The 72,089-nt window shown below is 41.0% G+C and overlaps 1 protein-coding gene across 1 annotated transcript; it reads left to right on the top strand.

Annotated features, from left to right (window-relative positions):
- The first annotated feature begins 32,850 nt into the window (after positions 1-32,850).
- LOC144931557 (heparan sulfate glucosamine 3-O-sulfotransferase 1-like) lies at positions 32,851-71,684 on the top strand. Its single transcript, XM_078855527.1, has 3 exons — positions 32,851-33,212; positions 60,840-61,479; positions 70,143-71,684. Exons 2-3 carry the CDS (start codon positions 60,943-60,945, stop codon positions 70,587-70,589), a joined length of 984 nt encoding a protein of 327 aa, XP_078711653.1. The 5' UTR covers positions 32,851-33,212; positions 60,840-60,942; the 3' UTR covers positions 70,590-71,684.
- The last annotated feature ends 405 nt before the right edge of the window (positions 71,685-72,089 follow it).

Below are 72,089 nucleotides of genomic sequence, written 5' to 3'. Positions count from 1 at the left end.
AAATGAGGGTACACCAATGGGTTCTCCCTTATCACCAGTGGTAGCGAATGTTTTCATGGAGACATTTGAAACAGATGCCATCCAGACATCCACCCTACGTCCTTCCTTGTGGAAGAGATACGTAGATGACACGTTCGTCATCTGGCCACATGGCCTGCCAGCACTGAACCAATTTCTCAACCACATCAATTCCGTACACCCGTCTATCAAATTCACCATGGAAGTAAAAAAGAATGGCAAGCTACCATTCCTGGATGCTTTGATCGAGAAGAGACCTGATGGCTCATTGGGACATTCGGTCTACAGGAAAGCCACTCACACGGATGCCTATCTAAAGCCTGACTCCCACCACCATCTATCCCAGAAGGATTCCCTCATCAAAACACTACACCATAGGGCCCGTTGCATCTCTGACCAGCACCACCTAGCTAGTGAGTTGGAGCATGTACACCAAGCCCTCAGGATGAACGGATACTCGGACCGTACAATTCGCAAAGCTGCCTCCCCAGCCATGGGGAGACAACCTTCTGAGGAGCCAACCAAAACCATCACTTTGCCATACTTAGCAGGCGTTACCAAAAATATTTCTAAAATCTTAAACAAACACAGGATCCAGGTTCGTTTCAACACAGTAGACAAAATCCGTGATTTAATCCCATCTGTAAGAGATGTGATTCCTGCCATGCAGTACCCTGGTGTCTACAAACTGAGTTGTGGTTGTGGAAGCAGTTACATTGGGGAAACGAAACGACATATCTCGGACCGCGTTCATGAACACATGATAAATATGAAATATGGTAGGACCAATACATCGGCCATTGCCGATCATTGTTTTAACGCTGTGGGCTCACACGGAATAGATTTTTCCAAGACAGAGGTACTCTGCAAACCTACCAGCTACCTTCAGAGATTTGTTCACGAAGCCATCCATATATATAAACACAGACACAACTTCAACCGAGATGATGGGTACAAACTGAGCAATCATTGAAAGGACGTTATTAACCAGGTAAAGTCTTAACTGACTGTTATGTTTCCATCCTACCTGCCTATGTCAGCTGATATTTCATGCTAATCTCTGACATTAACATAGCCACTTCCGTGCCAAGTTACATGCTAATTTCTCACTTTAACATCATGCTAATCTCTCACATTATCATAGCTACTTCCGTGCCCAGTTACATGCTAATTTCTCACTTTAACATCATGCTAATCTCTCACATTAACATAGCCACTTCCGTACCCAGTTACATGCTAAATTCTCACATTAACATCACTAGACCCAGCCACTTCTTTATGACCATTGGGCTACACACATTTTAAACCTTTTAAAACAGTCTGCATCAGCAGCAGACCATGCTTTCCCACCTGATGACGGACGCTTGTGTTGCTCCCGAAACGTCGTGATTCATTTTATTTCATTTTATACCTACGTGACTTTACCGAAAGAACCAAAGAGTATGAATAATAATGCGCTAATATACAGGGCATTTTGGTACAAAAATATCTGCAGTATCTGTACGATGAAGATCCACTGCAACGATTCATGCAGTCGTAGCTTCCATGCTGAAGTCATTGCAAATGTATATATCAAATCATGAATACCAAATTACAATCCTAAAAATAAGTTAGAACTTTATCTATTATTTTCAAAATTGTAATGGTTTGCTATGTTTCCGTAATGTACTTGGTCTTATGAAACAGTTATTGTTTGGGGTGCAATTACTGTATTTCAGTTGGAACTTGGAAGTATGTATAGGTTTGATAACAGAATGCTGCACCTCTGTGTATTAATTTCCCTAGAAGGAGAGCTGTGATGATGTACGGCATCTAAATATGTGCAATCCATTAAAGGGAATACAGTGTGAGCCATGTTCTACGAGCGGCTTACTGGAGTTTAAGATTCCCTTGACACACGTCAACAGAGTAAGCCAGTTTATTCCTCTGCACCAGAGTCGCAATGCCTGTCCATGTGTAATAAACCCAGTGAATTAAATTAATTTTACAGCCATTTGCCAATGCGCTGCTAGATGCAGGCCTTTCCATGTTGTTGTTGGTCAAGGAGGCAGTTTGACTCTTCAGCATGTTACCATGCGATCAAATTTCGTGTCCAACTAAGACCCGTGTCGAACAGACGCTAAACTGTGGTGCCCTGATAAAATTGGGAGTGTTAAGAAAGTTGACAAATGAATGGATTTGAATTGACATTTTCCTGTAAGCAGACACTTTGTATCTAATCAGCGTGTAACAATTCACCTCTCCTCCACACATGCGACATTTGATAAATTGTTGTTACGATGTACCCTTTATAAACTAGACCGTTGAGAGAATATAATATTGTGCTGGCATACAAGGAAACGGATGTAATTTTGCATATTGAGATCGATAAAATTTTAAATTCACACATTGTGTGCGACCGAACAGTTTGAATTGCGACGTCCATTTTCTTTTTGTTGCCTTCTCAATCGAAGGGTGGGGGGGGGAAGTATAGACCTTGAGTAACATAACTTTTGTCACTGAAGCACAACTCAAGGTCAGAGCCTCAAAGTGGCCTTTCCATGCCCAAGCCTGGGAGACAGTCACAACTTCCAGCCGCTGTTTGTTCAGGATTATACTGAGACACGAAAGGCTTGCTGCATACTTCTCGCTTGCACGGCGATGCCCATCAACTGTCGAATGTAAAGGTAACAAAAAAATGGTGAGTGAGCCATGACATAAAAATGGTGACCCTTCCCTACCAAAGGATACCACCGAGCAAATCGGCCACTCTGATAGAGACAGCTTGTGTTGTGCAATTATGTTGTACACAAAAAGTACAAACCGCTTGCAAGGCCATCATCGGAGGAAAGAGGAGGAAAATGTAGGCCAAAGCAATTTTCACTTTGAACAGTTGCAATGCTTTGCAAAAATGGCTCGTAGTCGATAATACAACTGTTTATTCATACTAACAGTTAACATAATGCACTGTTAAGAATATCACCTATATTTGCTATTATTTCAATTGGTGATGATATCCTGAAGGTATAGGTCTATGCATGTTTTATATCTGGAAAGGAAAGAAATATGTTTATATTACCGGACTTGAACGATCATTGTATTCCACGGCAATGTTTGTTTTTCTCAATTAAAGTGTACAACATGGCATGTAATGGATTTGCAATTTCGACAGTAAAAGTGTACAATGAAATAGTTCCAAAGGATTCCTGTAATTACTAAGAGCTATTTTACATAATTTAAAGAAAAAAAAGTTAATATAACAGCCATGCTGTACAGACGTTTAAAAAATATAATCTTTAAACAGCAATACGACATCCAGACATAATTATTGGATTAAGGGGGGTGGGGGGGGGAAGGATTGGACTAAAGCCTGCAACACATATCTTATTATGTGGCTGAGTAAACGTGATAAGTTTAGAAAATAAATTGAGCCAAAAATTACAGTTTCTATTACAAAAACCAGTCAATGCGAATGGGTCTATCTTTCTCGTGGGCAGTTTCATTTTTATTTCTACATAAATAGCACTATGTAACACGATTTTTGTTCCTGGGTAGTGTTATTTTCGAATTGCTTATGCCTCAAAAGTATAGAAAATGGCTATTATTCTCCACAAACTTTGCTTTTGTGACCAGGACTTTATGTGAAGGAATGACACAAATGCACACCACGTTTTCTCATTGAAAATAGGTAAATTTCTAAATATCACTGTCCTGGTCACAAAAGCAAAATTTGTGGGGTATAATAGCCATTTTCTGTACTTTTGAGGCATAATCAATTAGAAAATAACATCACCCAGGAACCAAAAAAAATATTTTTGTTACAGTGTAATTAAGCCATATATATGTTTTTCTCACAAACGCAACCATGTCGGCGCATGCTTCACACTGTGGGTATTTCATTGGGAGAGTTTTGGGTCTTACCTGCAACATGTGCCCCACAGACGAGCATGGTTCCCAGGCTCAGGGCCCGGGTAAGTTCACCACCCATTGCCCTCGTGGCCTTCTCCTCCTCGCCTCACCTCATCCACAGCCAATCGTGGCACCAACGCTGCCTTCGCCTGAGCGGTGTCTGTCCAAATCACTGCTTCCATTCGTCACGTCTGTCATGCGGTACTTTGCCAAAACCTTGGGTCGAGGCCCTCAAGGGGAGATTTAATAATTACTAACGGATTGTAAATAAAACATAGGTCTCTGAGCATGCACCCTAACACTTGGCTCCACTGTGACAGGCTTATTTTCTGCATAACTTAATCAAATCTGCTTTTACATTCTCCTCCTCTCATTGTGTTGATTCGTGTTATTGCAGGATATCATTTTTCAATTATAGTATGAAATAATATGTAGGTCATGGAAATTTCGATTTAAAGCTTTCGTGACTGCAGGGATCCATCTTCTTGGCTCTTTCGGTAAAGTCACGTAGAAGGGAAATAATAATATAATAAAAATACAACATAATAAAATACAATTCTCACGACGTTTCGGCCACAACACTCACGACGTTTCGGGCACAATGCAAGCAACCATCCTCAGATGAGTTGTGGCTGACACGTCGTGAGAATTGTATTTTATTATGGTCATGAAAATATTTGACCATACTTCAACCCTGCTGGTAAAACTGGTGTGTCTGCTTATTTTCTGTAGAGGAAGCTTTCAATATTATATTGAATAACCATCGCGTTTCATGCTATGTTACATTTTTCTTGAATGCCATATTAACATTACAAATGTATTCCTCATTTATTGTGAGCAACTTAAAACGTAATCAACTATTATAGAGATGTTAAATAATAACTGGCAGCCTTTATCCAGCAAGCAGGTATTTATAATCAGATTGACAAGGAGTTGTACATTATTATCATTATTTTAATTAAACAACACGTAAATATCACACATTTTGAATAGAAAAACAGGGTGTGTAAATTTGTTTTAATATGATAACCATTTTTTAAAATATATATACCTCTGAAAATGAATGCACAAAATGTTGCATGCAATAGATGATTATGATTCATAATTAGTTTATTTTGGGTTAGATTGTGTAAGTATGATGGAAATCTTATTGGTTTTTTCGGTAAAGTCACGTAGCAGGGAAGTAATAAAATAATACAAATAAAACATAACAAAATAATTCTCACGACGTTTCGGCCACAACGCAAGCAGCCATCTTCAGGTGGAGAACAGGTCTGTCGAGAAGGCTTGCGTTGTGGCCGAAACGTCGTGAGAATTATTTTGTTATGTTTTATTTTTATTATTTTATTACTTCCCTTCTACGTGACTTTACCGAAAGAACCAAGAAGATGAATCCCTGCAGTCACGAAAGCTTTAAATCTAAATATGATGGAAATGTTTACCTATAACCCTCCACTATCCAACCGAGCCAATCAAATCCCAGATGTCAAAATTGGGAAAACATGCCAATTGATTTGGTTTATCAGAAACATAGAAATGTTGAAAAGCAAGAGTTTTTTGGACAAAATTCTGCATGTAAGATGAATGTTTAATGTTTGAAACATATTTCACGAATACGTGCTTTTCTGTGAGGTGTACTGACGTTTTCTTGAAAAAAGTTTAGCTAAAACAGCCTCCTTGCTCAAACAAGCATTGGACAGTACACATATCAGCCGGGAAAACCCCACACTTTTATTGTATAGACCAGTAGTCTGCAGAGCACAAATCCTGAAGGCTTCCCAGAAAGTTGTGCATCTTATTATCTACCCTTGAGAAAAACAAGTTGCTAGAGGGGAATATTATTTAGGTTGTTAAAAGAAAACAAAATAATCGCTGTTAATACTGGACTTTGTTTATCCTGTTTGGCTGTCTCTTTATGGGTTGAACTGCGTTGTTGTTCAGCACAATGCCTGACATTCCACTTCACGTATTGGGAACTTCTTCAGGAACTGGAGCGAAACAAGGGACATTACGCCAAACAACACATGCAATTCACCCATATAACAAACATATCGGGGAGCTATACAAGACAACCCCTAAAACCTACACAGTAATATAACCCACCATATTGTGATATGCAGCTGAAAGTTTGCATTTACAATACCTCTCAGCCACGTAAAAAAAACGAGATATAATTAATACGTTTCCATTTTTGGTGGGTTCTTAAGAGTGTACCAATAAATGAGAAACTATTGAACAGAAAATTTAGATTTTTTTTATTAAAATCTATCAGGTAATACATTTTTTTTAATCTATAGGGCGCTGCAGTGGCGAGATGTTAACTACCTCGCCTGGTATACAGGAGATCGTGGTTTCAATCCTGACCTTGATGGCTGTATATTTGGAGTGTGCATGTTCTCCCCGTGGTTGAATGGATTTTTCTCTGGGTCCTCCGGTTTGTCCGTCCACATTTATAAAGATGTGTTTACAGTATTTGGCTGCCATACATTTCCACATAAGCCAGGTCGTTGAGCTATCATTTGTGGCGAGGTCACTTCTGAAAAAGAGCAATATAGCTCAGTGGACCTTACCTAGTAAAATGTAAAAAACTTGTTCATACATGTAGCTCTTGACTACGGCCAGCTTTAGAAAGTGCAGGAAATAGACATCTGGTAATGAATAAGATTATTATTTAAGTAACATCATGTTCCCAAACGGATATTCTCAAGAAGTCCAGATATGGGGGGCTCTAAAGACCCTCTCTAGAGAATATTGCTCTGCACTTCCACACTGTCCAGACATCTTACATAACAGTGACTTGTTTATTGAACTGCCATTTATTTATTTTTGCCTCATGGTCAACGGTGACTGTTGAGAACCTACAACTGAACACTTGAAAACAGGATTTAAAGCTGTGGTAGAGGCCTGGAATTTGAACACAAAATGTAAATTTTCCTGGCTCGGTGCTGTTATATAGGAATAGAATTAAGAAGCTAAGCTGTCGGGACACCGAGTTCATGGTCTGAACGCCCTGACCAAGGAGACAGGCTCCGTTATCTTATTTGTGCCTTAGCCTCAAGATCCACTTAATCAAAAGTTGTTGCCAGTTCACAGCTTATCCTTTTTTTATTCATTCCACCAAGTGCAACGTGGGAAGCAATGTCGTCGACAAAATTAACTTGCCATACAAAGCGCCTAGAATGCCAAGTGCAATCCACAGCCCATACAGAAAGAGGTAAATGATTTTTTCCACAGTTGAAGGGTATGAGGAATGCATTCTTTTTCAATATGGTCATTGCTGTTCAAGGCCAAGAGGTGACATTTTAGCAACTGCCTGGTTTGGAAACAAAATCAGTGCATCAAATAAGCATGTATGTACGTGCAACACTGACTTCAGGTTTTGGTATGCATGCTACGTTTGTACAACTTCCTACCATCACACAAGATCAGCTTTCAAACTCCTCTGAAAAAAAATTCACGCGGTATGTATATGATTAGAACTGCCATGTAATTACACCAAAAAGAAAAGAGCTGTGATGTTTGTTCAAGCATCATTACATTTCAGCCGTTATACTTCTTCAAGGACACCAACCTCTTCATTTTACATTTTAATAGTTATTTTACAAATGCAAGACGCATTACAATGTAGACTTATCAATTAATTTCAGAAAACGTGTATGTCATTTGGGTGAATTGAAAGGTGCAGTTTCACACGTTTGTGATCGTTACACTCATCATTGCTACTGGCAAAGTTTAAAACGTACTGCAGTCTTACTTGAAGTAAAACAATCAGAGCTTTTTGATAACTTAGTTGCTTAATTGTGGTACAATGAGTAACATGTGCACATTTAGAACGCTGTTAGGAAGAAAAAAAAGTTAATGAAAAGCCTGCCTACTTTATACAAACAGTAAAAAAATCAATGCAACCCACCAGGATTGCCTTTTCATTTACAAGCCTTCAGCATTTGGCAAACTGCATGTATATACATACATTTAAGAAGTAACGTGAGATTTATCACGTCTTATAACCTACCATTCATTAATTCCGTGCTGTGTACATTCGTGGATCTAGGATGTGTCTCTTCTAGATGAACTCTGTCTGAAATGCATTTATGTTCATCCCAACACGGTAAGGTGTGCGCCATGCTGGATTCAGTAAGTTTTGCTGGCTGGACGGATGGATGGACAGATGGTCACGTCCAAATGAGGCTACGAGTTATGTTGTAAAGAAAACAACTGTATTCAAATATATTTCACATTTTTGTATTTCGAATGGTGAAGAATTAGGCCAGAGTCAGTTCCAAATGCCACGCATTGAATGATTTCCATATGTAGATATGTTAATTATTTTCCTTGTACTGTTTTGTACCCTAAAGTATTTTATATTGTTGAAATAATGGTTCGCTAAACATAAGCTAAATAAAACTTAATAATTAACATGTTGTTCGTCTATGCAGTTTCTTTTAATTTTCTGTTATTAGTTTCGCCATAAGTCAGTTCTTTTAAATTGCCCGGTCGTCCATTTGAGCCCATCTGGCTACGGAAGGCTTAGCAGAGTGCCAACATCGTTCATGACCAATGTAATTAGAAAAGCACGTACACATAACTATTGATCGTTCAATTAAATATGATAGCCGCTCGCTGCACAATTAATGTCAGCAGAGTTCTAACCAATGTCAGCAGCACAAGGCACACCATTTTAAGTTATTGGTTCTTGGAAACAGATTTATGCCTATTAATGAAGAGATGCAGGACAGTGTATGTTGCACATGTAATAATTAATATCTAATGTGAATTGGAGTTGAGATTGGATTGCACTGAGGTCTAAACATGTTGAGGTATATATGATTAAATGGTTAAGTGGCAATGAATAAAAACAGGTATATGCACATCCATGTTATTAATTATACCATGCTGTTTTTTAAAACACATTTGCTGTATGATAACTACATACACTCATGTATTTTGTCTGTATGTATAATCACAACCCATAGTGACGACAGTGTTCGCATATTAATTAAAAATAAGTTTGCATTCGTAGATTAACTTGCAGGATTTCCATGCAGGTAAAAACCCCTCCTTTAACAATGGCAGTGTTGCACCACATGAGAATTGAACACTACCTCAGCAGGTTTGAAACTTAATTTCTCCGAAACCCACCATGGATTGCCTTTTTTAGGTTGGAGAGTGCATGCTATATATTTATGTAAAGTTCTGATTTCCCAAATCTAGTCATGGTCTCACGGAGTTTTTAATCTACACGCCTGAATGTACTTCAGAATTGCACACTACTCCCATGCACCGCGTGCATCTGTGGTATGCATCTGTCGGAAATATGCAGCTAATCATTGACATATATCCAAGCCAGCCATCTATTTCTCTCTCTCCAATGCACCGTGATTTTCAATGCACATATGCAAGAGTTCATATTGTCTCCCCATAGATGCAATAACATAGCAGTTGGTGGACACAGTTCAGGCTATTAAAATGTCAATTCCTGCGGCAGCTGGTCAAGTTTTGTTTCTAAATGCCGTTGCGACTAAATTCATTGAGCAGTTTGCACCTTACTCGGTCATTATAAAACACGCATTTTTTTTCTTGTTATTTTCATGATAAACCATCCTTACTGTTGTGTCTTAACCCTCCAGAGCAACCCCGGACTTACTCCTTAATCAGACCAGAGGCAGAGAAACTTCAACATGAATGAGTGCTTTACTGAACGACTCCCGGAAGTGGCCCCTGAACCCCAGGGACCGTGGTCCTTTATAGCTCCTAGCGAAGCTTGACATAATGTTCGGGACTGCAGACAATTACACTCAAATAACGAAACATAACATATCTTCCCCCTTAGATGGTAATGTCCACATTAACACAAACAATAACTTTCTCTAACTTGGAAGAGAAGGTAGACAGCCTCAACATTCCGCTAAACCCAAAGGGGATTATTCTGCCCCTAGCTTCCAGGGTCAGCACTAACGATACCATACTGGAAGTTTTCTTTCTCTGGGTGGATTGCGCCGTAACACCGGAACAGGCTCTGATGTAGATGTAGGCTCAGGCGTACTTGGAGGAGTGGTCTCCGTTGGCAGTGGTGTAGAAGAGGCTGGCATAGGTGCTGACATGTTCCAGTCGGGTGTCAGCTCACTTCTGAAGGTAAACGCTGGTGTATTATCTTCAGAGGTTGTAGCCACAGGTTCATGAGGAAGTAGCTGGTCGACATGTCTCCTCCAGGTCTGGTTGTCTTGGGTGCTGGCTCTGTATGAGACAGGTCCAGTCTTTTGAAGAACAGTTGCAGGAACCCACTTTTCCTTCGTGGTGTCGGTCCGTGCATAGACAGGATCTCCGACAGAGAACTGTCTGTACTTAGACTGCCTTGCTCGTACATTGACTTGATCTTGCTGCTTGTCTTGGACCAACATTTTGGTGGGTGTTGGTCTCAATAGATCAAGGCGAGTTCGGAGCTGTCTTTTGATGAGTAGGTAAGCCGGGTACATTCCAGTTATCGCATGCGGAGTGTTGCGATACTTGAGCAGGAAAGTGTCGAGTCGCTGCTTCAGTGGTGTATGATAAGGACTTGAGAGGATGTGTTTGATTCCATTGTTCTGAAGGAAATTCTGCATTTCTTTAGATGCAAAAGATGGCCCATTGTCCATGACTATCTGCTCAGGCAGTCCTAGACGTCCAAACATCTCCCTCAGAATCTCGATTGTCTTCTCCGATGTTATGGTGGACATGACTGAGATCTCTGGCCACGTTGAATTGGCGTCAACGGCAACCAGCAACATCCTTCTTTCCACTGGTCCTACGAAATATAGGTGAACACGCTACCATGGGCTCGCTGGCCAATCCCAAGGATGCAGCGGGGCCAAGCTTGGTGTGTTTCTGTTGATTTGACATGAAGTGCAAGATCTGACTGTGGCTTCAATATCCTGGTCTAGCCCCGGCCACTAGAAATAGCTACACTCTAATTATTTCATCTGGGCGATACCACAATGCCCAGAGTGCAGCTCAAACCTAGGACAGGTTTCCTCAGCCTTCGCGGTATGATGACACGCATACCCCACAGTAGGCATCCCGCAGTCACCGTCAATTCTTTCCCCCGAGAAAGGTAAGGTCGTAGATCAGGCGGCGTGTCAGAGACACATGGCAGGTCATTTCTCATCACTCGGTCGAACACTCTGGACAGTGTTGGATCTCCTTTTTGATTTGCTGAGCAGTCACAGGTGTGTTCTCTACCATATCGAAGTAGAAAACCTTCCGTTCACTACTTTTAGGGCAGTCAGGCAGAGGAAGTCGTGACAAGCCATCAGTATTGGTGTGTTCTTCAGACCTTCGAAACTTGATGTCATAGTTGTGAACACTCCTCCTGAGTGCCCAACGCTGAAGTCTGCTCGCTGCTAGAGTTGGTATTCCAGAGTACGGACCAAAGATGGAAGTCGGAGGATGATTGTCCATCAGCAAGGTGAATCTCCGAAGATAATTCCCAATGCTTCTTTTTCTATCTGCAGGTATTTCACCTCCGTTTTGCTCAGCGTCCTTGACGCGAACGCGATGGGCCTTTCTTTTCCAGCAGGTGTGATGTGCGACAAAACAGCCCCAACTCCATATGGAGAGGCATTGCACGCCAGTTGCATTGGCAAGGATGGGTCGAAGTGAGTTAACGTTTTCTCATCGATCAACGCTGCCTTTGCCTTCTTGAAAACAATATCACACTCCTTGGTTCATGACCATGGTTTGTCCTCTTTAAGTAGCCTATGCAAAGGCTTCAGCTGTGTCGCCAGCTGTGGAATACATTTGCCATAATAGTTCAGGAGACCCAGGAAAGACCGCAGCTGGCTGACATCCTGGGGAACAGGAGCCTCTGCAATGGCTGTCGCCTTCAATGGCGCTGTGTGGAGACCTTCCGCATCGATCACATGGCCTAAGCACTCCACAGCAGGCTTGAAAAAGTCACATTTTTCTTTGCGAATACGCAGACCGTACACTTCAAGTCTTTCTAGAGTATTTTGTAAGTTACGTAGATGTTCCTCATCATCTTTTCCTGTGACAAGGATGTCATCAAGGTAACACTGTACCCCAGGGAAACCACTCAAAGCCTGATCCATGGTCCTCTGGAACAGGGCGGGTGCCGAAGTAATACCAAAAGGCAAGCGGTGGTATCTGAAGAGTCCTCTGTGGGTAGTGATTGTGAGGTACTTCTGTGACTCCTCATCTACATTCATCTGCAGGTAGGCTTGGTTTAGGTCAATCTTGCTGAATTTCTTCCCACCAGCCAACCCAGCGAACAGTTCCTCGATGATGGGAAGTGGATATTGTTTTAACTTTAGTACCAGATTAACGGTTACCTTGAAATCTCCACACAGGCGAACGGAGCCATCACACTTTATCACTTGAACTATGGGTGTTGCCCACTCACTATGTGGAACCGGATCCAGGACTCCTATCTTGACCAGCCATTGTAAGTCGACATCCCATCTTCGTCGCCACTTTACTTGTTGTGTCTTGACTCTCTAGAGCAACCTCGGACTCACTCCTTAATCAGACCAATGCACACAGGTAGCCACGTAACATTTCTGAATTTCGCTATATTGAATATTGAATTTAGATTTAAAATTAATTTTAAAAAATGTATCGCTCTATTGCTCTGATATGTGTGTAATTGTGCTTATTTTTGCTATACCATGGTGCGAACCTGTATATTACTTATTTTCTGTAATTTACAATTGCTGTAATTTATTATGGTTATATATTCTTGGTTCTTTCGGTAAAGTCACGTAGAAGGGAAACATTTTCTTGCTGTGGTTTTCACACCTGATGATGATTGCTTGTGTTGCAGTCGAAACGTCGTTAGAATTTTATTGTTTCATACATTTTTTATTTTATTGTTTTCCTTCGACGTGACTTTACCAAAAGAACCAAGAATATGAATCCCTGCAGTCACGAAAGCTTTAAATCAAAATTTATTATGCTTATGTTTCTATTTTGTTGTTGTTCTCACCCCACACCTCGGATTGGCTACGTACAGTGCGAAAGACGTTCAACATACATACAATCACCATGCTGGTCAGTGCAGGTTGGTGAAAGAGGGGTGTCAAACTTGAAGTTGATATTAGCCATGGAGAAAAGTCAGACTCAGATAATTTGGTTCATAGTGCAGTGCTGTATCCACTGCACCACCACTCCACCCCCTTAAATGAACATATGCTAAGACTACATTTATAACACACTAATTATATATGGTACACATTTCTCATTGCTGCCCGAGACTTGGCAGTGGAGACCGAATAAATAATACTTCTGTTGAGATCTAACTGCAAGTAGGTTGCAAAACCAATGCAATCACTCCGTAAAACAGACAGATGGAGCACAGTGCATCAATAGCATAGTATTTCAGAAGCCATGTTATTAATATCTCCGTCTGTGTCACCATTAGTTTGAAACAGATTCCTTGCTCCAAAAGCCGAATATTCAAATTCCAGAATCACGTATAAATATGGTATGTCAAACATCTCAATCACCAGAGGTTATTCCATATGTTACATTAAATACAGCTCACATTGTGTATCAAATATCTAATGAAACCTAGCCTCGGGGAGTGGTATGTAGGTGCTCAACACTCACCTTGAGAAAATATCCGGGGGTGCCAATGTTTAGATGCCATTTAGTTGAGACGTAACATCATGCTATGTTGTTTTAAAGTATTAGCCATTGGCCTGTGATGTGGCACTAAAGATATAAGCCAGGCAGTGGTGGCTGTATGCACGTGGCCTGTAATCCAGGCTACGTGCATCGGCAGTTTCACAACATTTTGCTTCGTAACATTTGGTTGTGAAACTGCCTTCCAAATGTTCTGAAACTGCCTTCCCATGGGCGTTGAGGTGACATACTTTGGCTCGCCAGAAAGAAGGCAGTAAAACAAGTGGACTAATCACCATCTGTTTCCATCTGTATGGGGATTGGGTGTTGCCCTTTCACACGTGTGGTTTTTTTTCCAGGTGCTCCGGTTTTCTCCCACGTGTATAAAAACTAATTCATTAATTGTAAGATCTACCATTAAACCGCCAGACATCCTTCTGCTTTGCATTGCATATTTCTTCCGATATTAGGAAGCCACTGGAGCTATAAACTTTTAAATATAGATTGAAAACTAATTTCTTTAGAACTGTACTCTTTGGTTCTTTCGGTAAAGTCACGTAGGTATAAAATAAAATAAATCACGAGGTTTCGGGCGCAACACAAGCGTCCATCAGAAAAAGCCCCCACCTGATGATGGACGCTTGGGTTGCACCCGAAACGTCGTAATTCGTTTTATTTTATACCTACGTGACTTTACCGAAAGAACCAAAGAGTATGGATTCCTGCAGTCACGAAAACATAAAATCAAGATTATTTAGAACTGCTTTTTGTCTTTAGTTTGTTGTCCTTCCTCCGCACCATTGGCTATGTATGGTGCAAAAAAGGTTCAACACGTATATATGGACGTTATTTACTGCAATTTCTAGGGCAAAATGTTGTTAATTTGGAAAGGCAGCAATTTTTCGCGAATGTCCTGGGCAAGAGAAGCATTTTTGGTTTCCTCCGACGTAACGTTTCGAAAGCAAAGAGCGAGACGGACACTTGCGTATTAGATTTCACTATATATACACTATATATATCATACATTTCAGTTCATGGGTGAGTGAGATAGATTGTGGTAGCACGAGACAGAGGATGCCAGAGGTGTGACGTAGGTCTTTTCCTAGCAGTAGATAGATAATGGATAATGATGTGACTTGGGGATTCAAAAAAATATATTTTTCAGATATTGTACATTAATGATTAGAATCTTAAATGTAACCGTATTCAATGAAATAACAAACTATGCATGTGTTTTGATGGGATTGATGTGGGTTTAATAACGTGGCAGTCTGATTTAGATATATTGTGAATGAAAATGCACATGTTGCGTATATATGTAGGAAGGCAGGCTATTAAGAGGTATTATGTTCACTATTGAAGTGTTTTACAACTCAAAGCCACTATTGCACAAACATTTTGCATCGTTTTTCCAATTTTATCATCTCGGAACTTCATCAAACAAAACCTAAAATAAACTGGATTGAAACCAGCTAAAAAAAAAACACGAAACATTTTAACTACCAATTAAAACACATACTCAAATATAAGTCGAGTACAATTTTTTCCCCACACATTTGAAAGCACTTCTTTAAAATGTTTTCCATTCTAACACACACATATACAACAAAAACAAACCGGTAAGCTTATGTCTTCCTACAGACTGTGCAGGTGTAAGCTACGCTGATGGGCCGGTCAGTTTTGATATTCGAGGCTATATGCACGGTATGCCTATGACCAAATCACCCGGGATATGCTTGATTCTCATCAGATCTCTGAAGCTAAGCAGGAATTTAGCCCGGTGAGTTCTTGGATGGGTGACCACCATGCGCAACGGGAGTTTAGGCAAAACAGACTGCATGGCGTATAGGAAAGAAAAGATCAGCAAGCATCATTTGTTATACTATATGTCTATGCTCCCGCAGTGAAGTATACTGAAATAACCCCCGTGAGATGCACTGTGTGGAAAAGCCTCATCCAGCAGCAGATTGCTAAAGGGCTGTACAAGGAGATCTATATACTGTAAGTACATATATATCACTGTACATAAAAAATACCTTCAACCAATCTGGATTGACTATCGATTGATTTATTGCACCTGTACATTGGGCCACCTTGTCAACATACACATCGAGAACACGAGGAAAGCAATTAAAGTAATGAGTTATGGATTGAGTAACAGCAGGAGAGAAGCTAAGGAGTAGCGCATGAAAAAAAATCCGGATACAAGGGAGTTAGCCAAGCAAGAGGCTTAGCAGAAGCTTTCCTCATTTATTTACACTTGAATCTCAAAATGACAACAGTGAACACGAAACATCCACTGGCACGTTATTGTGAGAATAGCAGGCTCTTGAGGAAATGCAATTCTCACACAAACGCATCGATAATATTGTTTTCGGTTTAAATAGTTGTAATTTCTTCGGAGTTGTTTACCCATCCATGAGAAGTGTGCGAGCCACAACAGGGTTAATTATGTTTGGAGATGCGCATAGCAGTGCAATGTGTAAATATAATGATTAGCAATGACGGACAACTTGAGTTCGGGAGAACAGTTGGTAGCGGTGGGGTTAAAAGGCATGTTTTGATTATGGTGCTCAAGGAAATGAGAGCACTCATGGGTCATCTGTTAATAAAAATGAACCGGAATCCCAGCTGTGCTTGTCTGAAACTCTAGGACTTCAAAATTCCATTAACATCCTTCGAGTTTGCACAACGTAAAGTTAAACAACGCTGAATGAAATCAATTGCATCATAATCCTTAGCCAATTCACGGATTTTTAATTTGAAGTCGGGCCTTTTTTTCCTCTAATTGCCTTTCACTTTATTTTATTTTATTTAAAAGCATCATTCCTACACTTTGGACATTAGAAATACGTGGCTGTAACATTAATTGGTCACATACAAATATCCATAACCCAAGCGTCTGTTAAATACCGTGACTTAAAGGTACCAATAAATAAGCTCTTGATGTACACAGAGGTTGCAATGGCACTGGCACTCACTCTAAGCCATTAAGTGTAGGGTTACAGCAAGCGGGAATGGAACAACGTAATGGCTTCCTAAGTTTTGAATTGAAAGCAGATGGGGCAGCAGGGCATCAGCCAGGATGGACGCAGAATCTGCACATTTGCATGAAGACAAATGACAGGATCGAGACTTATTTTTACCCTTCATTAGGCACACTTTGTCCTAAAATGTCTTTGGGCCTGACTTCTTCAAAAGTCCCCGTTTAAACAGTTCAGTGCAGTTTTGTAGATGAGAACCTCATAAAACATTCTGCGTTATATGCAATAGGAGTTTGTAGTATTGCTTGCAGCAGAGAGGAATGTTCCTTGTTCTAAAAATGGGTCAGCAGTGGGCCATAGAAGCTTCGAAAATGATTGCCCGAATTTTCCTCTGTGGATAGGGTCAAGGGGCTTTCGGAGTTTATTGGGGACATTACTCAAGACATTTACTCTGCCTCGTAAAAAGAATGCTTAGTCAGAAATTAAATAAAAATGCTCAAATTGAATTTCATTGAATGTCTCTGGATAAAATATGGAGATATCGTCACCCAATAGTCTAGGGCAACTGATTCACCTTTACAATGTCTTCAACTTTATTCACATTTTCAAAGTTATAATTTTGGTAAATTGGAGCTGAATTGCCTTCATTATAAAACTAACAGTTTAAATAAAGTTATTGGTGTAGAATTACAGTTGATATAGACCTTCGTTTCTGGTTTCTTTACAATTTCTGAAAATGTTTTTTTGTAAAGATCCACACTGGCATTATTGATCAACATAGTGAACAACATTTAACGATATATATGCACACACACAATTTATCACCATTGAAAATATGTATTGATTCTGCATACAATTACATATACCTTTATATAACAAACATGAATTAGTTAAATCATGAACGTTCAAGGGCACAATTGACGTATAATTTGGTTTCAGGCTTTTGCGGAATTCTACTGATAAATAAAAATTCCACAAAAAGTAATTCCATTCAAATTAATGTGCAAATGAGAGGGTCGAGAGCTGCTCATACACAAAATTGCTCGATGCACAATTAAATAATGCAATGCGCATCATAACAGGAACACTAAATCTGACACCAATCCCCTGACTCCCTGTTCCCTGACGAACATTCTGCCACCAACAATCCGCAGAGACACGTAAACAGCAAAGGAATGCACAAGTGCTCTTGCAAACGACAACCACCTACCCATCAATCAGGACCTCGACAATGTACCCCAACTCAAGTCCCGATTCTGGGTTCGTGCTGTCACCATTCTAGAATCTCACCCAGACCTAGAAGAATGCCGGGGAAAGAGTGGAGCAATGCGGACGTCCAGATTAAACACCTCATTAATGACCCAAACAATGCACCTCCTGGCTTGGACATTCCTTGAAGACAATGGTGGAACCTTCAACAGGCCGATGTGTACATCTCATTCATGTACGGAAAATGCAAGATACAAGGCACAGTAGTGCGACTGTGGCCATGCAACCCAATCTGTAGAATAAATCACTGCAGTCTGCACTCCTTCAACGGATGAATGGCAAAACTACACGAGCTCTCTCCTGAAGCCCCCCATGTGGCTAGCACACCTCGATATTGGCATTTAGTTCCTGAACATGTTGCCATATGCAAGAATAAAATGTGCAAGTGTTTGGGCTTAATTTTGCTGGGTAGAGTGGGTGGCGCTCTGGATGAGTGCTAAGTGAAATGAGGGCTTTGTGTGCTGACAGCAGCACACTTACCCCGCAGGTGGACCACCCTGACCAATACGGCTAATTTAATCTCAGGCACACACACAAATATGTGCGTGTTGCTCCTTCCCATGCCAATGCATACAGTTGCATCTTTAAGTCATCTTTGGCTTTGGGCTAATTAAAAGCAATGACGATGGTAATGGTGATTTAGATGACGATGCTGATGATAGTAAGGATGATAATGAAAGCGTGGAAGTGATGACAGCGATGGTAAGGATAAATGGATGTAATTCCTGTAAAAAAAATAGTGGAAAAAGATGCAAATTCTGTATGGTATTTGAATTTTCCCCAATCTACAATATGGGAACCTCATTTGCCAGTAAAAATATGATAATTGGTTTTTTACCCTTCTATCTGGCAACAAAACTGACACCTTTTTACAAGGAGTCATGTTTGCATAGACCGCAATACCTGCAGTCATAATACAAACAAAAGACATAACTCTGATAATGTGCACTGTCCTTGAAGTTGATTGGTCCACACCCGAGACAGCTTTTCTTAGAGCCTAGTCTCACATGGGTTGGACCAGATGACGCCAAAAGGCGCACAACTCAAAGACAATACACCATCAGAGTATGAGAGCTCGGGGCAAGCATCTACAATATGGGAACCTCATTTGCCAGTAAAAATATGATAATTGGTTTTTTACCCTTCTATCTGGCAACAAAACTGACACCTTTTTACAAGGAGTCATGTTTGCATAGACCGCAATACCTGCAGTCATAATACAAACAAAAGACATAACTCTGATAATGTGCACTGTCCTTGAAGTTGATTGGTCCACACCCGAGACAGCTTTCCTTAGAGCCTAGTCTCACATGGGTTGGACCAGATGACGCCAAAAGGCACACAACTCAAAGACCATACACCATCAGAGTATGAGAGCTCGGGGCAAGCATCTACAATATGGGAACCTCATTTGCCAGTAAAAATATGATAATTGGTTTTTTACCCTTCTATCTGGCAACAAAACTGACACCTTTTTACAAGGAGTCATGTTTGCATAGACCGCAATACCTGCAGTCATAATACAAACAAAAGACATAACTCTGATAATGTGCACTGTCCTTGAAGTTGATTGGTCCACACCCGAGACAGCTTTCCTTAGAGCCTAGTCTCACATGGGTTGGACCAGATGACGCCAAAAGGCGCACAACTCAAAGACAATACACCATCAGAGTATGAGAGCTCGGGGCAAGCATCTACAATATGGGAACCTCATTTGCCAGTAAAAATATGATAATTGGTTTTTTACCCTTCTATCTGGCAACAAAACTGACACCTTTTTACAAGGAGTCATGTTTGCATAGACCGCAATACCTGCAGTCATAATACAAACAAAAAACATAACTCTGATAATGTGCACTGTCCTTGAAGTTGATTGGTCCACACCCGAGACAGCTTTCCTTAGAGCCTAGTCTCACATGGGTTGGACCAGATGACGCCAAAAGGCGCACAACTCAAAGACAATACACCATCAGAGTATGAGAGCTCGGGGCAAGCATCTACAATATGGGAACCTCATTTGCCAGTAAAAATATGATAATTGGTTTTTTACCCTTCTATCTGGCAACAAAACTGACACCTTTTTACAAGGAGTCATGTTTGCATAGACCGCAATACCTGCAGTCATAATACAAACAAAAGACATAACTCTGATAATGTGCACTGTCCTTGAAGTTGATTGGTCCACACCCGAGACAGCTTTCCTTAGAGCCTAGTCTCACATGGGTTGGACCAGATGACGCCAAAAGGCGCACAACTCAAAGACAATACACCATCAGAGTATGAGAGCTCGGGGCAAGCATCTACAATATGGGAACCTCATTTGCCAGTAAAAATATGATAATTGGTTTTTTACCCTTCTATCTGGCAACAAAACTGACACCTTTTTACAAGGAGTCATGTTTGCATAGACCGCAATACCTGCAGTCATAATACAAACAAAAGACATAACTCTGATAATGTGCACTGTCCTTGAAGTTGATTGGTCCACACCCGAGACAGCTTTCCTTAGAGCCTAGTCTCACATGGGTTGGACCAGATGACGCCAAAAGGCGCACAACTCAAAGACAATACACCATCAGAATATGAGAGCTCGGGGCAAGCATCTACAATATGGGAACCTCATTTGCCAGTAAAAATATGATAATTGGTTTTTTACCCTTCTATTTGGCAACAAAACTGACACCTTTTTACAAGGAGTCATGTTTGCATAGACCGCAATACCTGCAGTCATAATACAAACAAAAGACATAACTCTGATAATGTGCACTGTCCTTGAAGTTGATTGGTCCACACCCGAGTTGTGCGCCTTTTGGCGTCATCTGGTCCAACCCATGTGAGACTAGGCTCTAAGGAAAGCTGTCTCGGGTGTGGACCAATCAACTTCAAGGACAGTGCACATTATCAGAGTTATGTCTTTTGTTTGTATTATGACTGCAGGTATTGCGGTCTATGCAAACATGACTCCTTGTAAAAAGGTGTCAGTTTTGTTGCCAGATAGAAGGGTAAAAAACCAATTATCATATTTTTACTGGCAAATGAGGTTCCCATATTGTAGATGCTTGCCCCGAGCTCTCATACTCTGATGGTGTATTGTCTTTGAGTTGTGCGCCTTTTGGCGTCATCTGGTCCAACCCATGTGAGACTAGGCTCTAAGGAAAGCTGTCTCGGGTGTGGACCAATCAACTTCAAGGACAGTGCACATTATCAGAGTTATGTCTTTTGTTTGTATTATGACTGCAGGTATTGCGGTCTATGCAAACATGACTCCTTGTAAAAAGGTGTCAGTTTTGTTGCCAGATAGAAGGGTAAAAAACCAATTATCATATTTTTACTGGCAAATGAGGTTCCCATATTGTAGATGCTTGCCCCGAGCTCTCATACTCTGATGGTGTATTGTCTTTGAGTTGTGCGCCTTTTGGCGTCATCTGGTCCAACCCATGTGAGACTAGGCTCTAAGGAAAGCTGTCTCGGGTGTGGACCAATCAACTTCAAGGACAGTGCACATTATCAGAGTTATGTCTTTTGTTTGTATTATGACTGCAGGTATTGCGGTCTATGCAAACATGACTCCTTGTAAAAAGGTGTCAGTTTTGTTGCCAGATAGAAGGGTAAAAAACCAATTATCATATTTTTACTGGCAAATGAGGTTCCCATATTGTAGATGCTTGCCCCGAGCTCTCATACTCTGATGGTGTATTGTCTTTGAGTTGTGCGCCTTTTGGCGTCATCTGGTCCAACCCATGTGAGACTAGGCTCTAAGGAAAGCTGTCTCGGGTGTGGACCAATCAACTTCAAGGACAGTGCACATTATCAGAGTTATGTCTTTTGTTTGTATTATGACTGCAGGTATTGCGGTCTATGCAAACATGACTCCTTGTAAAAAGGTGTCAGTTTTGTTGCCAGATAGAAGGGTAAAAAACCAATTATCATATTTCCCCAATCTGTCTCAGTGCCTAAAAGAACATGGATTAGTGTTCATAGGGATTGGAAGTCCTGATCCAGTGGTGGAAATTCGACATTCCCATAACATAAATCAGTGTCTATAACAACGTTTAATGACTGCTCATGTTGCAACATTTTCAATGTGATTGTTTTTTTTTTCCATTGGGATTCTGTTCTTGGTTTAATAATGTTAGAAAAGGGAAACTACTATGATCACATTGGACATGGTTTTCTTAAAACAATACATTATATCCCCAAAATAGCATTTTGTCCATTATTAAACGTTAGCTCATAAGCTTAAGTGTACTAAGAAAAAATATTAATATACAACATATACATGTTTAACCAATGCAAGTCAACGCATATATAATTTAACACTCCATGTGGTGCAATCACTGCTTATCAATTATACTGAACATTCATAGTCATCCCTGTGAATTACAATGCTGGGGACAAGCTCATTGGTCATGATAATGGTGGCAAGATATTTTCAACTCTGTTTCAATTAGACAAATCTTAAAGGTCGCATGTCCACGGTGCAGCAGCTGCAGATTCTGGGATGAGATAGAAAGCATTGACGAGCAGTGGTGACATCAACAGCTTTGGCCATGATGATACCTTGATCTTGAATTGGACGCTTTCTGGTTCTTATGCGATGGAATATTCTTATCGATTTGGGAATGTCAGAATTATGCATTTGTAAACTGCAACAGGAAGCTACTGTGTTATTTGAAAATATATTTCTTACGTGTAATGCAATGTTATGTTGGAGTCAAAACGTTTAAAAATGCATGTTTATATATAATGCACATTACCTTACATTAATTTAACTTAAAATATTTATTTTGAAGGAAGAGGCCAATTTTATTTAGGCCTCGGCTGTTGATTGTTGTGGTCATGTATTAACTTATGAATGTTGTTCATGATGAATGTATATTGAATATTATGACGTGAAAGTGTTAAAAAACACAATGAGAACTTTCATATAACCTACAAAATATTGCACATTAGAACAATGAATGCACAGTACTACTCGTACTATACATACTACTGTAAACATAACATTTACGGAAAATAACTACACATTTATTTACCCTCTGTCCACAGTTATTGAGCGTCCTGTAACCTTGAACTTTGAACTCTTGTCCAGAAAACCAATTTCATGTCAGATATTGTGGTGTTGGGCCATCTCTTAAAATTTCATCAAAATTGGTCAAATCGTTCAAAAGATATTGAAAGAAGAAATGGAAATAGCAAATGGTGAACGTTATTCTCCACTGCTGGGTCGTAACTATTTGAAGACCTTTTACATTGATAATCGATGCCCAAGTTAGTCAATTTTAATTGATATATGGATCTCGCTATAAAATATGCATGCATAATTTATGTTTACAACGCAGAATTAAATTGTGTTCCACTCTTAATTTGCATTTTCACAAATGCATCCAAATCAATATATGCCAAATGTGTGTGTGTGTCCGCGTGTACACAAATAGTTCCAAGACTAACAAAAAAAAACTGCTGGTTTTACTAAAGTGTCAGTGGCACCATTTAATGGGTCATAAAACATTACAGCAGTGGTTAACTACGGGATCCTGGAATGAACAGAAAGAAAGGCACAGCAAAGAATCACTCGTGGCACAAAATAAAACAAAGCATCAAGAAGGCATCCCCCGCTTGTTTCATGTCCAGAGAGTTGGCTGGCATTTCAATTGCACGTTTGCCACGGCCGAGAATAAAAGGCAGGCAAACGGGCATGTGCGTATGCTGTGAGTTCACATGTTGGAGAATGCTAATGTGCATGAAAACCAAAACACTTCAAGTCCAGCAGAACTTGACATTACACATACGGTATGTAAATAGTTTAACACGTTGGCTTTCGCGACGAATATCATCCATAAAATTGGTTTTTGGGTTAGATCGCATAAATATAGAAATGTGTCGCGCAGAATCGCGGTCACCACATCTACGTCTCTATATAAGGAACGAAACAGTAAGACTTCTCCACAAATATGGCTGTCGCCTGATGAAGCTAGTTGTAATTACTGGCGAAACGTCGTACTCAGATTGTAAATGTTGTGGCTTGGCTCTCCAACACACCGGTGTGCTGTACTAGTGACGAATTGGCCTGTTCTGTTTAAGAGACAACCCTTACAAGTTGGCTGTCTCGGGTGGTGGCGTGTTTTAACGACACATTTATATATTTACGCGATCTAACCCAAAGACCTCTATTATGGGTATGTAGATCATTAATATTTTTTAATTTTTGTCAATTAATCTAGAAATGTTTCTATCACAGCCTTACTCACCATCGCTGCATTTGAGCAAAATGATCCAAGGGGAAATATCCCACGCTCGTGCAACCCACACCTGTCTGTGTTTACACGTGCCCAAAATATGTCTGGCAGCGTTTGGTCCCGAGAAGATAGAGGCCACATCTCTCTGGTCAATGATTAATTGATGCTCTGCAGATAAAGGGCCACTGGAGGCCAGAGGAATGTGGCTGTTGATGACACGAAAGGCAATGCTGTTACTCCTTCCTGTAAAATGGTCGCGTGAACAAGACTATTGTCAACAAGACTACTCTCAAAGATGTGGCTTCACCAGAGCATTTCAATTTGACTTGGGAAGGTTCACCGTGTGGCGATTATTGAGGTTAAATATGCTATTCAGATAAAACTAAACGTGCACCTATAGGATAGTGAACAGCTGCCCCCATGGAACACGTTTGGGACTAACAGTGTGTTTTTCAACGGGACAGTAATTCCTTAGTTTGATAAGTATCGAGTAATGACATTAGATAGGCATTTCCTGCAAGATGCGCTGCTCCTACTGCATGGATTCAAACCTTACTCTTGAGATTTAGGCTTGCCAGCTTAAACATTAACGACTTCTTGAACTTATCGAGAATCAAACGGGACAATGTATTCCAAATCTTATTTGTGCGCTAACCCCCCCCTCCCCCATTCGTAATTTGACAGGCTAATGGAATAAGAGACACTTTGGCAGAGGAAATGTTACTTTCGCCACGTCAAAGTGGGTCCTGGGCTATGCAGGTCACATATTAATAGATAATGAGAGAGATTGTGTTTTGATTGTTTGAATTTGGTGCGATGAGATGCGTCGTTTTGCTTTTTGGGCTAGGGATAACTTGAGGATTTCATGTAGTTCACACATATATTGTTATTTTCGTTAAAACATTTCTAAATAAAACTGATATCTTGAGCAATATGCTGTTACTTAATAATAATTATCAACAGTTCTTTACTTTGTCAGTTAATCTATTGTGCTGGAAGAAGGCATCCCCATACCTTGACAATCATCGGCATTTTCACCATACTTCACCGCACTTGATCAGTGCGGGTTGGTGAAGAGCGTGGACTCTAGGACCGGTACAAATACCACTCACCACTGGCGTTAGCCGTGGCCGGGAATTGAACGAAGGTTTCCAGGTTCATGACACAGTGTCCTAACCACTGCACCACCACTCCACAGCTATGCTCCTTAATATGTTGCCAAAATCACAATGAGGGATGGATTCATTTTGGATAATTTAGCATGCATATACATGTACTGCACTGTGATATTATTATTTTTGAAAGGTGTCCTTAATTTCGCAACATGTTTAATTCATGTCACCACATATGGTCTTAACAACCACATATATGAAGAACAAAATAGTGTGAATGGTTTTGCTATACAAGCCAATTACAGATGCTGCCCGGTATAGTGTTGATAATGAACAATGCACTGTATTAACCCAGTCGCATACCATTCCTTTAACAAGCGGGTACAGAAAAAAAGCAGGGAAGGACAGTTTAGCATCGTTTATAGCAGCGATAAAGTGGGTTCAACAATACAGCTAGGATATTTGTGAGGAAACACTAACACCGCTTTTATTTTAAGGAATAAAATAAACCCTGACAAATGATGACAAAGTATTAGTCCCGTATGTATCAAGGCAGTCAAAGGAGAAGCGAGCTTAATTGAAGTTATCCGATGCTTTTTAAATCCGTAAAATGTATTTGAGGTTTGTTTTATATCGATGACGCTGCAGTCGCGTAATGCTTAGCAGCACACTGGACTTGCAATCCTGAGGTTCTATCTCCAGGCACATTTTGTAAATCCCGTTGCATCCGTCAGCAGTGGCGCCAGCAAACACTTTCAGGGCTGCGCCTTTACCTTTGCACTAATACGTGTACACTGTGCAAGGCAGGTGCACGCTACATTATATCTGGTAAATATAACCAGACGATGAGTCTGAGAGCAGGAGTTCCCTCTATAATTACGCAGATGCTGAAAGGTTACGGTCTGCTTAGCACATAAGGGAAGAAGCGGTGAATCATGCCTGGGTGCTTTTCTACTCCAGTGCTCGGAAATCGAAAGCCAGGTGCTCATTTCAGGCCGATTTGTCCATAGGGATGTGATCATTGCTGTTCTTGGAATTCAACAGGAATTGTGTGAAAACTGGGACATGAATGAGGATAATTTAATTTCAAAGCACTTGTTTTAGTAGCGTCAGTACTCTATCATTTTTTTCTTCTAAATAATTAACACCAAGCCAATTATGTCTCTGGCTGAATAAGCTACATTGCAGAGCACCTGACACACCATTTGAAATTAATAAATTCGAATCCCCATCAGTGGTCGACTCAGCCAATCACCAACTGGCGTTGTTAAATAAAATACCACTCTGTGGGTATTCAACAAACTTTAAAATACGCTGCCAAGCTTAGCAGTGTTCATTAGGACGCTGTCTTTGTTCTTCACCTGAGGACGGCTGCTTGCATTGTGGCCGAAACGTCGTGAGAATTTTATGTTTTATTTTTATTATTTTATTATTTCCCTTCTACGTGACTTTACCGAAAGAACTAAGAATATGAATCCCTGCAGTCACGAAAGCTCTAAATCGAAATTTATTCAACAAACGTTGCCCTTTGATGAGACTGGTCCCAGCTATAGGGATATGGAACGTCCATCACTGGCTTAGGGCCGCCCAAATACACTTGCAATATTCACATCTTCATTTGACAGCAGGGCCATACTTTGAGTATGACTTAGGTTAACCATTAAAATTATGTCAGTAGCCTACGCGTTCTAAAAATAAACGAGCAATGTGCATAATGCAGTACTGAATTATACAAAACAAGCGAGAATGAACAGACAATAGTTGTGTTAGCATAAATAAAAAAAACTGCAGATAAAATATAATTGGTTCAATAACTCTGGAAAAAAGGGTCAACAAGGTAGAATTTATTGGAAGTCAGGGTGTATCTGAAACAGAAACGTCTCTAATTGTACAAAAGCCTATAATCACCCCTTCCATGTGAATGCTTTACAGCAACTTATAATGAGATACGAATTGATACATTTCAGGGCAAGGCACCACCCTTTGAATCCATCATCACTCTATCCACTTCTAACGGAAGTACCCCTGATATATAGGTAAGCTGTTAAAAGCAGGGGTGAAATAAAAACAGGTTATATAGCTGATTCAAAACACGCCGGCCTCGCAGCAACTCATATTGGCAGAACACAAAGTATATGCTACATTCTGTACGGGGTGGGCGATTTTACGAGCATGTACTTTTCCATCAGTGTATATAACAACAATGAAACCACACAGTAACATTGTCATTTTGAGTATTGGACACAGTTCGACTGAAGCAGTTATCAACATCCATTTCAACTTCACCCCAGACACTTACTCTGCAGATACAAGCTTAGATGAAGCATCTTCCATTTGGGATCTCACCTGCAATGAAAGTTCGAGGAAATGCAACCGTGCAGACTACACTGTCACAACGATGCTGTGAAGTGTGTAAATGGTCACGTGGCTTTGTGCGGATGATCCTCAGCGAGTGTGAAAAGGGAACACGGCTCGCCAAAGTTATCTTGCTGCCACAAAGACATGGTCGTGTTTCTTGGGTGTAGAAAAAAAATCAATTTTACCTTACAAGGCCACTTTCTGACATGCTTGTTGATTGATTTTGGATTTTCACAATTCCTTTCTGAACCCTATACTGTTTTGTATGGTGTAAATGACTTTAGTCTACAATAGTAAAAAAAACAAGTCGGTGCCCCCCCCCCCCCCGTCCTTAAAAAAAAACATTGGGCAGCGTACACTACAGAATCAGAAGATGTATTTATACTTGAGGAATCCGACGAGCTATGAAGCTCCTTTCACAGATGTCCAGTCGGGGGGCGGGTAAGAACCTTACCACAACAAGGAGTACAAAAACATGATAGTGCAAAGTACAAGAAAGGTAAACAAATCACCCAAATTTCGATTTAAAGCTTCCGTGACTGCAGGGATTCATATTATTGGTTCTTTCGGTAAAGTCACGTAGAAGGGAAATAACACAAGCAATCATCATCACCTGATGATCATCACCTGATGACGATTGCTTGTGTTGCAATCGAAACGTCGTGAGAATTGTATTGTTTTATTATTTTATTATTTCCCTTATACGTGACTTTAACCGAAAGAAGCAAGAATAAAAATCACCCAAACACAAACAAGCACAACTGAACCATCCCCATCCTACCAGACAAAGCCCACTGAGCTATTAACTTATTTTTCAAAAGCGACCTCCCCACAAATGAGAGTCTTACGGAGTCAGCGCTGCCACAGACCAAGCCCCTCACAATAGAATGATCACTCCACGACGACCTCCTCCACACAGTGGTGCCCATGCATTTCACTGACTTTGGAAGGTTTCTCTGTCGAGTCAGCCCCCCCACCTCCTCTCTCCGCCCCGAATGCAATTGAAACTCACAAACTTCCAACTAGCCTACAATAGCTCAGGGTTATCTGTAGCATTTGCATACATCAGCAGCAGCCACATGCAACGCACTGTTAGATAAAGCCCTGTCGATGATGGAATCGCTGCAGGACATATATGCAGCGTCTTACACATGTAATGCTTATTTTCCCCCCTGCATGTACCGAGGTTTTTTTTCCATCAGTCTACCCTCTCCCTTTTTTTTGAGAAAATAATTCCTGTGGCTGGTACTTCATCACCGGTGTTAATCATCAGCTGTCCTCCCTTCTTAATACATCTTGTGTCCGGACTCAAGCTATTTTCTTAACAGCGCCATGTTCTAGGTCTTACTTAATTTATTAATTGATGCATTTCCGCAATTACATTGGTTTTTAACATACGCAATGTATAGGTACGTGTTGCTGTGTATAACTGCGAAAGTATTGCATCGTTAGATTTCGCTCCCTGTGCCTTATGAGTGGGTTCTCATGCTTTAATGGCCATAGTTGAAGACATACAATGCAAGAGAATATAGCTTTACTCAATTAAAAGGTGACAATTTGCCAGATTTAAACATTTATGGCCAGCAGCGAAGCGTGACACTCCCAATGCATGAAGCTAAATGTGTCTGTCAGATCAATTCAACTAATTATCACTTTTTTCTGAATACAAGGAGTGATTATTAATGAACAAAATACACCTCTTCATTGTTTACTGCGACACACAATTACTGACATTCACATCCCGTCGGAGGTGCATCCCAGAGGGAGGGCGTCCGAGTGATTACTCAACCGGTTTACTTTTTAATTACTTAAAGATGTCGACAAAGAAAATCTCAACATTACAGAAAACACAGGCCACGCAATTACCTATAATTAATTACTCCAGAGTTCACAAAATATGCCCTGCATGTAAAATGCTGCACTCTATAACGTCAATGACAAATTATTAAAAAATATACCCCCCCCCCGACCAATAATGGTAAATAAGAGCAATTAATCCTCCTTAAGACCTGATTCTCCAGAAAGAGCTTGTTAAGGGATTCCCCAGGAGAACGGTAATTTCATTTGTTCAGTAAATTAGCCTCCTTTTATGGGATTGGTTGTTGGAAAGCTGAACATGTTTTGGGGGCGGAGTGATCGTGAATTGGTCAGTGGAGAGGGTGGTGGAGGCTGCGCGGATCACACGCGTGTCAGCGCAGTTGCATGGGGTAAAAGGTGTCGCAAAAAAAAACACACGTGAAAGAGGAGGCTGGGAAAAGCCAATAACAAAGATACCCCGTATAGCCTATTGCACAGGCGGTTGGGGCAAGTGCTGTTTGCGAGCACCTATAAAGACTGGCGCGTGCACACAAAGGAGTGGGTGGTCAGAACGACGCCCGGCCGCCTTTGTCTTCCGAGAGCTGATGTTTACACACCGCACAAAGTACTCGTTTAAGCTCGTTTGACCTAGGGAAAGTCCAAGACCAGTTCGGATATTCGCCTCCGATGTTGGACGTGAGCGAGAATTCAACTCGAGTCGCTGTGTTCGATAACGGAACGCATTCTTACCGCAGCACCATCGCTTCCCGCACAAATCTGGATGCCACCGCACATGCACTCGCATTGACATGCACTCGCATTCACATGCATTCACGCACGCATGCACACACACAGGAAGTGTTCAAGCTTAGCACGGGCTTAATTAGTGCCACACATAAGCATTAATTCTAACCCACAATCTTTCCAACTTTTTCTCCCTTTTTTCTACATATATAGCGTTTGTTCAAATGTGTACCATAATGATATAAGCCCTTGGAATCCATTAGTGTGTCATTGATTGGGTTCTTGCTGTACATTTTTTTGCCTTTCACATGAATTCTCCCCACGTACTTACAAGACACTTTAAGGATGTGCATTTGTAGACAAGATGTGGATTCCATTTGGACTATGAGGCTAATGTGACTTGCATGGCAAGCTTTGGGGTATGGATGAACATGCAATGTAAGAGGGCTGAATACATGTGACTGTATATACTGTACTGGATATCATCGTTTTTCTTTAGGGTGAGATTTTATTAGCGACCTAATAACTCAATACACTAAATATTTCAGAAAAATACAGTTTTTTTCAGCCAGAATTTATATTTTCTAATTCCAATCGCATATCGTATTTGGTTTGCCTGTTGAATTGTACGGCTATTCTGCATTCATTTTTTTCTTTCAATTTCATGACTGCAATCTTTTGACATGAAGGACGCATCTGCATTAGTTTAATGAACGTGTTGATTGGCTGGACGAGCTTTTGAACTTATCAGCAGCTCCTTTGATTGGATTTGAATAAGCCCTGCAATTGCATTGGCAGATTTGCACTGTGGTTGCAGCACTTTATCCGGCTCAACGCCTGTGGGTCTGCATTTCCCAGCACACGCTCGCCTCCAACTTAATAGGGAGGGAAAGCCTCCAGCGCAGACGTTTTGCATCCAGTTGTTTCCACGCGGTCAGATATGGAAATTGACCCTGTATATATGTGTAGTGACATAGAATGGTCACTACTGTGTCGGCCTGTACGAGGGCTGGGGGCCCCAAGGGGGTGCCTGGGGGGTCACGTGCTGGAGGGATCCGGACCTTCCCAGAGGTGGGGGAAGTGAGGCATGTCCTGGGAAGGGAGGCGTGGCCTGAAGAGAGCCAGCCACGCCGGGGCGGAGCCAGCCACGCCGAACCAGATATAAGCGTGGTGTGAACGCAGAGCGAGGCTGTTGTACTGTACTCCAAAGTGAAGACATCATCGGTCGTCAAGTCCCGAGTCGTCGTCCTGGGCCAGGCAGGCCGTTGCCTGCCTGGTCCAGTCTGTGTCGTGTTCCAGAGTGTTAGCGAGTTGAGGAAGGTGGTCACCACCTTATGTACCGTGTTATGTTACGTACCGTTTAATAAATAGTGTTGCCTCCAAGCCGTGTGTGTGTGCACCTAATTCGAACCTACTACATATGTAAGCGAACGATGAAGTGTGCCCGTCTTTATTCGATGGCGAGCCAAAAGCTGCTGGCGGGGTGTGACCGAATCTCGGTTTATGCTTCTTGACGAGATCACCAGGGTATCGTGGTTCATTTGTGGAAAGCACTTTCTTTTTACCCCAACTGGAAGTCATTATCACTCTTGCTGGTGGAAGGTCGCCACAGATTCATATTTTGGAAGTAGAAAAAACATAGTTACCTTCACAAGGATGTGCCTCTCACAGTCAATAAGAGGTAGGCAATGCGTCTTTCCGTTTTATATATGGAATGCTTTCTATTCTGCACACAGCGAGACATATGTTCATGCAAGAAATAAAACAAATCCACGATTCCCAATTCCAAGCAGAATATTCTATATTGACGACGACGTTAAACCAAATGTTCCAAAGTGGATACAATGTTTGGAAGCGGATTCAGTCTAACCTAATGCATTTACCATCTTGCGCTGGCAGTCAGTAAGGTAGTGGGAAAATAAAATTTGTAAAGTTAGAACAGTGGCGGATCCAATGGGAAGGCAGGGGGAAATTGGGGTGAAGCCCCCCCCCCCCCCACAGAGACAACTAAAATTGGTATTTTATTCATACTTACCAAGAAAAATACTGAGATCGCTTTTATTATTATTATTAATGTAAGGCCCGATTTAAAAAGTTGGAAATGTTGGGATGACTCACACCCCCTCCAAGAGTTTCTAGATCTGCCTCTGAGTTGGAAAGGTTGACGTGAGTCCATCTTTTATTAATGTATCCTCATCAAATATATCTATTGTGAAGCATATAGAGTATATTATTTAACTCACATACGTGCCAACAGTAGATAACCTATTGATAGACTGGGCCCTGCTACAAGAATGTTTAATTTCCACCAGGGACTCAGGCACACAATTAAGATTTGCACGGACCCACATTTCATCAGAGACGTTTCGACATACACTTACAAATCCCCACAGTATGCGTTTATATACACAATCACGTTTTGCGAAATAACCATTTAAATATCATTAACCGTATTGCATCAAAAGGGTGCACACAAACTGCAACATACATAATGATAATAACGGACATCAGCATATATACATCATCGTACAAAATGCAAAGCGGGGAATGTTACCCGATTGCAATAAATGTAGCATATCTCGCCAATGTCAAAAAAATAATGCGGGAGGGAGAAGGAAGCAAGACGAAGACAAATGGAAAGTGGTAGAGGGGCAGGGGGTGCAGGCGAGGCGGGCGTGCAGGCAGGAGGGGGAGTGCGGGCGTGCGGGTGGGCGGATGGGGTTGATGGCGAGTGAGCGAGGTGGTGGTGGTGGCGGCGGCGGTGGTGGTGGTAGGGGGTTGGGAGGCAAGAGCAGTCGACGGATGTGCTGATTGGTTTGTCGGCGTCCCATGAGTGCGGGCGTATAGGTCGACCGCTCCGCGCGTCTGCTCCCGTCTAAGGCTCGTGGCCGCGAGCGAGCGCAGCGCGCGGCTGCTGCTGCTGTTCTCAAATACTGCAGTGAGAAGAAGCGGCAAGCGGCAGCACCGCCACGCAGGGAGGAGGAGAGAGCGCTGCACTTGTTCACGACAGGCACCCACTTCTTACCTTGTGTCGACTGCGGTCGATCTGGTCTCCCTCTCTGCGTGAAGTGAGCGAGCGAGCCCCAGCGCAAGAGCGGGCGCATCTTTTTTTTGGGGGGGGGGTGCTGAATTATTCCGGTGTCGCAGCCCATATGGCTTGAAGGAGACTCTACAACAGCAGCACCTGGGTAAGTTTTCTCTCGTCTATATATTTAGCTAGCTGTGAGAATTGTTTTTTTTGTCGGTTTATGCATTTTGTTCTTGGGGTTGAAGCATTCCATGTAAGAGATATAAGAGTTGATGCAAACAGAAATATTTAAAAAATCTGCCTAATTGCAAACGATTGCTGCTGCATGAATAACTGCTGTAGATCAAGTTCAGCGGTAGTGTTTAAAAAAACTACTGAAAATGCGCGTTTTTGTTTCGTGTTTAATTCACCAAAAGAGGCGTCCTCTCTACAAGTGCAGTACTGCTAATGCCAGTTTTGCATGCGCTCATGCTGTACTCAATTACACGTTTCAGTTAATGGGAAAGGATGGTCTCGTTCAGCTGTCCTCAGAAGCAGCATAGTCGCGGTTGTGTGCGTAGTTAGGATACGTTTTAAAGTTGCTATTGAGTGGCATTAAGTATATTTTAGTGTTCTATTCATATTCATCAACGTTCTCATGTATTTATGAACAGTTGGTCAATTATGAATACCGCGCAATTCATAAAGTATTACACAACCTACTGAGATCGGTGTTATTATTTACAACACCCGAGATAAATTCACCTTGTAGTATTCACAATTTTCTAGTATCACTGATTTTTTTTACGTATGACTAAAGCCACAACAAATTTTTTTTTTTACTAATAAAGCTGACAGAATAGTTCGGGCTCATTGTCACATGTGTGCGGTAGAAGATTATACTCCTCGTTATCATCATTACCATCAAATGTTTTCCTATTCAGTTATTTTTGGTCGTTCCTTTACAGCTTTGTAACGGCTATATACCCATGGCCATCGTAACGAGCGTTTCGTGACTCTGCGATTTTACCATCGGCACCACATTCATTCTATAATGTACGATTTGACTTGCGGTGATGTCATAATCGCTATTCTGGGGATTAGACTTCCAGAGTTTCGGCTACACTTTCCGGTGAGTTTGTCAGTATGCATCCGCATTTAAATGGACAACAGCAGGCGCGCACAGCTTGCACTTTAAAGATTTCCACACACGTAAAATATAACGGCTGTCACTCTGTCATTACGTAAAAACAATTTTTACTCTGCAGCCCATACAGCATATTATTATTGATAAATGACCTGTCAGGAGCCACAGTGGGCTTCCACGGAGCTCCCGCCTGCTATCCTCGGAACATTCCAAAATTATTTTATATTTGCGCAGGCCCAGTGCTCTGCAATTTTACTCTCTGTCACAAGATTATTGTTTGGCATAAAACGCCTCGGAAATGTGTACAATTGCGCCGTGTCGCCTCCAGTGATACAGTGCAGGGACAGACGCTTCTCCTTGACGCACCGCCTATTCTATGAGCGTCGAGTTTTGTGGCGGTAAAGCTGCACGCGTGTTCCTGACTGCGAGAGACACTGGCAGCAGCATCGGCAGCATTTTTTTCTTTACGATTTTTTGACGGGAAAGAGACGAGGAGGCGTAAATAGCAGCACAAAGCCACGGCGCCTCTGCCTATAAACTATCTGTTGAATGCCCTGAGTTTGTTCCTCATTCTCTGCACACGCTTAAAACTTCCTGACAACCGTCAGGTTTGATTTAATCCACCAGACCTGCTGCCATCTATTTAATATTTTCTTAGGTATTTCGAAATGTGCCTGCGGATTCAAAAACAAAGTATTGTTGTCCAGCAACCTGGACTTATACGGGATCCCATAACACGAGTCAAACCACCAAGCATTATGTAATCTGGAGTCAGCAGGTGGTTGGGATGCTGGGAGGCAGCTGATGCTGGAAAGATAGTGATGAGAGTGATGATTTGTAACAGCTGGCACATGAAAGGTAAATTACTGTATATGTGGCAATATTACACATGGCATACTAGCAGGCTCAATGTAAGAGTGCATTTCTGTTTCCAACGAGCTACAGATGAGCTTCAGATTTGAAAATATCGCATGTTCTTTCGATTAGTTAAACTGCAAACATACAGACAGACTGAACTAAAAAGATTGGCTTTAAATTCTCTGATATCGGCCGGTGAAATTTTACAAGTTAATAATACACCGTGCCAGATGCCAACCCCATATGCATGCCAGATGCACTAATTGGTCTTACAAACACATTAGACCATAAGAACCCAACACGTAGCATGATTTACCAACATACCGCCAATTTATTGAATCACTCATACTATTACAACCTAATGCTGCAGCCCGTTTCCTTTGTGTTGCTTTGAAGAAGGCTGACTGGTCCCTATGTTTTTGCCAAAATGTCGCTTCCAATCTAACGAATGTGGTTTATCAATTGACATGTTTCTTTTGTGAGTCTTAACCCTATAAGGCCACGCTGGATTGTCTTGGACCCGTGGGAATCCCACAAACATCACTTGCCCAGTTCCGTTTAAGCATTGGGGATATGCTGTGTGTGCTCTTAGACAAAGCCAAACGACCCTGTTTATTTTCTCTTTCTGTTGCATAATGGACTGAACATGTGTTTATAACTTTGATACAAGCGTAGTGGCCTGAAAAGGAAGCTCAGAGTATCTATGACTTTAATCCAAAGTTGAACTCTAAAGGATATGCCCATTAAAGGATAACCGTTTTGAATATATTGTGCTGCAAAGCCCTCTATATTTTTTCCACACTTATTTGAAACCATAAAACACTTGCGGTACAATTACTTTAAAGTTATGTAGAGCATGCATATTCTCAGTGTGATGTATTTTACGAAAATGTTTTATGTAGATCATATGTTTTTTTTGTAACAAGACTCCATTCTTATCCAGTTTTTGTGTGTTTTAAATGAGTTGCACGTGCAGGCACACACATAGCACACACTTGTTTTAGAGATCGTTCGTGTAGCACCACCATTTTATCTTCTCAAACTCATAATCTTTCATTAGCCATGATCTATCCACTGCTAGATAAAGGCTAAACCAAACTGCAGCCATCACTCAAAGTATTGCAATGTAACAATCCACCTAACTGCTGCACACACGCCGATGTTATTGTTCCATCTCCATGGTAAATGTTCTTATGGGTGTGTTCCCTCCTTTGGCAGCTACTCCACGATTAGACTTGTCCACCGGCCATTATCCATTTTAAAGGTGGGTCCTGCCCAAGCCCACTGTTCATAATGTATTTTAACCTGTGTACGTACTTGAATCCATGTATGTACGTATGTTTGAACTTCTTTCGCACAGCACGTAGTCAACCATGCTAATCGGTTGGCACGGTTGGCTAGTATTCTCTCAAAGTAATACTAAGCCTGTGCCTCTCCATGCTTCTTTGTGCGAATTTAATTTTGTTTTCCATTTTCTTTGTTAAAATTCACGTTTCTAATCCATGGCAGCAAAAGATGGCGTACAATGGATACAACACGACCTTTTTCGGCACAAATGGCATGTTGCTTTTTAATTACCACGTTCAGCTTCCCAAAAAACACTCCCAACGTGCTCTCCTCTGCCTCTCTTTCATCACTTTCATCCTCCTCCGCCAGCAGATTTTCAATCGTTTAGAAAAACATGATTTTTTTCCTAATGTATCTTGAGTCAAGCTTTGCAGGCTTCCTGATCACGTTCTGAAGTGAAAAATGTAATACACTTTAAAATGTACGTCCTTAAATGGCCCTAATTAAAATACTTATAAACCTAATTTTAAGCCTGAGTACACATCTACATTATTTATATAATTTAAGTCGAAAATGTATTGTGCTAAAATAAGCGAGATCACAATGTTAAATTCCCATACATTAGTTCAAAGCACAACAAGTCTTATCAAATTAATTGGCCACTATTTACCATTGGGAATCTAGTGGGAATCATCTCCATTGGCACTCATCAGCGACGTGGTGAAAATTCACATTTCTACATCCGCATTCAGCCTTTTTATAGGATGACCTATTTTTTTCGCTTCCGACGAAGCAGTAACCATCCAGTAGAAATGTTTTTTTTACGCACCCCAGTAGGGTTTTATATGTTAAAATGCTGTCTGAAAAACGTTACGTAAGATCCCAACACAAGTAGACCTAAAACACCATATGGAAATCGACTTTAAAGGACTAAGATGCACCTTGTTGTTAATCACAGCTGTAATGAGAGAAAGGCGGTCCCAGTGATGCCGGTAATCCCAGCGGTGCGTAACCATTCTCTACCTCCTGCCTTCATATCTTGAATTATTACCACTGGTGGTCAGGGAACGGAACTTTGAAAGGGAGGCTCATCTTCAAAGTTGTCAAATTGGCCCTCTGCCTCTGACGAGCAAAGACGCTGCCTTATTTCACAAAGAGCGTGCTGCTGCATGTGTTGTGTCGTACCACAAGGTGCAGTTGTCACGCTGTGTGGCTGAGATCATTGTTTTGATCATGAGTGTGCGGTGGGGGAATCGCTAAACTATTCAACTGGAACTTGTAAACAAAAGACAGAACTTCATACAGCATTCACAGTGTACGTATGAATAATATAAATACATGGAAATGTACAGCCCTTTGTCAATCCACTGCTGAATGAAGGCTTCCTCAAACCCATTGTCAGTCATGGGAATTTTTTTGTTCCACCATACTTCACCGGGTTGGTCAGTGCGAGTTTGGAGAAGAGAGTGAGCAAGGGATACCCATGACCAGTTTAGATATCAGTCGCTGCTCGTTCCACTCACTTAATCCACTATATGTAATGACAGATTTTTTCAGTTGTGACACTAAGATAATGGTGATGATGGTAGCGGAGTGTTTATTTTCAGCCCAATCATGATTTTGGCTCATCAAACTATATTGAGGGCCGGGGATTGGTTCTGATACCAGCGATGGCCAGAACTGCGCCCCCTGCTGTGCCACAGCTCCCCCCCCACCCCCGCATCGTGCGCATCGTGCACATTTGTTTAGAATAATGACACAGTTTAACATGTAGGCTTTCGTGACCAATATTATTGACTGTGCCGGGTGGTGGCGGGTTTAACGACACATTTATATTTACGTGATCTAACCCAGAAACCTATATTATGGACAATACATTACTCAATTGGCTTAATAGTGTGTGTGTGTCGAAACTTTAAATGTGCATGAAGCAGTTCTCATATCCAAGTTTTGAGTCAGGAGTGGAATTTTCCCATTTCCGTTGATTTCTCACAAAGTTGTACTCATTCTTCTGACCAGAGGAGGAACACGGGCTGAGTTGACCCATGACTGAAATTAGAAGCATAACTTTCAGATAGTGATTGCAGATGTTCTTCCACTGTGCCACTCGGCATATAACGTAATTGTTACACATTCAAACATAGTTCGCAAGTTGTGTTAATTTGGCTACGTTGAAAGCAATGCAGCATATTTAAAACCAGCTGAAAGCCGAATAATAAATACACAAACCGCAAGTAAACAAAGCATTTGTAAACGCAGGAAGTGGTTGCTGGCATACTACTGCCTCCTCTTGCCTGCGTCACATTGACAAGAAATATTAATTGTACACTGTACAACAGATGGCCAACTGAAGTAATGTCTCCCACATTTCCAGGTTAGCCTGTTAAAATACGACTCCTAGCAAACTTTTTATTCAACTCGGTCCCATCATCTTTGATTACGATTTTTTTTTTTGCAACATTCCACATTTGTTGTACCAGTAATACTCATTCAATGGTGGCAATATGTTACCTGCCTTCTCTTTTTCTGAACATGGGCAATTCCCAAAGTGTTAAGATTACGATGTTTCCATTACAGCACATCGCTGCCCTCGTTCATATTTGACATCGTCATCATTTTTCTCTCTATCCACTGCTTGATGAAGCCCCCCCCCTCCCATTTCCATCCCTCATGGTCCTGTGAACTGATCTCATCGTCGCATCTCGGCAGCAGTTTTCTCCTCGGTTGTGTGTGTGTGTGTTCTTCTCCCTCTGGCTGCCATTGCATCACCAGTCTTGTCCATCAGCCATCATCCATTCCAGTGAAGTGTCATGTCCAAGGCCCCTTTTACTTTGCTTATTAGTCAATAGGTTAATGTCTCTGATTTGCATTTGCTCCATAATCCACGTGTTCCTCTTGTCCCTTGGGGTAATTCCATGTTTGTTAATGGTTGTGCGTTTACTTATCTGGGAAGCGCTAGTGTAGTGGTTAGCGCTAGACTGCCCTATAAACCCTGTGACCGAGTTCGATTTCTGCTCACGGCCAAGACCAGTGACGATTATCTGAACCGGTTCTTTCCCCCCCTTAGGTCGACTTGGCCTCAAATGAGTACCTGGTGCGGTGTGTAAACATTGCCACAAGGGAGACAAAGGCAGCTGGGCGTGGTGTTGTCCACTCACCCCCTCGTGTGCCCTGCTAGCCTTCATAGGTGCACGCTTAAGAGCATATGCTCTAACTGTCTGTTAAGGCTATAGGGGGAGATTTGTATCATTTTATGGTTGTGTGTGATTTTTGTCTGTCCTTACTATGAGTTAAATAACATTAATATCGCAAGGTTTCAACACTGAATGTGAACAAAAAGCATGTGGCGTGTTATATTCCTTAAAAAAATCATTATCTTACGGGAGAACCAATCATCGTCATCACTATTATCATCAATCATCATCAAACTGAAAGTGGTATAATTTCCTTCAAGCTTATCTGCTTAAAGCTATCTGTCAAGCTTATGGCTGGCTCTGGATAATTCCCCCCACGGCAGAAATTCTCTGGTTGCAGCTGATATAAGACTGTAATAACATTATATTAAAATGTGGAGTAGCTCACTCTTCTATTTCCTTACAGGAATGTACACATGCTCAGAGAGACCTAGAGATAATGGAAACAATCTCCCCATTTTAAACACCACTGGGTTATCAAGCACAGAACACTGCCACCATCTAATAAGGGCACTTAATCTTAAAAGTCTAACCCATGTGAAGTATCAGGAAACAAATATTCAGCATAATAGTTTAAAAGATGGAATTACCTTCTGACAGAAAATTAAACATTCCTGCGGAGGGAGCTGGTAGGAACGTTGGGTTGATTGGTCAATGGCCAGGGTCAACGGCGGCGTGGTGTATTCCGCAAATATGACCGACTGTGAGGGCGGGCACAGGCTGGCGTGAGTAGGTTAAACGTTGAGTTTTATAAGGGCACCACGGGGTGACCAGCCCCACCCCTCCCACGCCCCACCCTCCCTACCCAGCCCCTCCCCACCCAGCCCCTCCCTCCCCGCCCAGCCCCTCTCTGCACGACAGACACAATAATCCCCTGTGGGCTGGTGTAACCAGGAGGTTCCTACCAGTATTACATAGTGCTATATATGCGTCTCTCTGATACTGAATCTGTAATGTTCGTTATGGATTAAAATATTGCTTTCACTTGTGAAGGTTTCGAAAAATAGCATATTTATTTGGGTATTTATCGGTAAATGTATTCATTTCATTATTAAACTCCTCGATTCTCTGCGGACACGTTGGTTTACCAGGCAGGGCATTAGCATGACATGGGATTACCAGAATTAATACACCAGAATACCAAGAGTAACAGAATTTCAACACTATCATCCAGTTTCATATCATATACATGCTTTACAGTACGTTTGGCTGGCGAGCATGGAACAGGAGGCTAAACACCTTGTGGAGGGGCTCTCTGGATCTCCCTCCAGTGGAGGCCCATCCGCTTGCAGTGGTGTGAACAAGATATTACAATTTGAGAATAGGTTTTCCCCTTTTTTTTCTGGCAACAAATCAGGTGTTAAGATGTTAAAACATCAAACTGAAATCTTTTGCAAGGAATCATGTCTGTATTAACCACAATACTCGTGGTCAAAATGCAAACAAAAAAACATAATCTGTTAGTAAATGCGTTGTCTTTGTGCTGTACGCCTTTTGGCGTCCTCTGGTTTAACACTGTTTGAGACTAGGCTCGAAAGAAAGCTGTCTGATGTGGACCAATCCATTTCAAAGACAATGCATATACTATCAGAGTTTTTTTTGCATGTTCACCACAAGTATATGTGGTTAATGCAGACATGATTCCTTGCAAAAGGTTTCAGTTTGGTGTTTTAACATCTTAACACCTGCTTTGTTGCCAGAAAAAAAAGGGAAAAACCTATTCTCAAATTTTTATACTGGCAAAGGAGGTCCCATGAAGATGTTACAAGGCTGCACCTTTACCTTTCCAATACAATATCGTATATGGAACAGTGCAGTAATTATATGAAGAAAAAAAAAGAAATAATGCAATATTTATTGTAAAAATAAAACTGATCATTAAGGGCAGCTAGCACGATTTCATAAAGGTCAAGTAAAATAATTTTATATTAAATGTGAATGGGACAGACTGAAAACATTTGTGCTTCCCCCGCCATTAAACACTTTAATGCACATTTCACTTTATTTTGCTTTGGAAATGCTTCGTGTCATATATTTTTGCTCCCTTTGTGGTGAACATATAGCAACTACTTGACACACACACACTGCCTTTAGCTACTGCAGGTGAATGAATGAATCCACGGCTCTCGGATGGCTGCATTGCAAGGCACGCATCTCGCTCTGACAGTCATTGAGTCTTATTCAGTGGCTGACCCATAAGCAAGATCATTCATCAAGGTTGTCGCTTCCCGCGCACACAAAAACCGAATGCTTCCAATTTAATTCCCAACACCTGTGCTTGCACTCGAGGTTATAGTGAGGCCCACTGCAGGTGTAGGAGATTTAATATGGAGAATTCCATTAAGAGCGCAGAGTGGTGACAGGCTGGACGACGTCCCTTACCTCACTCTACCTCCCCCCCCAGGGTGTACCGCTGCGATCAATGCCTCACACCACTACAGGATTAAGTGTCTGTGGGCGGCCGGTGGCAAGCCGGACGTCTGTTGTGTTTCTGTGCCCGTAATTACAAATCGATGTGGGAAATGTTGTTTGCTGGCCATTTCGGAATGCTTCAGGGACCCGAATGTGCACTTTTATCAAGCCCTGTTGAGGTTTTGTGCCTTTTGAAGAGTTTTCTGGCTTAGGTGGGAAAGGCATTTTCATTGCCCGTAATGCCCCCCTGCATTTCACAGAATGATTTCCATCCTTCTATTTCCAGACGGAGATTGCGCGAAAAATTCTGCGATCGGTGCCTAGTGGCCTGCATTACTGTCTCAAAAGATGCACAACTATATTTGAAAACAATCAGACAATCTCACACCCTTGTACTTTTGCCAACTAGTGTTCCTAAACCGATCAGCTTTGTGGTCGTAAGTGACTATCAGTGCTACGTGATTTTATGAAATGTTTAAATATAACTCTTTGTCTAGACAAATGCTTTTGTGCTGTCATCAATGGGAACTACACAACTACACAACACAAAACATAATTACAGTAGTCATTGGAAGGTGCATTATGTTAAGTGCCTATAAAATAGGATAAGCACTCTTAACTTGTCTCCGTTTAACACACCAATTACTACAACAACACTTTGACCTTCTATTAAGCAGACATTTTTATAAATGCCTACTTATTGGCACTGATTTTAAGAAAACAACCATCCCTCTAAGTCGTGCAAACTTGCATTTTCAGATATATTAATGTTCAGCCATTAATACATGCGTTATATGAAAAGTTGAGTGAATTTGTATATCTTCTATATACAGGCATTGGGTGTTATTTCTATACAATTTGTTGCACTTCCAACATGGAGGGAGACCACAAGCTTCATTGTGACAAAAGGTTATGAAAAGTGTTAGGTGGTTCGATGGCCAGTGAGTAACGTCAGTGGGAATTATCTTGCGGGAGCAATTCCTCGATTTCAGTGTGGCATCATTATTGGACAAAGACCTCACCAAAGCCTGGCCACATTCGGTTAGACTGGATTAGATGTATTTAACAAAAATAAAGCACATTTTTAATAAATATAACACCCACACCTTATTGCCCACGGGTAAATAGAGATTTTGCCCAAAACATAGTTCATTTAATGTGTTTCTCTTCAGGGCAGCGTAATTAATGAATGTGAGTTTTTGTTATTTGTGCTTGTGAGCTGCTGCCAACGCAGTCGGACACTTTTTAATAATTTATTCCATTAAATCTCACTGAATCTCAAGACCTTTGTAGGAGGGGTCTTGCTTGAGGTGGATAACCCACCCATATCAAGCAGTGAACAACTCAAGTTTCACACGTGATCCCAAGCAGATACTTACTTTCTGTACTGCCATCTACAGACACCATGGTGGAGGTCTCGCAGATGGCGGTTCCATCATTGCGTGACTCGCAACCCCTGACCTCCACTCATTGGACGTGTACCATGCCAGGCCATTACATTACAAGGTTAAATAATATTATTGTCAACTGCCAGAGTTTGTATATGGCCTTGTGCATAAGAATTTTCTTTTGGACGCACTTTGCTTGATATGCACGATTAGTCTTTGTTTGTGAAGGGCGGGTGAAGCCAGACAAAGTGTGTGCTGTGTGTGCATGCCAATGACACATACCACGTTGGCGATTTGTACTTAAAAGTGATTTGAATAGCGCTCGTTCATGGGCCGCCGTGGTGTGTGTGTGTGCACCAGCATTAGCAGATGTGCACATCTTTGCCGTGTACAGAGGTCGTTGTATAAGACGGCTTACTCGCGTATGTTGGCAGGCCTGAGCCAGTTGGTGCAAAGTTCGCGTTCTTGAGGTGAGGATCGGTCTCTCTGCGGCACAACCAACTATCCGCTGACAACTATATGCGGGGTTGAGTACCACCTTCACCTTTCACTGCATACTATATACGTACGGCGATGATGACCGTTCATACAGCAATACCCCGATTTACGTCTTGTCCTTTTACGTCGTTTCGCAACTACGTCACCACTTTGTTATCAACACCGCGACCCGATTTGCATCGCCTCAACCCCACACTTACGTCGCTGGCAGCATCGAGGTCCGTCCTTTCTCGTTTTCCATCGCCTCTCAGCCTTCGCCTCCAGCTACCCTGTACACCAGCTACTTTGCTTGCGTATATATATATATTTACTGTATTATACCGTACAATATCTTATCTGTGTACAGTATTTTGGTGATTTTGAACAAAACATTTTCGATTTACGTCGTTTCAATATTTACATTCCCAACGTAAACCGGGCTATTGCGGTACACTGAACTGGTGCATCCGTCTAAATGTTTTAAGTATTACTTTGCTCATGCACAGGGAGCCATACAGGGCACTCCGGTGATGTAGTCCACTGGGTATGAAAATAGAATGGGCATATTGATGGTAAACTGCATTTATCCGCAATGATTTATCTACACAAATGCAACCCATGCATTATCCAACAATTGACCCATCTCCGGCGGTTAGGCCTGTGTTTGTGAGCGAATCGCATGTTGCAGATATGCCCATGGAAAATATAAATGGCATTAATACAGTCTATGTACATTGTACATTATTAAAATAATGAGTTGTGGTGAGGAGAAACCTTTTCTCATCGCCAGCTATATTTATGTCTGCTCGGTTCCTGTCATTAGGCAATTACACGTAAATTATACACTGTACTGCATTAGCATTTGGTAGCATCTAACTACACTTTGCTACGTCTGCAATGCCGAGCATATTGCATAACTTCTTTCATTTTAAAGTATCTGCGTGACATTAAACATTTAAAAGGCAACGTGACGCATCACCCCCGAATAGATATCGGTGTTATTATTGATTAAGTGTTCTTGAACCTTTGGGTAAAAACAAATATATACAGTAAAATATTGTTCAGTTACGGTATGTTCTGACACGCGACAAATTGCTCTAGTTTCCACACTTTGATGTAAAATAAAAATAAATTGAGACATACAAGAGAATAAAGTTGTCAACTGAAAGCAGGAGCTTGGATGTACATTCTGCATCACGATGCAAATGGCTAATCAGCTCGCTGATAAATTCTTTATAAATCTGTTTTAAGAAGTAGGCTTTCGCTGTATAAATCTGTCACGACATTTTTACTTTCAGTTTGGGTCTCAATATGTTGTTCAAGTGCGTATTAAAGGATAGGCAAGTGAGAGGCATTAATCCTTCCATCATATTTCATTGCAGACTGATATTGTTATACTTCATGTAATACATGAAGTTGTGATTGGATGTGCAACAGCCATGCTAAGTTAGGTTTCTGTGACACGAATAAATTATCAACCACATCAAGAATTCTCATTTTGGGGCACTCTTTCCTCCAGCTGACATTCAGCGGAGTGTAAAGGTGTACCATATTTAGATTTAAAGCTTTCGTGACTGCAGGGTTTCATCTTCTTGGTTCTTTCGGTAAAGTCACGTAGAATGGAAATAATAAAATAATAACAATAAAACATAATAAAATAATTCTCACGACGTTTCGGCCACAACGCGAGTCTGAAATTCAGAGTCTGAAATAGCAACAGAGTCTGAAACAACAGTCTGAAATTCAGACTGTCTGAAGACAGAGTCTGAAATTCAGACTCTCTCTTCTCGACAGACCTGTTCTCCACCTGAGGACGGCTGCTTGCGTTGTGGCCGTAACGTCGTGAGAATTATTTTATTGTTTTATTTTTATTATTTTATTATTTCCATTCAACGTGACTTTACCGAAAGAACCAAGAAGGTGTACCATATGATACGATGCATAATCGTTTGGATAAAACAGAAAAGAGTTCCTTGTAAGCCCGAGTGCTGAGATTATGAAATGCTCAGAAGTCTTCAGTAATGGAAGATAATACAGATTGTGATGTTTTGAAAAGGGAAAAAAATCACTTCAGGACTAATTATCACTGTCTATTACAAAAAATTCCTGACCAGGCTGAAAGTAAATATTATTAGAATTCCATTAGATGTGCCAGCTCATAAGCAATGCCACTGCAGGCTATTTATTCACCACACTAAATAGCTTATAGATGCTGTGGGTTGAATTGTATGTGAAGGGAATAATAAAAATGGGATTCATTATTTACAACTTTCAACTGCAGTATTTAATTAAAAAAAGATGCTGCTGAAATAAAAACTGCATTTTAGATATACGGTCAAGCATAGACAATGATCCCCTATATGAAAAGAGGCAATATAGTTTTTCTGGAATTGTTCATGGAAGTTAAATATTAAAGTTCATTTCCATACTCTGACATGCACGTCTCCATATGCAATGTGCAGAGGGAGCAATGTTGCATGTAATAAGGGTTAATAGCTGCTTGTTTGTGTGGGTGTACACTCATAGCCTTGTACCTCTGGGAGAATCTGGCACTTTAATTGAAGCCATTAATTCCACACACCAAACAAAAAATATACAGAAGCCAAGCTTCGTGACCTTAAGTGTATGTTCAATAGACGTAAGGGGGAAGCAAAGCAAATAGCGTTTAGTAATGTACTTACACTGTAGCACTCAATAAATGCTTATTGTGGTCACGTGATTCTTCATACCGGTGGGTAATGGCTGCTTAGCAGCTGAGCTTTATGTTACAGGCTGAAAATATAAACTGTTTCTCAAATGCAGTGATCCAGCCCAAGCCATGCAGATGTTTAACAAAAGAATGGCAACTCCTCGCTTTCACAGTCTCGAAAGGTTTATGTATCTGAATTTGATTGAAATTTCTGCGATGGGGTTTTTATATTTATATAAATGTGATCTGCAAAAACTACTTATTTTTCTGAATCGTCCTGCAACCACCCACAGTTTTAAACGTGTGTCATTTCAATGCTGGACACGTTTTGAGAATTTAAGAGAAACAAATCTTTACTGAATTGTGAACATTCTCGAACAACTTTAACAAAGCTCTTAAGTTGACTCTATTCTGTGTGAAGTGTCCTGTTATATACCATTTGCAATTACTCGATTTCAGCTTGCTGGTATGCAATACAAAATCCTTATCATAATGTTGTATATTTTCACTGAAGACCAACATGTCAAATCACAAATGTCACGTATACAAGTTATCCGTTCAATTTTTTTTATACAACCCAGTATTTATTTTATATTGAATGGACGGTACATACTTTGTATAATGCGTTAAGAGGGAAATCGCATTACATTAGGTGTGGCGAAAATTTTAAATCATGAATGTACTTTGCTTTTATTCATGAAAAGCCTACATGATGTAATATGTAGGTTTGCACCTTAGTGAAATGCGAAAAATAATAATGATAAAAAGTTACATACATTTGGAACCGATTTTCGCAATGTTCTTATCTGTGTAACTTTTCTTATCAATTTATTTTGGAGGCCATAACTAGTTTCCTGAATATGGTAATGCGATGCACACTGTGGTTTTAGCCTGTCACGTGTGTTTGATTATTTATTATTTTTAATGGAAACAACCATTTCCATGGACGTTAAATGCATACTTTGTGATTGCACATCAAACATAATAAACTCATGCCTACAGATTTACCTACACTCCATCATATCGCATTGTCGCATACTGTATTGATCGTGATATGCTGAAAGTGCCGTAAATTTTACCTAACAATTGACACAAAAACGTGTTGAGATCCCTTTAAAATTCAATGTTATTAAACTGTAGTGTATATTATGATGAGGATCCTTTCCCGTGTCTACTGACAATGAAACAAGTATAGTGCTGTATTAAAAACATGCTTAAAGTATACTTGAGATGCTCTGGTGTATGTCTAAAAGCCGCTATAATGTTTTGCTATTACAACCCAATCCACCTGTCCAATACACACATGCCATTATGTTGAATTCATACAATTGAGCCACCATGTGTTCGTGGAGGCAGCTTTCACTTTGAAATTGGTCCTTGCGGCATGCACCACGGATGCAAGTGGATTTAAATATCTGCTTCATAACCGCGCACGTATTGAGTGCTTCGAAGCAGAGAATGCTGCTGCTCTCAGACTAAGACGTCTCTATGGCAAATGATTATCATAACTTTTTAACAATGGTCTGTTTACAATGCTTAAAATGAGCTCCTCTTCAGGGTATCTATTTTTCAGCAACAATAAGACTGCAATGGCATTTTTTTTCCTCTTCCAAAGTAAATAATTAAATAGCCTAATACAAAATATTAATAAAAGCATGAAATTCGCAGGTGTTACTGGATGTATATTAGAATTATGTATTACACATGCTGTTTTTGGCTACTTGATGACTTGCTTTTCATTGCCAAAATATATCCTGCAGCAATTCTACATTCTGTTCTGTAATTGTTATTTAAGTTCGTAATGTATTACAGGTGGAGTTGCGGTTAGAGTACTCGACTTGCGGTCAGAATATTTGGAGTTCAAATCCAGTTTGATTGTTTTTTACTTATCCCATCATCTCTCCGGGTTGATAAAAATGAATACCACTTTGTGACAAGTCATTGGATGTTCTGCTGGATGAATGGACTCTGCCTTAGAAATGTTGAATTTGTCTCAGGTCCATCAATGGAGATAGGTCATCACCTTATGCTCGCTTAAACAGACTCGAGTTAAGTGAAATCCTATTTAGTTTTCACTGCCAGTTAAGTCATGAACATATTGGATACATTCAATACGTACTTTGTTGACATGTCCCACCACTAACCATCTATGTCATCTACAAATCAACAGGTACCTCCTATGTATATGTGGAACAATAAACTTGTGCTAAATAAGCAGTGGTTTCAGCCAACATTTTAACACTTCTTTAGCCAATAAAGGAGCAGTTTATCATCATAACCAATGTTTAAAGTCAATAAATGAACAATCGGATCAATTGAACTGCATGAACATTTTATTTGAAGTTGCCAATTTTAGTAAAAAAAAATAAGGTCATATTTCGACATGTTGAAGTTAAAGGTTGAGTCCAATAAAAACACCAATAAATATACTTTGAAACCACTCTTTAGCTTGACTCTTCAATGATACTGTTTTAGCAAAGAAGATTCAACTTACAAAGCTTACCCATAGTAATTCAATTTGACGCATTACCCTGACAACAGTTTTCCCCACCCCAAGCCAAGAGGTTCAGTAGAAAAATGGTAAGCCACTCGATCCATGAATTCCAAATAAAAACGTATCGACGTATGGGCGTCAATCACTTTCGTGGCACTGCTCAGTGGAGCAGTCCTATGAGTGTTACACAAAAAACCCCACAAGATCACCTATTCCGAGAGATGGAATTTTTTCATGGCCTCTCATTTCAGCCCTGACAATGTACTCTCTCCTAGAAGAAAGAAAGGATATTGACTCTAAAGCTATGCATCAACCAGCTCATCAGATACCCATCACGTTATAGTTACACTTACCCATCATGACCCATGTGTACATGTTGTGCACACATCCACCAGGACCGGCAATAAAAAAAAACTACATTTATTTAACAGATTAATAGTTTTATTGCCAAAATCATGCAACATTTTACTCAACCAATTGGTCTTTTTGGATCAACGTATCCGAGCAGCGGTAATTTAAACAAGGCATATCAGATTCTATCCGTCTTTTGGTAAAGCCACGTAGATAGGTTGAACCTATCTACGTGACTTTACCGAAAGACCCAAAGAATATGAATTCCTGCAGTCACGAAAGCTTGAACACGAAGGCATATATCACACTGCGGTTTCACTTTCACCGAGCAATGTGGCCTGCTTAAAACACATTCCTGTGGAGGGAGCTGGTAGGGACGTTGGGTTGCTCGGTCAATGGCCAGGGTCAACGGCGGCGTGGTGTATTCCGCAAATATGTCCGACTGTGAGGGCGGGCACAAGCCGGCGTGAGTAGGTTAAACGCTGAGTTTTATAAGGGAACCACGGGGTGACCAGCCCCTCCCCACCTAGCCCCTCCCCACCCTCCCCACCCAGCCCCTCTCCACCCTCCCCTCTCCACCCAGCCCCACACCTCCCATTTTTGGATGCACGACGGACGGACGGACACAATCATCTCCTGTGGGCTGGTGTAACCAGGAGGTTCCTACCAGCAGGATGTTCGTGTTGCACCCAATGTCCTGTGTGAGAGTGATAGATAGCCACTTACACTATAGGGCGACATATTGTTCTGGATTGAACATGACTCGATAGTTCTGATGATGATGATGATGATGAAACACACCTTCCCGGTTCATTCGTATTTATTATCCATATTCCACAGAGGCAATGACTTATTATTTTGAAACTTGGACCGGAAGCCTAGCTCAAATTGCCACTCTTGACCAGCTTCCCTTCAGACAGTCACGCACCTTATCCCCTGCCGATAGGCATTTCTCCTCCTTCCCAATTCTTGCTGCCATTTAACTGTTGTCCTGAAAATCTATGGCGGCTTAACCCTTTCCCGTTCCGATGACATGTGCGTACGTCAACGGAACGGAACTGGAAGAAAAAAATGAAATCACTTCATCGGTACCGAGGCTCCCACAAGGCTATTCTGGAGGGCTTGTGGCATAGTTTGGCGCGAGCTATCATAGTGCGGTCGTGTCGCTACAGTTCTATGCGGTGAATACAATGCGTTTTAAAAACAATGGCACTACGGCACTCTTTGAATAAAATTAACACTGAACCGCTTGCGCGTTCCGAGATTCAGCGGTGAACGGAACCCACCCTGAAACTTTCAGACGTCTCGGAACTGGAAAAGGTTAATAGTGTTTGAGAAAGCCAATGCGATGCCGACTACTGCTTCATCACAGAAGTGGCCAACCAGGCATAATTAAAGACCTTTGGACCTCTGTATTTAGTGCCAGTCAACTACCTCGGCCCTGACGGAGACTCATTTGAGTTTACCCATCGGACTGTTCCAGTCCGCTGGGCACTCGCCAATCACAGCACTATGCCAATCATCGTACATCCCTTTCGCACGAGCCAGGGTCCAGCATCCCATCAGATTGGACAAGATTGCCGCTTTAGCCGCTCTGTGAAATATGTGATAAAGTTTATGTTGCTCCCATGGCTCCCATGCTGTTCACGCGCATCGCACGGTCAAATAATTACATGGATTTTTCTGTCACTTGGTAACATTAAATCAAACCTGTCAGAATGTATCATTTCGCAAACTCATTTAATTGAGTATATTCCAGTGTTTACTCTTCAAAAGCAGAATGCTGTTTTTTTTAACACACGAAGCATGGGCTGTTATTCTAGAGGAATTACGTAATTTATACCATAAAAATATTATGAAAAAAATATGACCGTGTGCACATGATATGTGATTTCACGATGTTTTTTTTTTATTAAAATTGAAAAAAAAAGTTATCGGGAAAAATACTGTCCCCCAGCTGAACATACTAGCCATCAAGTAGAACATAATGTGCCGGTCAAGATAAAATATCAAACAATGAACCAAAGTGAAAGATGTTTAGACCGCACAGCATCGTGAGAAAAAAAAAACTCCACAATCCCTTCGGAGGCCAAAAATGGGCTTCAACACATGCACAGCAGCCTGATCGAGACACCACTCTTAAAGTATGGCCTTACAAAGGTCACACTATTACCCTTTGACACTTAAGACTGTGCATGGAACAAGCTCTACAAATATCAGGTGACACTCACTCCTCCTAACGCAAAGTGACAATCGGCCTTAACCATGCGGCGAAGAGTAGAAACTCTGCGCTGCCTGCAGACTTGCCGCTAGATAAGAGGACGGCTGGTGAGGGAGCCCACCTCAATATGCCAAGGGTGGCTCGCGGCAAGGTCACAGACAAGGCGTCTGCAGATCTATGTCTCGGTTGCCAGGGAAGGCTGACACCGCCCTGGGCTTAAACCTTGATGAGGTGTGAAGTGTAGTTTTATCCCAGATGAAAACGGAGTAAGGGGTTCAATGATCATCAGTGCCTGAAACGCACTAATCCATCTCTGCGAGGTCAATGCCATGAAGACTCAGACCTTTCGCATCAATACATCTAAAGGACACCTGCTGATGGGATAAAATCAAAGGTGGCCAGTTGTAAAGGAACAACACAACCTGATGCACAATCTCTCTTTTAGGTGCCACCCAGTCGCTGATTTATCGGCTTGGGCAGAGAAACAAAGTGCTTCGGCAGGACCGAGTTTCCGACCCGCATTTCCAGAGCATCGCCACATTTGCTGGAAGCAATGCGGCACAATGGACCAAATTAGTTTCTGGACAGATAATAAAACCTCTTCTTCCCAATGGGTATTGCATATGCTGTTTGAGAAGGTTCAGCTCAAGCGTGTTCAGTGATCCACCGAATCTGTTTCGTTTTTTTCCCCTCCACCTGCGATTAGCGCGGTTTGGCTACGTGCTGTGCGAAAGAAGTTCGGCACACGTGCATGCATCTGCGGATGACACCAAATGCTGTTGCAGAGCCTTGAGTGTAACAGTTCAGTGCTCCTGCACTGATGCTCCTGGTGTAAGCCCATTGGTAGCCGTTACATTTACCTTGCAGAGCTAGAACATGTGTTGACATGGTGTATCCACAATTACCAGTAATTTAAGAGTATTAACTGTGGACTCTCTTGGAGGTCTCTGCATACCCATGTGGGATTATATAAGCAGCATTGCATTTTGTGTCTCCACGTAGAAAAGAAAAACATTTTAATTCACCAGTGTATCATCTTTCTCAATGAAATAATAATTTTAAGCTAGCAACCTCTGGACTGGTTTTAACCATTGAGGGTTTCAGTGGCAGTCAGGCCTATTTCATGAAAATGTTGATGTTGCGATACGTTACAGGCTAGAGCACCTCAATTAACCATGAGCGACATTGTATATAAACTAATTACACGTTGCTGCGAAACACTCGCTAGAAGCATGTAATGTACTGTATTTAAGCAGAACTCCGGTTTCGCAAAGTTAATGCGTTTATGTTATGAGGTCACTGAACAGGAAATGTGGTAAAAATCATCCACCTCGGAATGAAGTAGGCTTAACCAGTTGTGAACAAATTTTAAAACTGCATTGCTTTTTGCTGGGGTACTGAAGTTTCTGGCAGAGCAATGATGGGAAATGTTTGGGATTAAATTGGAATTATGTAAGCATCAAATAAAGATGTACTTTCAAAAATAGGTCCCGAGCCAGCAACTGATAGTCAAATCGAAATACAGCGCAGTCTAACGGGTTAATGTCTATGCAAAACCGAACCCTTGATGGATGTTAAGTAAAAAACAGTTGGTGTCGCTTACAGGTATTTTCGGAGATACGCCTCCACTGTTGCAGGCCATCTCGCAATTGCACCTCCTTTAACTGCAGATGCAGACCTCTCAAGCTGGGAGATGGATAATGAGCGAGTGGCCATCGCATGCCGTGAGACTGATGAGTGGCAGTGGTGGGCGTGCTGAGAGTGGACGGCCGGGGTGGGAATATTGTGCTGTGGTGTTGGCTTGTCTTGTTGGGAGAGGGAGGGAAGGCGGGGGGGGAATCAATTGTTTTTTTTTTGTTACGCAAGAAGTCCCGCCGATCTTCATGCATGAGACTTGGCAGTGTTGTCACGAGAGCTGCATACTGAATGTGTGTGGGACTACTTCAGAGGTCTGCAGATTCCATCGGCACATTCTAGATTTGAAGCTTTCGTGACTGCAAGGATTCATATTCTTAGGTTTTTTCGGTAAAGTCACGTGACTTTACCGAAAAAACCTAAGAATATGAATATCCATCGACACAGCTTGGATGTATAGCCGGTAAAACATTTAAATGAACGTTTTTTTGTTGTTGTAATTATATGTACAAAAAAGCGAAATAATCTTTAATTCGAATACTTGAACTTACAAAACATGTGAATTCACGAAGTCGTGAGGAAAAAAAACAATTATAGTTACTCAATTCTATTAAAGTGAAAACATTATGAGTATTATTGTTAAATAATTATTTTTATTACGTTTTTTGCAGGTCTGAGCGAAATAAATGTCAGAGCGGACAAGGGAAACCAACACAGCCCTACAAATGAATAATACATTTTACAACAAGGACAATTTCATTTGGCATAAATGCGTAAGATTATACAAGAATGGCTGCGCAAGGGACACACAATGGCTGTTTGCAGTAGAATATGTCAAACATGTTTATGAATGAGCCGTCCCACAAGGGTTTGTGGGCCGTGGCTGGGGAGGAAAGTTTTGCATCAGAGAGGCAGTTTTCAAAGTAGGAATTGAAAGAACATTTCTCGTCGCTTTTATTACGTGGCTTCATTACTAGGTGTTAGCTATTCATAAGAACAATTCCTGCAGTGTTCCTGCGCTTCTGGTGTGTAGTTGTCATACCTAAGTATCATTTGAGTATTAATAGAGTCAAACTGAATGTGCCATTGTTTGTTGCTCGGGTCTGAGGCTGGTGCTTTGGCCAGTCCACTGGGTGGTGTGATCTGAGGTTGTTGTTTTTTTGCTGCCTTGCCCAAGCTTGATAAATCGGCCTTATAAAACAAGTATTGCTAAATAATTAATCATGTGATTTATTTTATATAAATATTTGGTGACTTGCTTACCTTTTTCTCTATTTTGCTCTCATTTCGGTTTTTTGTGTAGCGTTTGCTGTTGTAACTTGCTGACCCGCCCATACTGGACATGTGTGAAAAAGAGCTTCATAGCTCATCGGATTCCTCCAGTCTAAGTAAAGATTCTGATTCTGAGGTTCATCTTAACTCTCCTCATTCTGCTGCCTCATCCTCCTCCTGCAGCTTGGCTCGGGACTCAAGCGCACGGTGGTTTTCTTGTATTTCAATTTAAGGACACGCATGCAATTGTGTCCTGCTTTTAGAATTCGAATTGGAAATCGTATTTCGCACCTGTTTTACGTTGCTCTTTGTGCGTTGTTGGAGCACTGTGAGTGGGTTGGTTTAGAGCGAATTGACTGCCTCTGATGACGGACGCTTGTGTTGCGCCCGAAACGTCGTGATTTAATTTATTTTATTTTATACCTACGTGACTTTACCGAAAGAACCAAAGAGTATGGATCCCTGCAGTCACGAAAACTGCAAATCTAGATTAAAACCTCAAATCTAGGTTGCCTCTGGTTCCTATTCAAGTTCAATGTTGACGTTCTTTGAAGATGGGTTGGTCTGATTGTTGGGTATTCCTCCCACCTGTTGGTGGATTTTGGTATGACCCTGGATCCCAGCAACTTTATTTAACAGCCAGCATTTTGGCAAGAAAGTGCATGTGTTCAAAATGTAACAAAATTACTGCAGTGTTATTTTTTGACCACACGGCAGCCACATTTATTGATTTCAAACTTTTTGTAAAGTCTAATTCCTTGCGATAAACGTCTATCAGGTCTCTAACGTTCATTCATCCTAAAGGGCCTATGATTGGGGTACGAATGCCTAATTGGTCATCATAATTTCGACTGAACATTAACTATTTATTTATTCAGCGAATGCTTTTACACGTAACTGTCGTACAGTTAGAGCACCAGATATGCATGAAAAATAAATGTTTGCCAATGTTATATATTGTGTGAGTGGACGTCAGCCCCCACGTAGTCACAGAGCCATGTAACAGCCTCCTCCTCCAGCACATGCAGGGAAACCAGTCCACCCAGAATGCAGTGACGGACTTCACAGCTGGAGAAGGCACACACCATGATAAATCATGGGCAGTGCATTTGAGCTACACTTAAACCTTATGGCGGGACCCCGGGGTCCCGAATAAACGGAAGTCAAAATCGTAATTAATTTCTTTTTGGCGACTCCGTCCCACCGCGCGGATCATTCTGTGGTCATGTCGTCCAAGTGCAGCAGCGAGGACGAATGCGTAGAAGAGCTGAACCAGCGAATGCACTCCATGCTCGGGTATGGGCTTGATCATAAGTCTTATCCAAAGCTGCTGAAACTGCCTACACGACTTAAGTTCTTTATTTGTCATAACGGTTTGCATAATACGGTGAAACTGTGTCTCTTAATCTTCATTATTATTTGTGACGAAATTGATTTCTCTAAGACGAAGGTACTTTGCAAATCCACTGGCTATCAACAAAGATTCGTTCATGAAGCCATCCATATATACAGACACACACAATTTCAACGGAGAGAAAGGTTATAGACTCGGCAATCATTGGAAAGATGTCATCAACCACTTTGGGTCGTGACTTGACTTGTGTTTTCTTGTCAATCAACCTCCACCGTCAGCAGTGGGGTGTGTGGAGCGGGGTGCAGTCATTTCCTGGCGGCCTGCCGCTGCATTGGCATTGCCGCCCCACCCATGCTGGTGGTGCTGCTGATGGCACTTGGGCTACGCCCATCTTCATACCTTTATCAACAGTTTGTCTTTAGAGGCTAACCCCTTTTTCTGATGACGACTGCTTGCGTTGCGATCGAAACGTAGTGATATTTTTATTCACTTTTTTTATTTTTCCTATCTATGTGAGTTCATTGAAAGAACCAAATAATATTATATTTTACGTGCTGTTTACAAAGTGTGTTCACAAATCCACATTGAGAAACACGATGATTGACAGAGGGGTGTAAATCATTTTTCGATAGTGTATTTAAATAGAGGTACTGCAGGTAAGTGGTTTTGAGTTTTAAAGGCATAGTTTAACAAGACAACACTTGCCACCATCCTTCAAACCCATTGGTGAAAAAGAGCAAAGTGGGGGCTTATGGGACCCCGGGGTCCCGCCATGAGGTTCACTTGCTACGCAACGTACGTGCAATTCGTTATGGTCCTGAGTCGTGAAACTAATTAAATGCCAGAGAAGTGAACCATTATATTCCTATAATGCCGAAAACCCCGATCCTTGCTCTATGAAGGGAGAATAAGCCGAGTAAAATTAAACTTGCACCCTTCCATTTGTAAGTCAATCGCTGTAATATGCACACTCTACGCATAGTAGAAGTGTGCATATAACAGTGATTATATGTACAGTTATATCCAGCCGAGTGGTGAAACTGGAATGCTCAAGTAGATAAAAAAATACATGTTGCAATTTATTCAAAGTGCAGTTAGTAACTAATTACAATTAAATAAATAATCACACTATGATTATAATTACATGTGCGACATAGCATTTAAATTTAAACTTATTCCACCTCCATAATATGGTGCTATTTTTTACTTGTCTTTTTCAATTATAACATATCATAGTTTTCAAATAGTATTTAGAAAGTCATGACAAACAAGTTAGGATATTTCTCAAAGCAATGCACATCGTAGTTTTGTTTACAATTGTACATCCTGGAGATTAATATAATTACATACAAAGCATGGGAAAGTTCAGTCATTTTTTCCTGGTACATATGTTCCGTTGGTGAAGTGTTAAGGGCCATGAGAGCAAAGATTACAAACTTTTAATCGTGAATACACTACATTAAAATATGTTTTTCAGCTAGTTTTACTGCTGCTTGTTCATGAACTGAAATTTACACATTTCGGTACTCTATGGAGGCTGAATGTATATAATGACATTTAATATCATATCGTGAAGGTAAATCAAAGTGTTTCCTTACACAAACAAACTGTGAGATGGTAGCGAGATGTAAAATACCTCGTCTGGTATACAGGAGGGCGTGGGTTCAATCCCGACCCTGATGTCTGTATATTTGGAGTTTGCGTGTTCTCCCTGTGGTTGCATGATTCTGCAATTCAAAATTGTATTTTTTTTTTAATTTTGACTCTACGGAGCTCTCCGTTTTTTTTAGGATGGTGGGAATACCTGTGGAAGTGTGATTCTTCTTGCTTTTACATCAGCACTGATAATCAAAACGGAAGCAAAACGTCAAGTGAATTTTCTCACAATGTATGAAGAAATCTCATTTGTACTGTGCTTTCTCTCTTTCCCGGAGCTGTAAACATAGGTTCTCCTTTTTCTGTGAACGGTAATGATAATGATATGATACATTCTCACTTTTTTGTGAAATTACTGCACGATTCACACACATGCAAAATACAAACATGAAAAATAACCTATACTATTATAGAGCTGCATTTGTAATTTACATTTAATCATTTTAAGAATAAGGACAAATTTGGATTTTGATTCTTCCTTTTTCTAGTCTGCGTGGTATATGGTTCTTGTGGGCAATTTTTTTTACGTTTTCCTCAGAAAATTAATGGAAATGCTTCAATAATCTCTCGATGAGCACCGACTCATTTGCGCGGTGTACTAAAAAATAATGAGTCTGGTTTTTTTATTTCTGCTCCTCCAATATGACGAGCTTTCTAAACTGCGAAATTGCTCAGAGTCAACACAGAAAACCAACAAACCACCAAGCAAGGGCCTTGCACACGTAGGATGGAATTTAAATGCAAATGCTATAAAGGGGTTACTGGAACATGGCAGACACAACATAAGAGAGAGAGATTGAGCCACTGAGAGTCTCTCCATCATGATCATTTCTGATATGTTATCCCTTGGGGCCCGTCAGAAAGCTGACAGACAGCCATTGCCTGCTTTGATGTGAGCTGTCTAGCAATGTTATCACGTGAGCACCCTTTATCCCACTGGACCAAAGGAGACAGAGGCTGCCTGTCTTATTTCTGCAAAACACTTTTCTCTCCCGGATCCTCCAAAACTTATTCTACTTACATGCTTTTTTTTCACGGTGATAATCTCACCAAGCTATCTTGGCGCTCTTTTCAATGGTTTTGTTCTCTACAAGTTACATTCTATCCTGAAGGATATAGGATACAGGCAAAATGGTGCTATATTTTAGAAGCATTGATGCGAAAATGCTTTTAATATCCTCAGAGGAACATATCTTCATGTAGAATAAGCATTGTCTGTAGGACATAGATTATGCAACAGAACAAAAATAGTACCAAACTCTCCATCTTTATGAAACCAAACGTTTACGTAATTTTGCACAGCACACCAATCGTGAATAATTTGACAAATATCTTGGAAATTGTGCATTGGCTCAAACATAACAAAATTATTTCATTTACTGCCCATCACCCATTTGCCATAATTTACAGAGTTCCATACTAATTTAACAGAATTAAAGTGAGGCGTAGTTTATCAGATGGAAACGTATACTGCATTTCCAATTTAACAGCATTGCAGTTTGGGATCTATAATTGGAATGTATATTTTACCTTAATTCTGGCAGTAACAAGACATCTGGGGAATTAATGGAACCAAGATGTATTGGTGTCAGCGTAAGAGTATGCTGCAAGCAGTTTCTGCAAAAGGAACAGCCTGAGAAAACCAATTATATTCTCCCTTATTGTGTTTTATACCTTTTGCTTTCGTAAAGTAGAATCGAATAATGCATTTTAATAGTGTTTATACCAGGATTAATATTCGTATATTGTGGTCGTACTCAAATACTAATTATTTGCTGCTGATGCAGTGTACGATAGATAGAAAGAAAACCCATGATTAATTTATAGGAAGGGACAATATTATGCCTTTACAACCTCAATTCTGCCACATGTTTACGACTTATAAAGCAGAGCATTTATTTGTTGCCCAAGCCTAATGTTACATATATACACTTTTCTTCGTATTGTCACATTTATATATATATTAATATACACATACAAATTTAAGACAATGCTAAAATAAAATGTTGTTTTTTTTACTGTGAAGCTTAAAAAATAAAATAAAATAAAACATGAATAATGTACAAAATGTTGCCAGCTACAAACTTCCAACGAAGAATATTTGGTCGAACCTTCAATATTTGTTCCCCGTTGCCAATCGGGCAAGTCCCGAACAAAAATGCAACTTTATACTCAACGTTAATGTTTTTAGTGGATCATATTTACTGGCATAACCATGACCCCATCTCCCCCCTCTAAAAAAATAGACAGACAGACATAGCTGATGCATTCACGTTTTCAAACTTAGACCGTGTTAACAAAAGAATCGTGATAATTAAACAAAATTGTCAGGAGGCGGGGGGAGGTGGTGCGAAAACGTTAAAGGCCGACTAGAAGGTGCCCCATCACAGATGATTCACAGGAATAAACGGAAACTTACAGTCCCCACACTATATGTGTATGTATATATATACATTACAAATAACACATTTTTATTGTATTAATTTAGAAGCAAAAAGGTGATTAAAGAACAAACCGTATAACTGACTTTTAACGTCCAATAGGGTAAAATTCAAGAAATGCGAATTTATATATTTAATATTCAACATTATTACTAATTATGAAATGTGCCTCCTCCACATGTAATTCTAATATTTGGAAGTAAATTATAGCCAAGAAGCATTTTGATGTGAAAATGTATGCGGGAACAATTTCATACGGTAATAAGAAATACAGAAAAATTTACAACTAATCCGACTGTGGGCTAGAAATGTTCTATTTTACACAAATAAATTAACGCGTGATTTTATGCAAAAGCAAAATGCAATTGCCTTCTGTATGCCACCAAACCTGTGCAGTTCCTTGCTGAAAACCGTTCTTGAATTCCTAGGGTGAGGAAATACGGAGTGACTTTTCAGAAACCGTGATCTGAATCCAAAATCTAACAGGATTCGATTTTCGTGTTGTAAACGAGAATTTGCTGACTTGGCCAATCAAACAATCTATATTTTACCACCTTCTTTTACCATCACTAAAACAGGTGTTTATAGAAGACTGTGCAATCCACAATATCACAAGGGCCATGGTGAATAAGATCCAATATTAATTTACAAATGTGAAAAAGCGGCTTCAAAATAAGTTGAATGGCATATTAGGTTTATGTGCATTTTTTTACATCACATTATACCATTATGTTGAACCAAGCATGCAAACATGTTTCATATTTTAACGTTTTCTAAAATGTAGAATCGTTTTACAGGAAGAAAAATATATATAATTAATGGTAATACACCGGGCAATTAAATCCGGAATGTGTTTTGATTAAAACATGTAAAATGATCCGTGTCTCGCTTTGTCATCAAAGCATCGTGCCCTGTCATATTATTGTTTGCAGTGAGCTGAACTTACATGCGGCAGGTGCAGCAAGTCGGATCCTCGGAGGCCACATCCTTGCTCGCAGCAAGCCACAGAGAAACCCTGGCAGGACGAGCGTGCACATGGCAAAGCGCATCATGACGCTGCTCATGTTGGCGGTGGTGGCGCTCGTGGCGATCGTGCAATGCACGGGCCTGCCTGCTCACCTCCTGGGCGACACGCGTGCGCCTGGGTCGCCGGGAAGCCTGCAAAACCTTACGCTCACAAACGCATGGCACAAAGGCGACCTCGAGCCGACCGCCGCTGGCGAGCAGCACACGCCGTCGAGAGAGATCCGCCAGCTGCCAGATGCCATCATCATCGGAGTGCGGAAAGGTGGCACCCGGGCCCTCCTGGAGATGCTCAACCTGCACCCCGACGTCGCGGCGGCAGACAACGAGGTGCACTTTTTCGACGATGACAAAAACTACGCGCAGGGCCTGGAGTGGTACCGCCAGCAGATGCCCCTGACCAATGAGGCGCAGATGACTGTGGAGAAGACGCCAGCGTATTTCTCATCGCCCGTGGCTCCGCGTCGAATCCACGAATTGGATCCCGGCATGCGGCTGCTTCTAATCGTCCGAGATCCGACTCAGAGGGTCATCTCTGATTATACACAGGTACGTGTATACAAGTGCTTAATGCAGTTACTGGAAATACGCTGGCAATGTCACACACCGTTCGGTTTTGGGCAAACTTCACTTGAGTTGCTGTTGAATTCGTCACGGACATATTCTGTTACATGATGCTGATGTGGTGTAATGTTTAGCACACCGGATTCTGACTCCATTTTGATGGTCACCTCGGACAAGAGGACCACAATGCAATTCTTCAGCAACGGTTGATGCTTTTTGCATAAATGCACACAGGCTCAGAGCTCTTTGCACACATTTTTGTGTTTTTTACTCATAGTTTTCCAGCCTATACTATTTTACTGTTATGCTATGATTTCTTCCCATTTACAGATTTTATTTCTGAAAACATCACAGACATAATAATGCGCGGCCCATAGACCAGTGTAGAATATCCAGACTGGCTGCAAGATTTTTATCATCTCAAACTTTATTAGACAGCCAGCTTAACATCGCCTCAAGAGAATACACACCACGTAATGGGCATGCTACTACTGAGCCTGAAGGCAGGGCTTCGGTTTCCAACAAGCAAATCTTGGAATCGGAGAAACAAACATTACCTTTTGAGCCTACTCTGCCACCCAGAACCAGGAAGGGGCTGCTGAGCTGTCTGATTGTAATTGATTCGTAGCCGAGTGAGTAAGATCTTTATCCTGCCGCTTCAACCATTTCCTACACGTGGCAAAGGTTGATAAACTTTTCTGTGCTATATCTGTAGCGTGGTACAGAAGGCTCTTGTTTACACATCAGATTATTAGAACTCAATATTAGGGTCAACATACTATATGTACCGGTCAAAATGAATGTAGTCTACCGTCTCTAAATAACAATAACAACAATAATAAATGCTTTGTATCTAAATGGCCATGATGTTGAACGAATGGAGATTATCATAGCCTGTTGTTTGAAGTCATGGCTTAATTTAATTTTGTGCTACGGAGGATTGAAGTGGTTCAGGCGCTCGTTTGAACATAAAACTACCCATTACTTACAGGGTCCATGTGATAAGCTCTATCTGGTCAACACAACGTGGTTGAATGTTCTTTTTTTCTGAAGGGTATCCGGAATCGATAGCCCCAAAAAGATCCCAGCTGCAGCATCGGTTGCTATTTGGAGCTGGGATAACAACTTTCACCCAAGGAAGCTGAACTGAAATCACGGATTTGAGCTCGTGGTGCTCATAGTATGTCCACCATGCAATAAGCCATGCCTGAACATCAACCTAGTGACTTTAATTGTGGAAAAACAAACAGGCATGTCATGTTGTCCAAAAAAAAAAACACTGACCTAAGATATGCAAAACATTTTGTCAGCAGTCGCCAAAATAAACTAACTGTTTAGTGGTTTATTTTGCTTGTACATTAAATGGGCATTTCACGTTTGCACGAAGCTAATGGTCCTGGAAATCTTTGCCACTGATATAAATTGTTGACGTAGTAAAGTTAATTGGCATGCACGATGTGTGGATGTGCAACGCACATTAGTGTGCACGTAAAACTTAGAGCTGCTTGTAGGACAGACATGAACTTGAGCGGCAAAAGTTTTGAGTACAAGGACGGAGAGAGTATTTATTCTTCAGTTTGGTCTTTAAAAAACGAATTTTCTTATTTTACTGAGGAACATGACCATTTAACGCGAACGTGCTAAAGCCATATTGTCGGCAGTCTGGGCTTGTTGTTATACAAATGTGCTGGTTTAGAAAATAGAGGCGTGTGTAAATCTTTCACAAGAGTTCTGCATTGTGTTGTACAGACATTCAAAGTACAATCGTGACCTTTTACAGACTATGTAACTTCTTGCGAGCATTTTACTTTCTGGTGGATCACTTTATTGGTAATTATTTTGTTTGCAAATGGTCACTCTTTGTGTAATAGATCGTTCTCGCCAATAACAACAACACATGGCAATCTAGTGGCATTTATGATGAACAAAACCTCATTCAGCTGCTGCTGATGAGACCCAGAGAGTCGAATCCCCCTCCCCAGTCGTAACGAGCCTTTGGGAATTGTTATCTAAAAAGCCATCGGCATTACAGAGGTAGTTTTTTGGAGCAACAATCTCCGTGTGTTAATTCTTGCAGTAGTGCATTTTTCACAGATGACGTAAATTTGTATACAAACTTAACTTAATTACTACCAATTAAAGTTTATCTGCGAAATAAAGAAAAAAACATCATCTTGCAATGAGAAACATGACCTATGTTGTTGCATTCATTGCAAGATTGATATGATATACAATCGTTTTAATTAATTTAAATTACATGTGTTCACAATCATAATTATGAGGATAATAATGTACAGCTTTCTCAAATTCAATGTGATGCAGGCCTTCCCCATGGGGGTTGTTTGACCATACTTCACCTAGGTGGGATCCCAGAACCAGCCTCCATATGTACACATCATTTATTTACGTCAGTGTCATAATTGACTAAAGAGCCAGTTGTGATATGTAAATGAACACATCAACGTATGTTACATTGTGTTTCATCTGATATATAGTCATTTAATTAAACCATTGTAAATGGAAATCAAAATTACATTTCAAACTGTGAATCCGTTTTCTGATTACACAAGAAGGCAATGCTTGCATTGATAGCGAGTGGCCTGAGGGAAGGAATTTCTCAAAAAGTCCCAATGAAGCGTTTTGATATATTGGAGATTTATACGAGACATCTGTTGTTGTTTTTTGATATAGAACTGCAGACATTTATAATGGAATGATGTATGTTTGTCACCGTTTTCCTTGAAAATGAAATGGCTTCAATGTCAGACAGGTTCTGTTATGTCTGAAAATGTGAACGTTCTGTAGCAAATACCAATATGTCATGTCTCAAAGCGTTTCCAAAACAAGTTATCAAAAATGGCACACACATACACCCTGCATAGTACATAAATAAACACATTATACTGTCCATAAATAAGGTGTATACAGTTATACAATATTGCGTTTGAGAGAACGAAAAAAAACCTTTTCTGGATTTACTCAAAATTATTCACGTGTGGAAAACACACTGACCATTTAACAATTCAAGCATGGAAATGAGTGAACCGAAGGACCTGGGGTGCACTAATTCGTTAGCTGGCGATAGGGCTTTAAACACAAAGAATGCATTTGAAAGACTACGGCTGAAAATGGGGAAGGGCCTCCTATTAAAGCTCTCAAGGACCACCAGAAGAAATGTCCAGATCGTAGCCACTTCATTGCTTTTGGGCCCCACGTACAGACATGTGGGTGGCCAACCATCCGCCCAGCGGACATGTGCCGAACTCTCATTCTTTTGAACGGAACACGGTGCATTTCAAGTTATTCCGCTGACCGGTTGAAGCAGCTCTGTACAGTTAGCGCTAGGAGAGTGACGAGAGTGTGTGGTCAGTGACCTCGAAATGTAATTCACTTTCCATTATGCCCACGAGTCATCAGGTCATTACACTGCTGAAACATTTTGTGCCGCTGACTAATACAGGGAACCTCGCACTCTCACAACTCTCAGAGTAGCTGGAGGTTCGCAAAATCCAGAGCTGTGACAACTGAAATGTTTAACTTTTTTTTTGTGAACGACTATCTCCAGATACCGTAATGATTTACACGTTCGTTCTTGTAAGCGGAGGGAAATTCAAAAGTAATAAAACAAATCACCTTGGGAAATTGTATCTCGCTAATTTGTAAACGAGCGCTGTGGCAATCTCTCTTGTTTTGCAACAGCCTCCGGAAGATACAGTAGTATCACAGAACTAGTTCAGAGGTCAAATCCATTGCTTCATTGTCACACTAAGTGGTGTGCCTTCTCAGTGCCTTACCATAGAGTGCTTCTTCATATGAACCTTATGGTGGTACCCCTGGGTACCTTAGTACCCCGGCTCTCGCATAATGTCCGTGATGCAGTCATCTTTAGTCTGTTGATGGTCGGCGATGCGGCAATTGACTCATCTCGACGAGCTGTACACGATGCACCGCTATGGTGCGTACGCGAGCCTTCAGGGTTTCGGCACAATCGTCTTCGCTGCGTTTCGACATCGCGGAGTAGCACTGATTTTGGATTGATCGGTACCCCAGTCGCTGAGTTAAGTGCACCCCTGGAAAAAAATAGTGTCCCAGAAATAACATATTTAATTGCCTCGGCCATTTTGTATTATTTGGTACCCTGGGGTACCGCCATAAGGATCATATGGCCATCAAACCAATTAGTTTGAGTTCTCAGCACTTGGTATATGCCAAATTATAGTATGTAAATACAAATAGTAGTAAAAATTGTAATCGTAGTAGTTGGTGACAAGAATGAGACCATCATCACATGAAATTTGAGAATTTGGATGGTCACCCTGATTAAAATTCAGGAACTCTGCAGTGCCAGCTCAATTATCTGATGCAGGACTAACCACTTGTGGCCACCCAAGCACCAACTTTGCATTCCACTCTTGAAAAAGGTTGTTAGTGTACAACATTGCCGAAGTATGTTTTGTACGTCATCCTGTTGAGTTCAACTGAGTGACCTTTTAAATGTTGTCCTCGTTCAGTTACAACACCGTAATTGGCATCACATTTTGAGATTTAGATCCTTAATGGCATTGTCATCAAATAACGGAAAGGCTAGCATTTGAATTGTCCACTGACATTTTCATTTCATACAACCTGGAGGATGCTCATTCCCTTCTGTTGCCTCCTAGGCCATGGGCCAGAGCAGTGCCACTTCCGAAGGTGGCAAAACTTTGCTCGCACCAATGTATTTACACGGCAAATACGAGCAAAGTACCTGATAAACCCCTAATGTCAAATGATTATCACATAATCCAGTGTTATTGGCCACATAAAGATATTGGACCCAGTAACCATGTCACCTCATGGGATTCAGACAAGTGAAACATCTAGTCCGGGCTCGTGGACTACATAGTCTGGGAATTGCAGCCGTCTATGCTGTGGACTTCCTGCACCTGCTTAAGTTCAGGCTTAAGATCTACCTTTTGCTAACTCTGTCCATGACAGACTGCCTGTCTCTATAACATAAGTATCCCCACTGTTTATGTAGAGCGTCTCGAGATGCAGTCACATTTAGATGCTATATAGACTCAAATGTAATTGCACACGTCGTACAAAATAAGACCCATTTCTGAAAATAACTAATGGCATTCATAAATGTGTTAGAATATAAGAAATAAAAGAACAGGACAGTGTAATATTACATGTTTAATGGGAATTATTTTAAGAGTGAACAATGATCTGTAGTAATGTTATTTGAGATTGCTCAATACTTAGAATGCATTCCATTATAATACAGGGTAGATGTATATTACGTAAAAAAATCTTTTTTATTTATGTATGGGGCACCATTTGTAAACTTGACCAAAACACAAAAAAACCTTAATGCAGAAATGTACGGAAATCCCATCCATTACAGAACTGAGTGTGTAAAGGTATATTTAGAATGAGCTTGGGAATTATTCCAAACATGTGACATTAATCCCATGCAGTTCTATTTCAGTGGAATTGAATCTTGTATCTTACAGCAACTAAATCGGCATTTATTTATTAGTATTTCTTTTCAGTACAATAAAACCATTAAACATTCCACTTTAGTGTTTTTATAACAATTTCCAATGAAATTATCACAAAGATACATGGTATTTTGTGCAACATGTAATGAGTTAAGCACTTTAGAAATGCTGACATTGTATTCTTGCGTATATCTGTTATACACACGTTAAAAGTAATACTATTGTTCCTCATCTATATGATAATGTGGTACATAAAAGCTGATGCGATTTAGTTTAGCCTGCACTTACCATCAAATATTGTTTTGACAAATGGTTCAATAGCAAAAAAAAAAGTTTAATGATTGTAATTTAGCCTCGCAAGGGGGGGCAGAAACTGTCATGAGTTGTTTATGCCAACAGGTTTAACAAAGTCTGCAGACTCAAGTTGAAGCAAAAACAAATCAATCCGATCAATGGCTCAATTCCTTTATTTGAATTCAGGTGTAGTCAGATATAATATTGTTTTTTTCCACTGGAGTGTACACTTTTGTATTTTCCTGGCTGTTCAATAATGAATTATGAATTCCCCACGGCTAGCTGCCATGGTTAGCACACTGGACTTGCAATACAGAGGTTACCGATTTGAACTCCTGGCGCAGCAGTTAAAACAATGGGCAAAGTTCCTTCAAACCCCGGCATTATAAATGGATACGCCGCAGCGTGTATGGTGGCGTAAAGTGTGGGCACTCCCACTTCTTCTGAGATGTCTGGCCAGAGTGGTGCGATTGAGTTGCTGATTTTGTCCACCTACCCCCTTGTGATAGACGAAGGAAGCCTGCATTTTAAAAAAGTTATTTGGTGATATTTAATTGCATTATCAAAGCAATCGTTGATCCGATATAATACAGATGTTCGAATCTCTTACATCCTGGCTGCTGGCTACAGGGCTGTGTATCGAAATGTCATCGTCAGCCATGTACTATCCACTGACGGACAAAGGTCTCCGCATACCATTGCAATCCCCCAATATCGTGAGATGTCATAACACACAGAGTTCCTGCACATGTATGGATGTAGAACATCTTTCGCACTGTACATACTCAACTCTACATACTCAACTCTACATACTCAACCGTGCTAATCGGAGGTGCAGGGGAAGGACGACAAACTAAACACAAAAAGCAGTTGTAGAGAAATTCGTTATCAATGTACATTGAAAAGTGCATAGCTCCAGTGGCTTCCGAATATCTGAAGAGCGTTCCAGATGGCCGCAGAAGTGCGTCTGAAAGCACGCCATGCAGTGGCAGTCTTTGTTCGATGGTTAGCAAAAAGCCTGTGTGAGAATTACTGGAATTTGCATGATGACTTATGCTCGTTGACGAGATCGGCAAGGTATTGTGGTTCATTTGTGGCAAGCACTTTGTGTGTAATGAATGTGACCTTAATAATGCGTTCCGTGGGACTCCAGATGAGCGAGCAGAACGGCCTGGTCAAGCGATGCCTCCCTTCTTTCCTGGAGAATGAGGGGCCATACCGGGAACTTCTATGGATAGTGTGGAAGAGGAGGCCAAGTATCCAGTAGTGGAGCCCTCGAGAGCTCCTTTTAGTTGGAGGTCCTTCCTCTAACAGTGACATTAACAAACAATTGCATGGCTTATATCTTAACATTTTACATCAAGACTGTATGTTTTTTTGAACACTGTTGGCCAGGGTTACAAGAAGTTACATTTGCTTTGGAGCAGATCTATTAATTGTCACCACAAACTCTGAAACCAACTGTGTAACTACAATATAACGTGAATACAATTCCTTCACCCGATTCTTAAAAAGTTTGGAGTCATCAGCTCTCCTGGAGCTTACGATGGGGAAGCGGCTGTCAAAAGTGTGAATCCGTTGCGACTTTGATTATTTTGGGACACGTAATTTTATCTATGCCCCACTAACTGCTGAATAAACAAACAACCTGCCTGTAAATTGCGCACACGCTGGGTGAGATATTTCCGGTCAAAAATAATTGTGTGACCATATGTTGCGTGGAATTTTATTCCCCCCCCCCCACCTTTTTAAGTTGAAGTATCTGTCGACTTGCCGATGGCTGTTCTCGTGATATATTGCAAAGGCAGTGGGACTTTTTGTTTCTGTACGAGGCGCTATTTCTTTCGAATCCACTGGGCCCATACGCATATCTCTCCTCGCATGGTCATGAAAAGCAAAAAAAAAACATATCCCGAAGGCCTGTTTGCTCACTTGGTAGCACAGCGATGATAATAAATAATGCTATAATAAGGTTGTTAAAAAGTTGTTGGTCAGGACTTAGCATAATATGAAGTCTATAAAACTGTGCTCTGATGCATATTAAGAGCAACACTTTATTAATATATATTACATTTGCTGCATTTGTCCTCAGACTTCGTAGGGTTATCAGAATAAAAAGGAAATCTGTAGGAAATGGTTATGCAATGATGTAGTTTGTTCCTTTTAAATTGCCTCGTTATATCTTAAGTTCAGAAGTATCTGTTGCAGTCAATAATAGCATCATTTTATCAAGTGGTAATCTAGTTAATATAGTCACATTTCCTATGCAGATATCTGAAATACATGTCGATTGAAAACCTTTGCATATAAATTGGGGTGCTCAATGACACATTTCACAAAGCTAGACTTAAACCGTTTTAAGAAACTTTCAATGCATAACTTCCAAGGCTCAGCCTCAAAGTAGCAAATCCCCATCATCAAGATGAGTCGGGACAAATGTGAAATAAAACAATTGTCGTCCTGCAGCTCACAGCGGGAACCTTTGGAAAGTTGTACCGACATTTATTAAACAAATATTTAAAGATCATATAAAATGTATGTGTGGTAAAATATGGCTGGTGCTGTGGCAGAGTACGCACCGGGAAAAGGTTACAAATTCAAATCCCGATCCAGGGTTTACTTAGCCCATCACACCTTTTAAGACACAAAACATGAGTAATCCCCAAGATATTAACAGTCGTCGTGCTATCTTACTGCAGTCTTTTTTTATTCACAAAAATTGCTTGAAGGTGCAAAAGCTCTAATCCTGGCTCATGGAAGCGGCAAGATGCTGGATTTAATTTTAATTCCAATATTGCACCGATTTATGATCTCGCTGTCAATCCATTCTAGTGAATCTCATAAACGACCGCTCTGGTCCTCCCACAGGTTTACTACAACCGACTGGAGAGGGGCAAGCCCACCAGACCTTTCGAGGAGATGGCGGTGCGCGACGGGCGCGTCAATCTGGCCTACCAGGCCGTGCAGCGCAGCATGTACGACCTGCACCTCCTCCGTTGGCTCGCGCACTTCCCTGCGCAGCGCATCCACGTGGTGGACGGTGACCGGCTGGTGCAAGATCCGCCGCGCGAGGTGGGACGCGTGGAGCGCTTCCTGGGCCTCTCGCCGCACGTTGGGCCCGACAACTTCTACTTCAACGCGACGCGTGGCTTCTACTGCCTCCGCAACCAGACGCACGAGCGCTGCCTCAACAAGTCCAAGGGGCGGCCACACCCGAGTGTGCGGCCCGATGTGGTGCGCCTCCTCCACGCCTTCTTCCGAGAGCACAACCGGCGGTTCTTCGGCATGATTGGCAGGACCTTTGATTGGCCGTGAGCCGTCGAGAGAGGCTTGCTCCTGCCGACGCTCATCCCCTCGTGGCAGTAGACTTCGACTCACGTTTGACGTGGGGCGAAAGCAGAAAAAATATATATATATACACAATGGACCAAATTGCAAAAGGGCACTTGCTATTTCTAAGCAGCACTTCACTTATGATAACTTCTAGAGCAATGCTACAGCCTAGAGAACGGGCCTTGCCCTGATACAATATAATACCTACGTTATTAAAGCACAACAGAACTGATTTGCTGCCGATGGAATAAATTGGTTTGATTTTTTGAATGTCAGAAGAGTTAGTGTCCTGGATGGTATGAAAAGCTAAAATAAAGCATTTTTAATGTTGTGATTGATCTGCTTTATTTGTATTGCCAGTAGTTCCAATTCAAACACGGGGAGTGCATTTACCAATACCCCTTGACAAGATTAATGATCCTCTTGTTAATGGGCAGGTTAAACGTGTCAATTATTTCATCATGGTGTCCTGAGGCAAAAAATGTATGTTAAATGGACCCGCTTTAAACTCGAGCCCTTTTTTGGCCATTGCCTACAGCACAGTGGCAAGCGATGTCACCAACGAGAGGACCAATCAATCTCATAAATACCAAGACTCCTGCTGGTCACCTTTGGACATACAGCTGAAGAACTTTGGTGTAGATTTGCAGTCAATGCCTATGCACTGCGCTTACACAATCACAACAACACCAGCTTGGCTTAAATGGGCAAAAAGAAATGGAAACCAAACAACCAGGAGTTTCTCGAGGGTCAGTGTGTGTGAATACCATATCTATTTATGTACACCTACCCTTTTGTAAATTGTAAATTGAAAGAAAACCAGAAAAGTTTTAAAAATGTACATTATATTTAACCTTATATTTTTACTCCTACCGGAGGCCAAATGCAGTTCACTTAAAGTAATAAGTTTTGTGTACAACGCTTGCTAAAAAAAACATTGGTTATTTATAATCCTTTAATTGCTAACAATGGATGTAATACGTTTATAACTCTTTCATTTGTACTGTATGTATTCAACATTTTTAGATTATATCAGTCAAAGTATGCTTTTATCAAAAATAAAAACAGTAAAGGACATGAAAAGATGAGTAACAAATGTTTTTGTTTTATTTCCTACCATTTATTTCCATAGCAATCCATTTTTTTTTTTATATATGCCCAGTATGTGACCACAAAAGGAACTTAAATTTATAATGAAGTTTTATTCTAAAACTATAAACAAACTTATTTTAAATACAAAAAACAAGGGTGGAGGCATCTCAATTCTCAGGGCTCTCTTGCACTCGTGGCCCTGAGCCAGAGATGGAAATTCCACATTCCAACAGGGACCAGTTTATTCACAGAACAACTCCGAAACAAACTATACAATGTTGCTGGTATTGATTAAACATTCCAATACTGAAAAAAATACCTGCAAATTACTCAATTGGAATTACACTGCAACATCGCCCACTACTGTAAAAAAAAATTGGCATGACAAAA

This window comes from Lampetra fluviatilis, chromosome 4, assembly GCF_964198595.1.
Source record: "Lampetra fluviatilis chromosome 4, kcLamFluv1.1, whole genome shotgun sequence".
In the NCBI taxonomy this organism is placed as follows: Eukaryota; Metazoa; Chordata; class Hyperoartia; order Petromyzontiformes; family Petromyzontidae; genus Lampetra; species Lampetra fluviatilis.
The sequence above is the reverse complement of the archived record's forward strand: the minus strand, read 5'-3'. Positions and strand labels throughout refer to the sequence as shown.

What these genes read in the sequence shown, in the direction of transcription:
- LOC144931557 (XM_078855527.1), top strand. Translation starts at nt 60,943, where the DNA reads ATGGCAAAGCGCATCATGACGCTGCTCATGTTGGCGGTGGTGGCGCTC. An exon ending in TCATCTCTGATTATACACAG is followed by an intron (nt 61,480 to 70,142) that starts GTACGTGTATAC and finishes GTCCTCCCACAG; the next exon opens with GTTTACTACAACCGACTGGA.